Raw genomic sequence first — 72,089 nt, 5'->3', positions numbered from 1 at the left:
AGTCAGCTGGTACCAATCGAGTAAATTAGACTAGGAAAAAGCCTGTTAGGTCAAGGTCAGGTCAGGTGTTAAGTCAGCTGGTACCAATCGATTAAATTAGACTAGGAAAAGCCTGTTAGGTACGGTACGGTCAGGTAAAGTTACCTCAAGTTTGTGCGGTCGGCTCAGGTTGGCGAAGACAGGAGACGATAGGTTAAATTACATAGTAGTTTGTGCTACATCACTGGCGATGATGATGTATTAGTGGTAGGATTGCATGATGTGGTAGCGGTGGTGGTAGAGGTGGTATGATTGCATGATGTGGTAGTGATGGTGGTTGCGGTAGTGGTGATGGTGGTAGTGATAGTGATGGTGGTAGTGGTGGTGGTACATGAGGTAAGGGTAAGGTCTGGTAGATACATCATCTTGCTCCTTCTTCAGCGAGTGACTAGTTCAGTTGACCTCAGAGTGGTGCGCTCCTGCTGCTCTGGTCCACCACACACACACACACACACACACACACACACACACACACACACACACACACACATCCACTGTTGTGGTTGTCATGCGGGTGCGCCCTACATCTTCCTACGACAGTCATATGTAACGAGTCAATACCATTTTCCTATGTTGGGACCCCATAACATGACCCCCTCCAAACACCGAGGGAGGGAGGAGAGAGGGGGTCTATCTCAAATTTTAGGGTTATTTAGTAGATTTAGAGGACCCTTTCTCAATTTAAGGGGGGAGGGAGGGGGGTTCTCCTCGGTAAATGCAAATCATAATGACGACTTTGATGTAACTCACATTATATAAACAGGAAAACTACAGCATCCAAGACATATAACGAATGTGGCAATACGGTGAGTCACAACATAAACTGGTGGAAGTTTTTGTGTAAACGTAAATACAGACGAGAGAGAGAGAGAGAGAGAGAGAGAGAGAGAGAGAGAGAGAGAGAGTCATAAGACGTATCATCATGCAAGACTGGAGACAACATTCAGAATTGGTATAACCATAAAAACTCGTGACACACACACACACACACACACACACACACACACACACACACACACACACACACACACACACACACACACACATAACGACACCAATAAAATGTCGGAATTCTAACCAGCTGATGACGCCCGTACCCTAACATCACCTTGACGTTTGACCGGTGAGGAACTCTGTATATCTTAATTACGGGTCTTGACGTCTCACACACACACACACACACACACACACACACACACACACACACACACACACACACACACACACACACACACACTCCATGACCTGGGGTGGTGGGTGGGTGAGGGGTGTACAGGTAGTTCAGTATTGTTATCAAGCAACTCACTAGTAATGATGAGGCTATCAAAGGAGAATCTATCTTATTCACAACATGAACTCTGTGCCGAGTCTTTCCTCACCTCATCTCCCCTTAGCTTCATGTCTTGGGGTTGTGTTGTATACCCCCCCCCAGCTTCCAGCCATTTAACTAGCGCTACGATACAGGAAAATAACAAGTATATCTGACGTATCCATGAAAATGCAACACACACACACTCTCTTTTTCTCACCCCCTTTCACTGCCCCCCTTCTCAGTCCCCATCCCTCTTACCTTTCTTTCTGTCCCCCCTCTCAAGAATTCCCGACCCCATTCCAGATAATCTTAGTACATACCTCAACGCTGTGTCTCCCATCAACCAATACCTCCATATAACGGATTTATCTCTCCATATAACGGATTCTCACATCTGTATAGTTTATTTAGATGGAAGTTTCACATATAACGGACCCTCGATATAGTGGACTTTCCTCTCCTTATAGTCCGCTAAATAGAGGTTTCACTTGTAGTTTAGAATGATATTAGATTCTGGTCTTAAAAAAACTACTTGATATTCAATTTATATTCAAGGATATAAGGAATAAAAATATGCAGATCTCTTAAGCAGGTGAGAAGACCAATGGAAATTAATTGTAGTTTTAGTTAAGGTTCAGTGCCAACTAGGAGAGAGGGGAGAGAGAGAGAGAGAGAGAGAGAGAGAGAGAGAGAGAGAGAGAGAGAGAGAGAGAGAGAGAGAGGTCATTGGGTCGCGTCCAGTTCCCAATTACCTCACCTCCAAGACTAGCACTAACCTCCAAGACTGGCACTAACCTCCAAGACTGGCACTAACCTCCAAGACTGGCACTAACCTCCAAGACTGGCACTAACCTCCAAGACTTACCATGTACAGTGCCAAGGATAAGACACTAAGCTGTTTATGCAGATGGTTCAGTAGAGGTTTAGCATTAGATGGTTTTTATAAAGGGAGTTTTCGCTGCTTGCCACTTTTCTCAGCTGAGCCTGACACCTCTAAGATGACAAGGAGGAAGACGAAGGAGGAGGAGGAAAAAGACGGAATAAAAATAAGTAAGACGTAGAAGATGATGGAGTAGGAGGAGGAAGGGGAGAGGAGGAAGGGGAGGGGGTAGAGAAGGAAGGAGGAGGAAGGGAGGGGTAGAGGAGGAAGGAGGAGAAGGAGGGGGTAGGAGGAGGAAGGGGAGGAGGAAGGAGGAGGAGGAGGGAGGGGGTAGGAGGGAGAAGGAGGGGTAGGAGGAGGAAGGAGGGGGAGGAGGAGGAAGGGGGTGGAGGAGGAAGGGGAGGAAGGAGGAGAAGGGTGGAGGTAGAGGAGGAGGAGACGACGATTCAGAATAAACACGAGACAAAAAAAATAAATAAACACGAAAATAAATAACAAAAAAAACAATAACAAAAAACGACGAAAACAAAAAAAAACACAAAAAAAAAAGACAAAATAAATAAATAAAAACACACGTATGTAAATAGAGAAAATAACAGAGTGAAGAGAGGGGCGGGATCCACCCAAATTGGTCCTCGACAATGGCAGGTGAATACTAATGAAGAGCTGCCGCGGTGTGGTGACGTATGATACTTCCAAATGATACCATACTCCCTACTCTAGTTAGTTATTATCAACCTTAAGTCATCAGTTTGGGTCAATTCACCATCCATATACCTTTGAGAATGTAAACAATGAGGGATCTTTAATATATAACCCGTGTTGCTTGGCCTTATTTGACCCCCCCCTCCCCCTTCGTAAATATAAACACAACAAAAGCCACTGTATTTTTGGTTCAGAATTTTATGTATTTCGGTACAGGAGACAACCAGGCAGGCAGGAAGGCTTACAGGTGTCTTTTGTTAGTATCAAGACTTCCACTATTAAAAACAAAAGCTTCAGGAGTTGTAAATGACGTTATAAATTCTTTTAATTCTCTCTCTTAAGTATCAATTCCCGTCTGTGTCTGTCATTCTCCCTTTCTATCTATTTATTTATCTCTCTCTCTCTCGTTCTACCTGTCTCTATATTTCTCACTCATACCTATCTCTGTCTCTCTCACACACACACACATATAGCCACCCTGTCTCTTAAGTAACGTAAGGTAACTAAACTCTCACTATATCACCACACTGTTTCAAGCTGCCAGTCGCACACACGGACACCCACAGAGTCAGTTCACCTACACACCCTCATGACTGACGCCTCCTTATACCCTCATGGCAAAACCCCTAGACTCTATCACTGTGCGCGGGTATAAGGTGGACCCGGTGGAGTGGCGGGAACACGGTACACCTGTAATTTTTTGTAAATAGATTTGTACCCGCGACAGCAACAGGCACATATTCAATTACCTCAAGCTGTTACGTAACAAATAGAATAACTAGATGTACAGTACACTATAAGTAACAAGTACTGATAGTATTAATTAGAAATGAATTCGGTAATAACAATAATAAATAATAAGAAAAATAATAACAATAACAATAGTAGTAGTAGTAATAAAAATAACACTAATAATAATAAATAATAAATAATAACAATGATAATAATAAAATAGCTACTATTGGTACTAACTAAATAATAATAATAATAACAAAATAACAACATAACCTAATCCATTTAAATAACATTATTATTTAACTATCAGGTAAAACAAACAAGGGGGGCTAATCTTCAGGTGATCCAAGTTAGGGGCTAATCTTCAGGTGATCCAAGCTAGAGGGCTAATCTTCAGGTGATCCAAACTAGAGGGCTAATCTTCAGGTGATCCAAGCTAGAGGGCTAATCTTCAGGTGATCCAATTTAGGCTAATCTTCAGGTGATCCAAGCAGAGGGCTAATCTTCAGGTGATCCAAGCTAGAGGGCTAATCTTCAGGTGATCCAAGCTAGAGGGCTAATCTCAGGTGATCCAAGCTAGGGGCTAATCTTCAGGTGATCCAAGCTAGGGCTAATCTTCAGGTGATTCAAGCTAGAGGGCTAATCTTCAGGTGATCCAAGCTAGAAGGCTAATCTTCAGGTGATCCAAGCAGAGGGCTAATCTTCAGGTGATCCAAGCTAGGGGGCTAATTGTAGATCCAAGGTAGAGGGCTAATCTTCAGGTGATCCAAGCTAGAGGGCTAATCTTCAGGTGATCCAAGCTAGAGGGCTAATCTTCAGGTGATCCACCAGAGGGCTAATCTTCAGGTGATCCGCTAGAGGCTAATCTTCAGGTGATCCGCTGAGGGCAATCTCAGTGATCCAAGCTAGAGGGCTAATCTTCAGGTGATCCAAACTAGAGGGCTAATCTTCAGGTGATCCAAACTAGAGGGGGGATCTTCAGGTGATCCAAGGTAGAGGCTAATCTTCAGGTGATCCAAGCTAGAGGCTAATCTTCAGGTGATTCAGCTAGAGGGCAATCTTCAGGTGATCCATGAGGCTAATCTTCAGGTGATCCAAGCTAGAGGCTAACTTCAGGTGATGCAAATATTCTTCAAGGCGTATACAACAGTAGTTATTATTGACTGTTTCAGTAGTTGAGACTATGAACGACTGCTAATTAGGGGTGTGTCCGTAATAGAGGGGGTGTGTCCGTAATTGAGGGTGTCTGCACAGAGGGGTGTCCGTAATGAGGTGTGTCCGGTATTGAGGGTGTGTCTGTAAAGGGGTGTACTAGGAGGTGAGACCGCAAGAGGGGTGAGAGGGAGAAGGTGAGACACAGGTGGAGGAGGAGGCGAGACACAGGTGAGAGGTGAGGAAGGAGATGAGACACAGGTGTGAGGGGAGGGAAGGAGGTGAGACACAGGTGAGAGGTGAGGGAAGGGAGGAGGTGAGACACAGGTAGAGGAATGAGGTGAGGTAGGTGAGGATGAGGTACCACTAATTAGGGAGGTGAGGTAAGGAAAGGAGGTGAGACAGGTGAGAGGTGAGGAAGGAGATGGGACACAGGTGAGAGGTGGGGAAGGAGGTGAGACACAGGTGTGAGGTGAGGGGGAGGTGAGACACAGGTGAGAGGTGAGGTACCACTAGTGAAGTACCGTCAGCCGTGAGCAAGATGAGCGGCTGTGATGGCATGACCGCGAGGCTCAAGGACGCCTGCCTCAACACTCCACCCCCCCCTGCCAGCTGCTGGTCATGTGAGCCCGGGTGGCGCCTGTCTGTCTGTGATGTGTTGGGTCTGTCTGTGATGTGTTGGGTCTGTCTGTCTGATGTGTTGGGTCTGTGTCTGTGATGTGTTGGGTCTGTCTGTGATGTGCTGGGTCTGTCTGTCTGTGATGTGTTGGGTCTGTCTGTCTGTGATGTGTTGGGTCTGTCTGTCTGTGATGTGTTGGGTCTGTCTGTTCATGTGTTGGGTCTGTCTGTGATGTGTTGGTCTGCTGTGATGTGTTGGGTCTGTCTGTCTGTGATGTGTTGGGTCTGAGGATCTGTCTGTGATGTGTTGGGTCGGTCTGTGTGATGTGTTGGCTGGATGGGGTCTGTCTGTCTGTGATGTGTTGGGTTGTCTGTCTGTGATGTGTTGGGTCTGGTCTGTGATGTGTTGGGTCTGTGTCTGTGATGTGTTGGGTCTGTCTGTGTTGGGTCTGTCTGTGATGTGTTGGGTCTGTCTGGATGTGTTGGGTCTGTCTGTGATGTGTTGGTCTGTGTCTGTGATGTGTTGGGTCTGTCTGTCTGTGATGTGTTGGGTCTGTCTGTCTGTGATGTTGGGTCTTTTCTGTGATGTGTTGGGTCTGTGTCTGTGTGTGGGTCTGTTGCATGTTGGGTCTGTCTGTCTGTGATGTGTTGGGTCTGTCTGTCTGTGATGTGTTGGGTCTGTCTGTCTGTGATGTGTTGGGTCTGTCGTTGTGATGTGTTGGGTCTGTCTGTCTGTGATGTGTTGGATCTGTCTGTCTGTGATGTTGGGTCGTCTGTCTGTGATGTGTTGATTCTGTCTGTGATGTGTTGATCTGTCTGTCTGTGATGTGTTGGGTCTGTGTCTGTGATGTGTTGGGTCTGTCTATGTCTGTGATGTGTTGGGTCTGTCGTCTGTGATGTGTTGGGTCTGTCTGTGATGTGTTGGGTCGGTCTGTCTGTGATGTGTTGGGTCTGTGATGTGTTGGGTCTGTGTCTGTGATGTGTTGGGTTCTGTGTGTTGGGTCTGTCTGTGATGTGTTGGTTGTCTTGATGTGTTGGGTCTGTCTGTGATGTGTTGGGTCTGTCTGTGATGTGTTGGGTCTGTCTGTCTGTGATGTGTTGGCTGTGTCTGTGATGTTGGGTCTGTCTGTGATGTGTTGGGTCTGTCTGTATGTTTGGGTCTGTCTGTGATGTGTTGGGTCTGTTGTCTGTCTGTGATGTGTTGGTGTCTGTGATGTGTTGGGTCGGTCTTTGGGGTTGGTGTTGGGTCTGTCTGTGATGTGTTGGGTCTGTCTGTCTGTGATGTTGGGTCTGTCTGATGTGTTGGGTCTGTGTCTGTGATGTGGGGTCTTGGTCTGTCTTGTTGGGTCTGTTCGATGTTGGGTCTGTGTCTGTGATGTGTTGGGTCTGTCTGTCTGTGATGTGTTGGGTCTGTCTGTCTGTGATGTGTTGGGTCTGTGTCTGTGATGTTGGGTTATCTGTGATTGTTGGGTCTGTGTCTGTGATGTGTTGGGTCTGTCTGTCTGTGATGTGTTGGGTCTGTCTGTCTGTGATGTGTTGGGTCTGTCTGTCTGTGATGTGTTGGGTCTGTCTGTCTGTGATGTGGGTCTGTGTCTGTGATGTGTTGGTCTGTCTGTCTGTGTGTGGGCTGTCTGTGATGTGTTGGGTCTGTGTCTGTGTGTTGGTCTGTTTCCTGTCTGTGATGTGTTGGTCTGTGATGTGTGGGTCTGTTGTCTGTGATGTGTTGTCTGTCTGTCTGTGATGTTGTGTTGGGTGTCTGTTTCTGTGATGGTTGGGTCTGTGTCTGTGATGTTTCTGTGTCTGTGATGTGTTGGGTCTGTCTGTGATGTGTTGGGTCTTGTGTTCTGTCTGTGATGTGTTGGGTCTGTCTGTCTGTGATGTGTTGGGTCTGTGTCTGTGATGTGTTGGGTCTGTGATGTGTTGGGTCTGTGTCTGTGATGTGTTGGGTCTGTCTGTGATGTGTTGGGTCTGTCTATGTCTGTGATGATGGCTGTTGTGTCTGCTGGCTGTCTGTGATATCTGTCTTAATGGTATCTATTATGTCTGCTGGCTGTCTGCTGTTAGCGATAGTTATCTCCCTGTCTGTCTGCTGTCTGTCCACACCTGCTGCCAAAAGCCTTGCAATCAACCACACAATCAACTACCACTATTACCACCATTTCTTCCTACTAACTACTACCATCACAAACTCCCTAACTGCCACCATAACTACCATTTACCGACTACCTCCGCAACCACAATTACCACCATCACTACACACAACTACCACCACACCATACAACGATTTCTTATCACAGCTTATCAGTGTCTCAGGGCGTGGTACCTTGCTCTGATGCCTTACACACACACAATTCTTTTTATACACCAGACTCTCTCTCTCTCTCTCTCTCTCTCTCTCTCTCTCTCATACCCAATGCTCTCTATCTCTTCTCCCTCCCCCACCCAACCACACACACCCCCCACGCCATATTCGTGAAAGCAATATTTGTACCCAAGCAGCTTTCACCCTCTGTAACCCCGCTGATGCTTCTGCTCACACACACACACACTAAAGCCTTCACAACATGACCCATAACCTCACTAGTTGTTATCTACTCCCATAACCTACAACAGTATATAATGTATAGTTAAGCTGATATATTGTTATACCAAGTTAGTTTATCATCACAATGTCATTATCATAGTTATCAGTATTTTCATTGTATTGCTTCTGAGTGTGTTTTCGGTATCATCTCCTCAACACCACAAAGTTATCACTACTACCACAACAGATCACTATATATGTACCATCACCATTACCACCATAAACCACTATCACCACCATAATAAATCACAATACGTGTTCACACCTGCACTACAACAAACCAAAAGCAATAATGTATCACCACCACATCATCAACACCACAACCACAATACCACACCACCACAGCCACAATACCACACCACCACTTCCACACCACCGCTACCACAATACCACACCACCACTACCACCACAATACCACACCACCATTTTCCCCGACCTAGATTGGCAGACACCCCTGGCAAGGCTCCAACACTCTCCTACCACGGCCGAGCCCAAAGCTGGAGGCTGGTGCCGCTCCTCCTGCTGCTGCTGCTGTACCCTTTGTGTCCCTCCTGCTGCTCCTGCTGATGATGTACCCAGTCACTTCTCCTGCTGCTGCACCGTCACTCTTGCTGTACCCTTGATCCCTCCTCCTGCTATACTGTACCTCCACCATTACTGCTTATATATCACTGCTTTTCCGGCTGTACCGTTGACAGGTAAGTTACAGCTGCCCAAATAAAACAAACAACTTATTCCAACAATTCCACCAGATTTATGTCACCAATTACACCACCAATTTCCTCCTAAACTACCCATCATGAATCTCTCAGCTTTTAAGTAAATAACAAGAGCTGTAATTATGTGTAGTTTGCGTGACACTTTGTCTAGAAGATTTTAAAAGCGTATTCCATGTGTGTGTGTGTGTGTGTGTGTGTGTGTGTGTGTGTGTGTGTGTGTGTGTGTCATGCAGTGTTTTAATCAGGCTATTTACACGACAGAAATTATTCTTCTTGTTAATAATGTATCACTTCATACTAGTAAAAAAAAAATAATAATAATTATACGTATAATAACAAATAATAATATTAACCATAATATACAATAAAATAAAAAAAACACATATACACCATAATAATAATAATAATAATAATAATAATAATAATAATAATAATAACAATATCAACAAAAATAATCACATGTACACCTGCCGTAAAAAACAACAACAACAACAACCTTATAACTCTTAGAAAAATAGGTCATGGGTCAGTCATCTCCTGTCACCAACTACATGTTTGGTGAGTCTGGTAGGCCTAGTTGTTAGCCCTAGTGAGATAATGGGGTGGCAAAGGGTGTTGGCATGGAGAGAGAGGGAGAGAGAGGGATGGGGGTTATTGGGAAGATGCCAAGGAGGGAGAGAAAGAAATAGGGGGGGGGACAGAGAGAGAGTAGACACCGTTGCAGAGAGAGAGAGAGAGAGATGGGGGTTACAGGGTAGACACCGAGGAGGGAGGGAGGGAGGGAGGGGGGTTACTGCGCTAATTTGGTAGCTTAACGGTAGGTTACGGTATCTCTTCATATTAGAAGGGACACTATAGTAGTAATAGTGATAAAGAAGAAGAAGAAGAAGAAGAAGAAGACAGGAAAACACAATTAAAAAGAAGAATTGCAGAGGAAAAATAATAAAAAATAATAGAAATCAGTACGAAGAAGATTAAAGGCAGAATAAAACACCAGACAAGAACAAAAACATCAGCAACAAGAACAAAAACACCAACAACAAGAACATAAACAAGAACAAAAACATCAGCAACAACAACAAAAACACCAACAACAAGAACATAAACAACAACAAAGTCAGATCCGGCAATTGAACGAGCGAAGAGTTATTAACATACGACACGTTAAAAGACCATCACGTGAAGACAAAGACAGGCACAGGTAGTTAAGAGTTAATTGCTGGGTCCACAGGTGTTGTGCTAACTGTTAACAGGCCAGAAGAGAGAGACGACTGGTTAAGTTAACAAGGGTAAATAGATGTTGAAGGTTAGGTTAGGTTAACTATGAATCCACTGAAGTTAACATGAAGATATTATTGGTTAACTATAAGTCCGTCCTCTCCTTTCCTTTCCTCTCCTCCCTCCCTTTCCTCCTTTGTCCCTTTCTTTCCCTTCCTTCCTCCCACCTTCTCTCCCTTTCTTCATCTCTAATCCACCCTACTTCCATCTCTCTTCTTTACTTTCCTCTTCCTTTCCTACATCCCCTCCTTCCTTCCTTCCTCCCTTTCCCCATTCACCCCTTCCATTCCCCCCCCCTTTCCCTTCCTTCCCTCTCTCCCTTCATTCCATTATTCCTCCGCCCTCCCTCTATTCCCTTCCTTTCTCCCTACCCTCCACACACACGTCCTCGCCTCCGTCTCTATACCTTTAACAGCCAGCAAGTGTTTTTAAAGAGACGGAACAGCGGGGTCCCTTTAATACACAACTGGAGCGGCGGCGGAGGAAGACCAACTCAGACCCTGAAAACTATTAAGAGTTGGGAGTCTCCTGCCGGTCTGGTCCTGCAGTGAGGGTGCGGTGGTGGGATGTGGCTTGGGGGGTGTGGTGGGGTGTGTTTGTGAGGGTGTGGTGGTGGTGGTGTGTGGTGTGGTGGTGTGTGGTGGTGGGTGGGTGTGTGGTGGTGGGTGGGGGTGTGTGGTAGTGGTTGGGTGTGGTGGTGGGGGTGTGGTGTTGGTGGAGTGTGGTGTGTGGCCAGGGGTGGCAGGGGGTGCGGCTCAGTGGTGTGTGTGTGTGTGTGTGTGTGTGTCAGCTCAGTGTACTCCCAAGAATTATTTATGAGCAATTGGCAGCACAATGCAACAAGGTCACACACACACACACACACACACACTTCCTTAGTCAACCTGGACCTCCACACAACATTACCTCACCCAAAACTGATCAACAGTCATGACTCTGATACATCTACTGTACTGTGTGTGTGTGTGTGTGTGAAGCCAGGTGAGTGGTAGGGGTGTGTTTGTGTAGTAGAGGTGTGTGTTGAGGTGTGTTAGCCTGACCGTCCTCCTGGCCACCCACAGAAGGCCTGCCCTCCCTGGCCTAGTGGTGGTGGACGCTCGAATAGGTCCCAGCAGTCAGTCAGCCTTCAAGTTGCACTATGACGAGCCTCGGTCACCCACCTCCCGGATCACCAGCAGTACATAAATGATAGCATCTTGGGGTGGGTCGGGGTGAGTCGGGGTGGTGGGTCGTGTCTGTGTGTCTAGCGGCGGCGGTGGTGTCTGGCCCCACTCTCCGACTGGGGTCAATACCTGGCAGGCACAGTGCCACCGAGGTGTCTCCCTCCACACTGGCACTCTTCTCCATCTACCTGCACTCAATTCTTCCTCCTCCTCCTCCTCCATCCACTTATACCCTGCCACACACACACACACACACACACTTTACATAAACAAGGTGAAGCTTACCGTCACGAGTCTAAGCACGTCGGCCTTGCTGCCCCCCCCCCCCCCTTACACCTCACCAGCCGGCCGCACACCTCAGCCACCCTCCCCCATTGTGTGTCCCCCAGCACCCCTCTCGCTGTCTGCACTAACCCAAATTCAAGGAGAGGCGCTCAACAGCCAGCCCAGAGAGCGGTGGGGAGCGGCCTTCGATGTCCTCTAGTCTAGCGTCTGCATTCCTATATATTCATGACAGGGGACGCATAAGCACTGCTCGCTGGGTATTGCAGGGTCTCCAATTAACCTGTATCACATGTTAATTCACCTCACACCTGTGCTGCACGGGGGCCAAATAGCGTCAGTAACCCCTGGTGTGTGTGTGTGTGTGTGTGTGTGTGTGTGTGTGTGTGTGTGTGTGTGTGTGTGTGTGTGTGTGTGTGTGTGTGTGGAACTAAACCGGAGATGTAGTCTATACCTTTAAACTCACATGTAACACCTGCCACCGACACTGGACAGGTAATTAGCCCCAAGACGATGATGGTTTAAATTATCGACCTAATAAAAGAGTTTCTATTGTATATAATAATAATATATGTACGTTAATTAGTTATTATTATAGAGGTAATTATCATAAATTCTATATATTATCATCATCATCATTATTGGTCACAGTGGCCGGTCTTGTTACCGCAGAGTATTAGTGGGGAAGGTTGGTGGTAGCTGAGGGTATAACACGGGTGTACACACTCACACCCACCACACACACCTCACCACACACCACCTACACCTCCACACCCACCACACACCCACCACACCTCCCCACACTCCACCACACCCTCCCCACACCCACCACACACACACACTACACCACACCACACCACACCCCCTACACCACACCACACCTCCCACACACTCACACCTCCCTACACCCACCTACACTCCCCACACACACACACACACCACACCCCACACCCACCACACCTACCACACCCTACACCCACCACACCCCCACACCCACCACACCTCCCCACACCCACCACACCCCCTACACACCACACCACCCTACCACACCCACCACACCCCCACACCCCACACCTCACACCTCCCCACACTCCACCACACCTCCCCACACTCCACCACACCACCCCACACCCACCACACCTCCCTACACTACACCTCCCCACACCCACCACACCTCACCACACCCCCACACCTCCCTCACCACACCACTCCACCACACCTCCACACCTCCCCACACCCCCACACCTCCCCACACCCACCACACCTACACCCACACTCCACTACACACCTCCCACTCCACACCTCCCTACACTCCACACCTCCACCTCCCTACACCCCCTACCCACCACACCTCCCCACACCCACCACACCCTCCCCACACCCACCACACCACACCCCACACCCACCACACCCCACACCCACCACACACCCACCACACCCCCACACCCACCACACACTCCCCACACCTACACCACACTACCTCCCCACACCCACCACACCTCCCCTACACCCACCACACCTCCACACACCCACCACACCTCCACCACACCTCCCCACACCCACACACCTCCACTGCACCACACTCCACCACACCCACACTCCACCACCTACACCACACCTCCCCTCTCACCCACCTAGCACACACTGTACACTCCACACACACCTCCTACACTCCACCACACCTCCCCACACACCACACCTACATGGGTCCACTACAATTAAATAACACCAATAACAACATCAATAACAAACATTCCATAATAAACAACAACTACCTGAGACAAGACCATAGTGTAAGTATTAAATGTTAGGCAATTAAAACCCACAGACGGTATGACTCGCCTTTAAGACCTGTGGCCGTCACCTCTCTCACCTGTTTCACTAGTGAGGGGCGGGGTAGGGGGAGAGGAAGTAAAGGGGTATATATACTGCCCCTCCCCATCACCCAGACGAGAAACACAGTCACCTCGTGTGTGTGTGGAGGGAGGAGGAGGAGGAGGGCCGCTTTAACCCCATTACCACATGTACGTTCTGACTGGCGACGGAAGCCCCATCTCACCCCCCCCCCTCACTCCCCACCACAGAAATCCCCTAACTACTCCCACAACCATCACAACTAATCTCCTGTCCTCAAAATGCAACAAAATAATCAGCAAAAGTCAACATCAACCAATCAGAAGTGGGAAACAAAAGTGTGCCCTTGAACTCTGACCTTATGACCTTGGACGCAGGTTGGAGGTCTCTGTGTTGACATGATGTATTATTGTATAAAAAAGGTTACGACGGATGCCATTGACTGACGCGCCAGACAAAACATGACACACTTGATCTACTATGGCCTTACGAAGACCTACTACTACCATCACCAGTACTACTACTACTACTACTACTACTACTACTACCAACCCTGTTATTATCAACACTACAACCACCAGCTCTACCACTACTACTACTACCATCACCAACCCTGTCATTATCAACACTACCACCACCAGTACTACTACTACCATTATCAGCACTACAACCACCAGCTCTACCACTACTACAACCTACAGAACCACTACTACTACCATCACCAGCACTACCACAACAAAATCCTCAAGTGCCAATATATGTGTGAATGTTTATAGAATGTGTTGCAGTGACGTGTTTGAGAATGTTTACGTGTCATGTCCTTATTCCAGACTACTATTACTACTGCTACTACTACTACCACCAGCGCCTTAGAATGTTTATTAAAGGTTCCCAACTCATAAACTTATCAGGGACGTCTAGTACATTACCACACACACACACACACACACACACACACACACACACATGAACGTTTTAAAGAAGAGGACCTAAATACCTTGCCTTGTAACCTGCACATGCAACAAAAGAAAAAAACACAATTCTTCCTTTACCTCGCAGAATGCAACAGAACCAAAGCAAAAAAAAAAGACTTCACACTGCAACAAGCACATGCAACCTTAGACAAAAAATATATATTAATTTTCTCTTGTCTTGAAACATGCACAAGCAATTATAGAAAAGAGCACATTTCCCTCTGCCTTGCAACAATCACAGGCAATTAGCTATAGAAAAATACTACATGTTTTTTCTCAGAGTTGCAACACATAATAAAAAAAATTCAAATTGTCCTCTTCCTTGCAACACACACACACACAAACACACACACACACACACACAGAGTATACATTTGTCCTGTGAGATTGGACTGCTAGAAAATGCACCCCCCCCCCCTGACTCCCGCCCAAAAAAAACCCAACATTTTTCTCGTCAGCGTTGCAACATGTAGTAAGGGCACAACAAAGGACAAGGGCATCGTAAAGTGGCAGTAGAGGTGACACGGTGGCAGTATTAGATAGCTACCTGCCCAAGTCCTGAGGTAACACCGACACTGTGGCATTTCAAAACATCACCTGCTGACAATCACATCCCATAAACCTTAACCTTGATGCAGGGGAGGGTACTAACACCTGCTCATACCACTAATATCTGGATTTGTTTTTTGTTTTTAAACTTAGAGAATTAAAATATAAGTTTTATTTTTTACTGGGACTTATATAGATTTTGTTTACTTAATGTACCTTAGAACATTAAAAGGCTATAGGTACAAATTTTAACTTGATTAAAACTCAGAGAAAAAAATATATTGTCATTAATTCTTTCACTTAATTGTAACAATAATACATACGTTAATTTCTTCCCTTAAATATATGACAGAAATAAACACACGGTATATAATTTATTCTCAACATCCGGGACTGAGAGAAATAAAATAAACATACAGTATTTTATTTATCTTAATTTCACTCTGGATGGATATGAGTCAATAATGTAAATCCCGTAGAGTCTTAGGGTAATTCCGACGCCATATTGGTCCCGTAACTCAGGTATTACAGATCACATTATGAATCCCCGCCCTTGATTATTTCACCTGAAGATTAACCACCCTAACGCTATTTGGGGGATTGAAGTTAGGTTAGGTTGGGTTGGGTTAGGTTAGGTTAGGTTAGGTTGGGTTGGGTTAGGTTGGGTTAGGTTAGGTTAGGTTGGGTTAGGTTAGGTTAGTGTTAAGGTGTTTAATCTTTAGGTGAAATAAACTAGTGTTTGGATAGTTTCCCGGTAATATATAAAATTTATTATTTTTTATTTCTGACTCTGATTCCCACGACAAGATGATATAAACAAATGGTCTAGGCAATACACAATTCACAACACATAATATACTTCACCTAATGACCAAACTACTTAATTATTTACAACTAACACATATTTATTCTACTTACTGATTATTTACAACTAACACATATTTATTCTACTTACTGATTATTTACAACTAACACATATTTATTCCATAATTTTGTTCCATCGACTGAGCAAACGTTTAACTGAGCGGTACACAAACAACACCATGAATAATAAACAACAACAATCTAAGCTGAACCCATAAACAATATATTCCTTTAATATAATTCTACAATGTGTAATAAAGTGTAAAATTGCAGTCGTTTTTGTCACTCGGAGGAATTATTCATTTCTTAAGAGCTATTGGTGTTGTCTTCTGCAAGAACTGACTTCGTATTCGCGAGCCAGACAACCTGACCTTACCTGTTGATACATACAGGTGAGGTAGCTTAAAGTAACAATAAACCTTAACGTAAGCTACAAGAAACTAACTGACTGACACTCTCTCTCTCTCTCTCTCTCTCTCTCTCTCTCTCTCTCTCTCTCTCTCTCTATCTTCAAACCACTGAACTGAAATTCCTTGGGGTGGTAACACATACAAGCAAGAATGTCTTACCCAACACCCCCGTTCCACCTGAACTGAAAGAAAGTTATTCAGATTACAAGGAGATATTTCAGCGGTAATAGAATTTGTGACCATCCCCAGTTGGGTGAACTAAGGGTGTGCTAGGGACCGTTCCAGTGAGCCTTAGGACACGAGGCCAACACAGTGTCCACTCAACCACCGCACCCCTCCCCACTTACTTCTAAGAAACTAGTAAGTAAATAAGTCTAGAATCATCGTTACAACTTAAAATTGTAAAGTACATATGTGAGTGTTCATTACTTTTGAGGACTGGCAAGACTTATAGCCTTGTAAGTGAACCAGATTTATTAAGATGTAAGTAAGTGGGGTTGGTTGGCTGTGTGAGTTAATTCTACTGGGTCTGTTCCTTTTAAATCTGGCCCCTCTCATTACCACAAATAATTATATTCAGTGTACCTGCTCCAGCACTCGCCCGACTTATTACCTGGCAAGTAAATTATATTACTGAGTGTGTTAAGCGAGACAAAAGTAGGTGGACGAAGCAGAAAAACACAGTCGAGGTTTGTACCCAGGAAATGAGGGAGTGTTGCGCGTCACCCAACGAGGAACTCTCGACCTTCGGCAAGGACGCCCCAAGCCCCAAACTCAGCCAGGGGCCGGGGATTACCTGGCGCAATCCTCCTGACAAAAGACTGACGTTCCCTACCTGACGAAGGCAAAACCTACCTTATCGCCATCTCCCCCACGGCTCACTTAGTCTCCCTCTCTACTGATGAATTACCCTTAATTATACGAACACACAGACACATTCCCAGACGATTACAGTTCCCAGTACAGAGTTGTCTGTTAGCACGTAAGGAGGGCGAGTTTGTAGTTCTACCTGGTTACAAAAGAATATACAACGCCAGGCACACAAAACAATGAACTCGTTTCCACCTCAGCTACACATAACCCTAACGAAGGCTTACGTAACGGTGTAGAACTGGTGGCTCGTCCCCCGGTACAGTACCTAACAGAAGCAAGATAAAGGAACAGCGATAAAAAGAGAAAACTAAGAAACAGAATACAGACTGTACAGTATTTCAGTTTGTTATTCCACGACCTTCAATGTCAGAGACTGCGTGTGATAGTGGATGGATAAATACACGCAATATATTCCTTCAACACGTTTGCTACCTCCCCCCCCCCTGTCTCTCACTCACTCCCTCACCCTCCCTCTCACTCACTTCCTCACCATAGATTACTTGTCTATCGCTGCTATCGCTTGTATGGTTTCCTGCATATTATATTCTTCTTTGTATTCAGTAACACACATATACCTCAGTAAATTACAGTGTGTGTGTGGTGTGTGTGTGTGTGTCTTGTGTCCTTGAGCTGACGTGTGTGGAGCGGAGGGAGGAGGAGGGAAGCTTGGCACAGGTACAGTACGTAACGTCAGGTATAGCGGAAGCCTGGTAAGCATAATGACTGATGATGGTGTAGCTGACGTCACTGCTCCGTGTGGTGTGTCAGCCAGTCAGCCGTCACGGACCACGAACACTGCTGACCACGTTAGGCTAAACCAGTTACCATTGTGTACACGGTTAGACGAGTCTCCTTGCCTACCATCACTAAGGGAACTGTCTTGTCTCCTACCATTACTACAGAGCTGTTGGGATACACTTTACCTCATGTCATTGATATTCACAACAAGTAAAAAAAAAACAGTCTCCAACCTTAAAAGTTATACAATGCTGTGCAGTCTTTCGTTAATTTATCAGTTGAAAGGCGTAGTAGTAGTAGTAGTTATAGCAGCAGCAGCAGTAGTGGTAGTAGTAGTAGTAGTAGTAAAAGTTCGCCATTTAATACACGGGTGTGGGAATTCACTTAATTATTTTCCTTAGTGCATTGGAAACAAATCTTGGGGAGGGGTGAGGAGGGGTGGAGAGAGGGTTGGGGAGAGGTGTGGAGGGGTGAGGAGGGATGGGGAAAGGGGTGGGGAAGGGTGGAGAGATGGAGAGAGGGTTGGGGAGAGGTGGGGAAGGGTGGACAAAGGGTTGGGGAGAGGTGTGGAAGGGTGGGGAGGGATGGAGTGGAGAGAGGGGTGAGGAGGGGGTTAGGAGGGGGGGTAGGGAGGGGAACAAACAAGAGAACGAATCAGTAATCACGAAACAAGTATTAAAATCTCTCACGGTGGGGCAGCTGTCCACGTTTTGTTGATACTGACGTCAGGAAACTCTCGACCAATCACGAAAGTGGACGACACGAAACAAGTAAACATCTGAATTCTTCCTGAGTCTGGACTAATCAAATCTACCCCAGGATGGTTAGGGTGAGTTTTGATTGGTTCTCTTCGTCGGTGGGTTAGTTTTTGTGGAGATTCCTCAGTGATATCAGAGACAGGCGGACGACACAACCAAGGCAAAGTGACGCTACCATAACTCAACGACTCTCTCCTGATTTACACAAACACACACATTCTCTCTTGATTTACACACACACACACACACACTAAGACAACTATAAAATTAACATCTAAACACAAAAACACAAACATATAAAACAGGAGCATACAAGGACAAAACAAAAAAACAAACAACCCCCCCTCCTCCCCTAAACAGAAACTCTAACAAGTCTCAACATATAACATCTACAGGTTAGGTTAAGAATAGTGTCTCACCTCTCCCATCCCATCCTTCTCTCACCCACACAGGTACAACAGGTTAGGTTAAGAATAGTGTCTCACCTCTCCCATCCCATCCTTCTCTCACCCACACAGGTACAGGTTAGGGATAGTGTCTCACCTCTCCCTCCCTCGGCCCCTCCTTTCCCTCACCCCACACGTAAAAAAAATCCCGATCGAAAGGTGTAGACTAAATTCATGTACATTACTGTTGTGTCAGGCGAGTCTCCGTGTTGTACTTCAGTTGGACACCGTGAAACATAGTGGGTGTGTGTTGACTTTAGCGAACTATATCGGAGGGTTTTTTGATAGCTATTATGGGCTATTTGGGGTCTATTGCGGGCTATTTGGGGTCTATTGCGGGCTATTTGGGGTCTATTGCGGGCTATTTGGGGTCTATTGCGGGCTATTTGGGGTCTATTGCGGGCTATTTGGGGTCTATTGCTAGCTATTATATCTGCTATTGTAGGGTATTTGGTGTAATGGTTATATAATGTTCTAGTAGGATTGTTTTGCTATTACTTGATGCTGCTAGTGACCATAACACCTACATCTACTGACCCCACCACTTGCTGACCCACCACCTCCACTACTGGCCCCACCACCTCCACCTGCTGGCCCCACCACCTACACACCTAGAGAGGAGAAGCCTCTGGGGTCAGCTTTCGACAGCCAACTCCCGCCACCCCTCTTACTGGACCCAAGCACAGCCCTATCCCCCCCAACTCTCGTGCAGGTGGTGGTGGGTCTGCCTGAATGCTGCAGTGGCTGCCCACCACAGGCTGCAGGGAAGGACGGAGAGAGAGAGAAGGAGGGGAGGGGGGGGTCACCTTGTTTAGTGGGGGGCGGGGCTAGGGGTCGGAGGGTTGACTGGATGCTTGGGGAGAGGGGGTGAGGGAATGGTAGGCTGGGGGGTGAAACAGGGGTGTGGAGGAGCTGAGAGTAGAGATTGGGGGGGCGTGTGGTGGGGAACATTACTGCAGGCATGGGGAGGTTACAGGGTTCACTTGGGGAGGGAGGAGGGAGGAGGAGGGAGAGGAGGAGGGGAGGGATGTTGGTGTTATATTCCTGGCCATAACGCAGGGTGATGGAGTAAGAGGAGGAGGAAAGGGCAGTGGAGTGGCTGGAGGTTACATGCAGGAGGGTGATAAGACAGGTGGAGGAAGGTTCTGGGGAGGGTGTGTCATGAGAGGGGTCATGAGGAGGTGTCATGAGGAGGTGTCATGAGGAGGGTGTCATGAGGAGGGTGTCATGAGGAGGGGGTCATGAGGAGGGAGGTGTCATGATGGAGGGGGTGTCATGAGGAGGGTGTCATGAGAGAGTCATGAGGGAGGTGAGTTAGGAACTAGGAAAGGGTGAGTAGAGGCACGAGGTTCAGAAGCGGCGGAGAGGATGTAGATGAAGGGGGGAGAACGGGGTAAAATAGGGAGTTGAGGTCATGAGACCAAGAGAGAGAGAGATTTACGTGACCTTGCATATAGAACTGAATTTATTATCTTCCACATTTACCAATACAGTTAACAAGGTCTTTTAATTTCTCTTATCATTATAATCATCATCATCATCATCATCATCATCTTCATCATCATCATCACACACTATAGCTACGAACATTCTACCATCACCATCTCTAATCTTTCTCCACCACCATCCGCTTCCTCTACAACCACTATCACCACCACAATTCTCGACAATCACTATCACCACCACAATTCTCGACAACCACTATCACCACCACAATTCTTTTACAACCACCATCAGCATAACCACAATTTTATCCCCCTCCCGTCATCACCACTACCACCCACCTCCCCCCCCCCTCCAAACATCGTATACAAACACACAGTATGAGTCAGCTACGTACTACACACAGTTACACACACACACACAGACAGACTTTAAAGCCGCCAGACATACCGACACAAGCACCCAACCATTAGTCAGACAAACAGACACAAACACGCAGTCATTACAGACAGGCAGACATACGGTTATTACACATTGGAGGTCACGAGCGGAAGCCAGACAGACTAACACACACTCACACACAAGAACAGAGAGAGAGACGAACTTTCCAGCCAGCCCAACCCACCGCCGCTCCCTCCCGTGACGTCACTGCCCTATGACGTCACGCTTTGTTGAGGCCAAGCCCAGCCTTGTCTACAGTTTGAGGTCGTCTGATTCTTTTTTTTTAGGATGTGAAAAGGTTACGTGGGTGCGTTCCTTTCCCAGTGTGTGTGTGTGTGTGTGTGTGTGTGTGTGTGTGTGTGTGTGTGTGTGTGTGTGGGTTAATGACCGTATGAAGTCAAGTGCGTCAATAAGGGGCCAAAGGTTAGGTTAGGTTGGTGGCTGGGATCTGAAGGTGGTCTACTGTTTACAGGAGAAAATGTAGCCGCGTGTGTTTGCGTGTGTGTGTGTCGGCTACGGGGGGGTGGGGGGGTTAGTCCAAGCAGCCAGCAAGGTGGTAGAGTGTGGTGGAGTCAGCAAGTCGCACTTTCACCGCCCTGCCTACACCCATCACCACCACCCAGTACACCCACTTAGTAAACACCCTCTCAAACGTTATCTACACCCACCACCACCACCACCTGCAGCCATTACGCCATACATACACCCCTACTTATACACCTCCTCACCTAACCTACACCTAGTCATTTTTTGTGGTTGGGTCGCGGGTCAAGCTGGTGGTGTTGACGAGAGGTGTCAAGGTGTACACACAGAGGAGGACGTGGCTCGTGTTGAGGTATGTTAGAGGCGCCCCTGTCAGCTTTGCTTGTTGAGGACGCATGGAAGGATGACAAGCAAGGTGATAGGTCTAACGCCCCCCCCCCCTCCCACCCACTGTTAACAGGACCCCAACGGTACCATAAGTTTAGGGGTTCCAGTTCAAAACGGATCCATAAGTTTAGGGGTTCCAGTTCAAAACGGACCCATAAGTTTAGGGGTTCCAGTTCAAAACGAACCCAATCTTCATCAGATCTAAGGGCCAATTTAACCTGGAAACGCAATACAAGGTGGAAATGAAGGTTTTTTTTTGCTAATGCTCTATGGTAGATTGAGCAATAATACAGACAGACAGTGAACGAAACATACACGTCACTGATATGTATCTGGCTAGACGTCACGGTAGCTGCAGTAGTCGTTATTTTACACAGGCCTCCAACAGACGACTTTGTAATGCCCTGAATTCTTCCACAGTTGTCTACCGCAGGAGGCTAATACCGTACTTGGGTTCGGTAGATGCATCATAATTATCCCTGGCAGCTGAAGCAGAACCTGATTATAAAAACATCATCAACAACAACAACAACAAATACAATAATAATAATAATAATAATAATAATAATAATAATAATAATAATAATCCCTGAAAGTTCAACAACAACAATAATAATCCCAAAGTACACCCGTCCTTAACACTTCACCTGTACAAGTCGGGAAGATAACAACAAGCTATCAATAAAGATTACGTCTTGAGTCGGCCTCAGAAGTGAATACAAAACAGACAAGGAAAAGACGGTGTTTCTTCTCGCGTGTGTGTGTGTGTGTGTGTGTGTGTGTGTGTGTGTGTGTGTGTGTTTGTGTGCCTACTGAATACATATGAAAAAAAAATTCTTCTCCATAACAGTACAGTAGAGTTAGTTGGATGGGGAAGGGGTCAATATCCCCTACAATTGTTTATAAAAGGAAGTATGGCATTTGTGGTTAAAACCCATTCATGTCTCAACACCATCACTGAGAGGTAAAGGCTAAACCAACGACTCTTTACGGTGTATAAGTCTCTGAGAACTCCTGAAACGAAATAATGACCATCAGTTGACAAATTATAAAACAAAACACGAGAATTATCACCCCGCGCATCATGCTCCGGCTACCGTTCATCTGAATCATTAAAAATTACAGAAAAATTTGTCAATTAATTTTTCAGATTAGGTTTTTATGCTTACTACAACTACCACAACGAGTACCTCACTGTTACCAAAATCGATTCTTCTAGTTCTCTTGTTACTAAGTCTAGGAAATTATATATATATAGTATATATATATATATATATATATATATATATATATATATATATATATATATATATATATATATATATATATATATATATATATACCGACTCAGAACTAGTTCAAGACTCACAGAAAACAAGCATTGTCTTCCTGGCCGTCTCAGCAGGTGAAATGCCCCCCCAGCTGAGGGTGCAGGTGCCTTCTCTCCGCTTACTGTGATCCTCCTCCCCCGCCCGGCTAAGCAACTGCGCCACCACCCCAAGTGACTTTGGCTGAAGGTCACGGGCCCACGAATGCACAAGGGCTGGACGTGGTCTGCCCGGCGAGAAGGGGAATGCACGCAGATACCAAATGCACACACACATACGCGCCCGTAACACTCACGCACAAGTCATTTAGCATTCAAGAATTAGATAAACATGTCAGGGGCAGGAAAGGCAGGTATGTCAACACTGTATGTCAACACGGGCCGTGCATACACCAGGGTTGGAGACACCTGGTGCCGTGCATACGTGCGTCATCCTCCCTATACTTGGTGGCGGCCAGACAACCTTACACTCCTTCCTACAAATTAATTAATTTTCCGCCGTATTATAAGTCTAGTCTGCCAGAGAGAACGTACACCCGCCCGATACCCTCCACGTCCAGGGGCTCTCAACACGAGTAATCCATGTAAGTGAACCTCGTGTACAATAAAAGGTCCATCATGGTGAAAAGATTGATATATTTTGGTGATTAAATTACCGAGAGTAGAGGAAACATCTGTGAAACAAGGCAAGGAATATACCGCATATAATAAGAGAGTGTGAGGAGTAAAGATTTAACCCAGTGATCCGTGCTAGACTCACGTGCCAAGTGCCCAGCCCAACACAGCATTAACACGCTCACGGCCTAGTGCTAGACTCACGTGCCAAGTGCCCAGCCCAACACAGCATTAACACGCTCACGGCCTAGTGCTACACTCACGTGCCAGGTGCCCAGCCCAACACAGCATTAACACGCTCACGGCCTAGTGCTAGACTCACGTGCCAAGTGCCCAGCCCAACACAGCATTAACACGCTCACGGCCTGAGTGCTAGACTCACGTGCCAGGTGCCCAGCCGCACAGCATTAACACGCTCACGGCCTGGTGCTAGACTCACGTGCCAGGTGCCCAGCCCAACACAGCATTAACACGCTCACGGCCTGGTGCTAGACTCACGTGCCAGGTGCCAGCCAACTCACGCTACGGCCTAGTGCTAGACTCACGTGCCAGGTGCCCAGCCCAACACAGCATTAACACGCTCACGGCCTAGTGCTCAGACTCACGTGCCAGTGCCCAGCCCAACACAGCATTAACACGCTCACGGCCTAGTGCTAGACTCACGTGGTGCCCAGCCCAACACAGCATTAACACGCTCACGGCCTGGTGCTGAACTCCGTGCCAGATGCCCAGCCCAACACAGCATTAACACGCTCACGGCCTGGTGCTAGACTCACGTGCCAGGTGCCCAGCCCAACACAGCATTAACACGCTCACGGCCTGGTGCTAGACTCACGTGCCAGTGCCCAGCCCAACACAGCATTAACACGCTCACGGCCTAGTGCTAGACTCACGTGCCAGGTGCCCAGCCCAACACAGCACACGCTCACGGCCTGGTGCAGACTCACGTGCCAGGTGCCCAGCCCAACACAGCATTAACACGCTCACGGCCTGGTGCTCTAGACTCACGTGCCAGGTGCCCAGCCCAACACAGCATAACACGCTCACGGCCTGAGTTTCTCTCACGTGCCAGGTGCCCAGCCCAACACAGCATTAACATCTCACGGCCTCACTCACGTGCCAGGTGCTTAACACGCTCACGGCCTGCTAGACTCACGTGCCAGGTGCCCAGCCCAACACACAGCATTAACACGCTCACGGCCTGGTGCTACACTCACGTGCCAGGTGCCCAGCCCAACACAGCATTAACACGCTCACGGCCTAGTGCTAGACTCACGTGCCAGGTGCCCAGCCAACACAGGCTCACGGCCTAGTGCTAGACTCACGTGCCAGGTGCCCAGCCCAACACAGCATTAACACGCTCACGGCCTAGTGCTACACTCACGTGCCAGGTGCCCAGCCCAACACAGCATTAACACGCTCACGGCCTGTGCTAGACTCACGTGCCAGTGCCCGGCCCAACACAGCATTAACACGCTCACGGCCTGGTGCTGACCACGTGCCAGCACACAGTGCCGTTAGTGCAGCCCAAACACAGCATTGCCAGACAGTGCCCAGCTGGCCTAGTTAGAACTCACGGTGCTTAACACGCTCACGGCCTCACGACTGACGCTCACGGCCTACTCTAGACTTGCTATTTATTACACCAGGGTAACGGACGCCTGGTTTCACTACACTGAGTCTTATAATCAACGCTCCACGAACTACCATCAATTTCACGACTACTTGTTCTTCTTAACAGAGATGAACTCGTGTCTGGGAGCTGCAGTGTTACCAACGATCACTCCAAGGTTCTAAGTGTCACCAGTTCACACTTGGTGACAAGGCTGTTACCGTTTTGGTAAACAGCTTAACTTTTTCTTCTCGAAGCTGTTTTAGGATAACATTGTCAACAAAAAAAGACCGCTTGTACAGGACAGCTTGAACTCGCTATATATACGTCTACTGTACTACTACCATAAGGGTGTCCATTTAACACCCACAATTCTCTGCTTGGTGCCCTGATTAACACACAACCGAGCGTATTGTACACCATTGGGGAGAGGATGTGATGGTATACATATAACTACTGTACCAACTACTACCATACCTAACTAAACCTAAAATAGTAATATATAACTAACTACATCTACATTAATATACCAATACAACTTAAAAAAAACATCCCTACACTGAAGAAAAAATCATTAATAAAAAAAATCCGAGTGAGTATTTAATGTTAATATATCGTAGTGGCTTATCAGTGAACCTGCCTCACCTCATGCAGCCAAGTTTCTGTGAAAATTCTCCCGCACTCCTTAAACATTTCCCGGTATTGAGTGAACACATCAGGAAGCCACAACACCGCCTTCATAATTAAAGCAAAATAAGTGAGACAACAACAAAAATATATGTAGTTATTCGGAGCAGCAGAGCGGACCTAAACACCCTCACCTGTACTACACCAGTCTAATGAACGAAAAAGCACAAATGTTTAAGTATCAGTAAATAAGACAATTTCGTGTTACAACTTCCATTCAATACTGCTTCAGAACCGTCTACCTTGAGGCTAACCAAATACCTGTAAGCCTTGATGAGTCTCCATGATGTTGTTTTTAAGTATACAATTAATTCACAGTAATACAGTATAGAATAACATCCTTCCTCCCCATGTAAATATCCCCTGGGAGATAATTTGACTGGGGGAGAGGTCCACTATATAAGATCCCCCTACCCACAACAGTTCATGAACCTCAGTAATCATGTTTTGAAGATATATTACATACTTTTCTACGCTAACCTAACATCACCCCCCCCCCAAAAGCGTTAGGGTGGTTAGGTTAGGTTAGGTTAAAAACTGGGGGTATAATCTTCAGGTGATTCTTTTCTTTTAACTAAGGAATTATTCGGATAAAAAAATTTCCACTTTTTACTTATATTAAACGATTTGAAGTGTTATTAAACTGCACATACAAGATACAGGTATTATCTCCTCAAGGTCAATTGAGGCTCTTCCTGTTGGTTTAGTTCGTTTTCGCTTTTTAGGAGGACAGCATATAACAAAACAATCCCCCACCCCCCCCTCCGTGTCAATTATTTAAATACCAGCAATTAAAACACATACTCTCTGATTTAAGAACCTAAACAGAATACATGAGACTGTCCAAAACCACAAGATATAGTATACTGTAAATACCATATATAGGTTTCATTTTATACACCACAAAGTTAAAGTATAAATTTCAATCACAAGTGCCATATATAAAATGCATCGTAAAAAATAAACAACACAGCCCTGGCGACAACAAATGAAATGTGTTAGGGATGAATATAGAGGTGTAACTCCACCAAGGGATAAGCATCTTGAAGAAGGAAAAACTAAGTCATTAAACACAGGCTCAACAACAAACAAGAACTCATGTTAGAAGTGAGAAAAAAAACAAAAAACAGATAATATAATAACTGCGTCAGTGTTCTTTGTGATGCCGTTATGTCCACTCGTTGTGACTGTGACCTTACTCTACTTGTAAACACCATTTAACAACTATGTCCTGAAATAACAATTACCCCACCAGTGTCCTTGCTTTGGTCTATCATTTTGAGGTACTGGAGGTAACCTGGTGGAGTACACTGGAAGATACGAGGTATATACCGGATATATAAAACATCGGACAAATATACATCTTCGACGTCGACAACAAATTCAATCTGAAACCATTTAAACAAAACACACACATGTAAGATACGAGGAAAATGTGGGGGTAATGGTGTGTCCCGCGCGTGCAGACACACAGCCAGCCGTAGACGACCACGGTTGGCTGCCTCCTGCTGGACCTCCAAGGCTGTCTCCCCCTGCCGTCTGCTCAGGCTTTCTACCGACCACTTTTTTTACACAAGGATCGTGCGCGGCAGCGCAAGAGAAGGGGAGAGGAAAAAAAAAAAAAAAAAAAAAAAATTCAATTATATCGTAGGCTAGTCATTGAGCAGAAAAGAATTACTTATTACAATACTACCCCATAAAAAAGTTCGCAATATGTGCTCCAACAGTGTATAAACAACACGTATGCAGGCTCCCTCATTCCTATATCTTTCTTATCTCTCCAGTCTCTTGTCTGGAGAGAGAGATTATCGAGTTACCACAAAGAACGAAACAGATACACGAGACTGGAGAGAAAAAGGAATGAGTGAGCCTGCATGACGCAAGCATTTGGCAGGTAAGCGCAGGCACCCAAGCAGGGCCGTCTGGAGTCCCAAGGATGTCTGTCTGCTCGGCGCCGTCTCCCGGACTGTGATGGCGGGACCTCTCTATCTGGTAGGTAGGGGAGGAGGGTGCGGGGCCGGGGAGTAGGAAGGTTACGTGCAATTGCGACGTCTCCTACTGCCGCGACCTGCAGTGTCGTGATTAATTATCTGTGGTTTCTTATGCCGGAAGACTTGTGTAACTCACAGTATGATGGTAATGTACGTGCTTGTAAAGGATGCTATTTTATTGGTAAATAAATAAATATATATAGTGAAAAATAACAACTCTTATAAAATTAACAATACATAATGTACTATCTGTGCAAAATGTTATTAATTACAGTACAGTATTACTTTACGCTGAACAATCGTGCCACCGTATCTATTCACCTTAAATCGACCTACGGAAAATAAAATGCCCGTTTCATAATACATATTATGTGTTGGTGTTTCCCCTCCTTAGTCTGTGCCGCGACCTTGATGAAAGTTCAATCAATAATATGCAGGTGACCTTATGGTGATCAACACGCTGGAGTTTGGCAGCAATTAAGTCAAGAATATATCTATTTTTTACGTCATTTCGGCTAAAACTCACGATTAAGCTTAAAATAATGGTGTTACTTTTTGTAGTGAAAACTTACCTGTTTGCGCTTGTAATTGGCACCAGCTGGGTCAAACTTATTCTTAAAGGTTTTAAGTTGCGCCTCTGCCTTCTCGAGAGGCAGCTGCTGATCCTTAGCGAGCAAGAGATAGATGCGCCACTGTTCAGCTTCAAAACCCCAGTGGATAGTCTGATTCTCTAGTGCTCTGTGGGCGTGGCAGACGAAGCGGGCCGGAGGGAACAAGCCACGGCACTCCTCGCACTCAATACAGGCAGCGCCGGCACTCGTGTACAGGTCATCCCATACCAGCCCTTTACACTTCCCGAAGCAGGTGTGATAGACGCGTAGGTGTGGATGGTCTTGGGGCTGTGTGGGTGCCGGGGCGGGGGCGCGGGTTGGGTGGGCGTGTAGCAGCGCCTGAGTTAGCCTCTGGGCGTCCGTGTTGGTGATGAGACCACAGGACCTGGCAGTGTGAGGCAGGACGCCCGCTACTCGGAGGGCTTCCAACTGGGACGGCGTGCAACGGGAGCAGAAGATTCGGAGTTCGTCACACACGGCGTTGATCTGGCCGAGGGAGAACTCCCGCAACACTGTGTTGAGGATTTGCGGCAGGCACAGCCGTTTCTCCCCGCCCACATTGAAGCAAGCAATAGGCTCCCCGTCAAGTAAGGTCTCTTCTCGGCCTCGTCCCGCCCCAGGGGATCCCTTGTCTGCAACAGCCAGCACTGGCCACGGCTGCGGTGGGAAGGGCGCTGGGGCTAGGAACACCCCAGGCTCCACCCATGACCCACCAGCACCGCCACTGCTGCTGGAGGCGCTGCTGGTGGTGTTGGAGGAGTTGTCAGAGGTGCAGGTGTCGCTGACGGAGTTCCGGACGACACTGGCAGTGGGAGAACTGATGGCAGTGCTAGTGGTATCTACAGGGGTGTCTTTGACATCTGGCAGGCGAGGCTGTGGGTCCCTTGTGGGAGAGGTGGGCGTGTGGTTGGTGGGCGGACTGGGTGGTGAGGCCCGCCTACACTCGCTATCATCAACACACCGCCGACATATATCTACCGTTTTGTTCTTAAGAGAGTCCTCGTAGAGCAAGGCCTTCTTGAAGCTCACCTCCCTATATATCTCTTGCTTGGTGTGGGCATCAAGCAGTTTGATTGAAGGAGGTTCTTCATCACACTCGGCTAACTTTTTATTCACGCCCGTGTCGGTCAGGTAAGAGTTAGGTCCCGGCCCATGGAGACTGGTCATGGCTGCATTCTGGTAGGAGCGAAGCACTCGCTTTAGGAGCGGGCTGTAGTCCGGTGTCGCCATAAGGCCAAATTACTGCACAATGGGCACTTTACGCACTAGCACAACATGATCATCACTGCACTCACTGCGGTGTTGAGCCGCGACGCACGAACATCATTCCTGTATCGCGGCTCGTCACTTACTGTCGCTGTAACCCCTCTCGTCTACTCTACTCTTCTTCCCGCCACCGCTCAGCCGCCGTCTCCCACAGTGTTGCCAAATCTACATTTCTCTTAATTTCACAGAACATTGATATTTATATAATTATTATGGCTATGCTATGAATTGATCATATAATTAATGGACCAAGTAAACAGCACATTTCGAAACGATATGAAACTGCGTAATTTTTCCACACAAATTGCAACCGGCAAATCACAAAGATAGCTTACCTTGCATGCCGTTTGCTTACCATGTGCCATAACTTTAACCCGATACCTACAGAACATTTTGTTTTGTTCTCTAATTACCCATCGAGTCTCTTTACTTACAAAATATTTAATGGCTAACATATAAGTTAATAACGGCTCAAGAATAAACAAAAGTGTGGAGGGCAGAGGAATGGTAAAATCACCTCCCGGCTTGCCAGACGCACCGTGTACGAATTGGGCGACACTGTCATCACGGCCGACACAACATTACACCATTACTGTATTAGTCTAGGATACAGCAATGCATTCTCTTTCAACATTAATCTGATATAGGAATACAAATATAAATAAATAACATCAACAATCAAATATTTTCTAAAATATACGCACACATTCCAAAATAGCATACGAGGATAAATATACAGGGCGGTGGTGTGTCGGAGGCGGGTGAGTCACGCGACATGAGCCCCGTCAAAATAGTGCGGCGTGACAGCCTAGTCGCCGCAGCCACCGCTACGCTTGCGGCATAATAACACCAAATACCGGAGATTCCTTTGTTGCATTCTGATGTTACTTGTACTTCTCTTTCATGAAACATTCCCGGTAAAAACGAATACAAATTAAGAGGGTTTGTTATTCATTACTGGCAAAAGAAATGCTTAAATTATAAAGAATTTGAATGATACCACAAAATAATACTTAACTATCCTTTTGTTTATTTTCGGTAAACTTGAATCAACCTTTGTTATCTATCATCTCATATTACTTAAAGAAAACCATTGAACCGTCCACATATATTTTCCAATAAAGTATTTTTTTTTCTTAGAGTAACATACTGACTAATTTAATACACGTGAAAGAAAAGCAAAAATATCACAATGAAGATATAAAGTGTACAGTTAAGAGTCTCCTGTAAAACACACCTCATGGATGTAACCGCAAGTAATTACAGCCGCTGTAATTTAGGAACTCTTCTTGACTTAAAGACGCTGGTTGCCACAATGCTCCATATCAGCGACTAGCGAGGAATCAACCACTTTATCTGTTTATTTAACCTGAGTAGAGAGATAAATAAATAAGCATAATACTGTAGTAAGGTTTTGTGTTTGGAATCTCAGAGAAAGAGAGGGGAGGGAGGAGGGGGGGAGGGAGGGCTAACGTTACTATCTTTCATACGAGGATAAGACCAAGGCGTCAACGTTATGTCAGTTTGTTTTGCCTTCAGAGAACCAAACTTGGTTTATTTAAGTTTTGCCCCTCACTCTGTCTTTTATAACTTGTGATGATAGCAGAATACAGGATTGGTGCTGCTCAAGAGAGAGGGATCTGGTAACACTAGCGAAGCATTTGCGTTAATGAGATTGGGCGGAGACTGGCCGGAACCCACCCTACCCTTACTTAACTTTACATACTCTTACCCTTTGCCTAACTTAAAATAATCTACCCTTAGCTTAACTTTACATACCTAACTTGACTTACCCTGCACCTAGCCTAATTTAACCTATCCTAGCCTCTTGGCCTAATTCAACTTAACCTGATCTTAGCTAACGACTTACCAACCCTACCCATTACCTAACTTGACCTAATCTACACGTAACCAAACTCAACCTTATCTGCCCGTTATCGAATGTAACCTAACTATTCCTAAATCAAACTTCACCTACCCGTAACCTTACTTAACTTTACCAGCTCCAAAACTAACTTAGCCTAATAAACCTTAGGCCTAGTACAAAAATTCAGGGTTAGATGAGGAATGAGGTTTGCCTTCCCGACATAAATGGCCCGAACGTGTGCTATATATGGGTACTTAACTTTGCGGTCGTAGAGTACTGACCACATTGCCTCTCCTCTTTGTATATACAGTAGGACGTTTAGTTTAGTACGTACAGTACATTCCTAATACAGGAATTTTTTTATTCTTGAACCCTAAATGCTTACTACATAATACATAAGGTTCTAGAATGAAAAATTACCCTGTAGTTCTTCATCAGTTAACTGTGTATCTGGAGAACAAATGTTTACATATATAGCCTTTGAAATGTCTTTTGTTTAGTTATTGGGTAAATAACAGTTTGCTGTACATTAGTTTACAGAAGATACTCTTCACGTCACTTTCTAAACGAGATTCACCCTCCGATAACTCAGAAGCATTAAGTGGTGGTACACTGCCTGCCATGTGACCTCGGAATCAACACTGGCTGCTTTCTCCGCGGCCTGGCCATCACAGCTGACTCAGCCATGGGGTTGACTGACACAAGCTGGTGATCGGTGACAGAGGCCCACTGAGGGAGACTGAGTACACCTCGTTTTCCTCACCTTGAAGTTGGAAGTATTTGAAACAATTGTGTCTAGGGCTTTGAATAAATATCCCCCTTTTCTGGTAATAAATGCGAGAATTAAGTTTTGATTTGGGAAGACAACTAATAATATTGATCAGCTGCTGTGTTAATAACGAGTTGGAGGAATGCGTGTTTGGGAAAGTTGGAAAATGTTTTCTGGGAGTTGGAAATATTTTCTCAGTCATTCTGTTAAGAAATTCGAGCATAGAGATGACTAAAGTTGAAAATATTTGTCGACTCAAACAAAGGGGAATACTAATTCATATGCTTTGGAAAGCTGTAGTGTTGCTGCCTGATTTACAGGCTTAATTAAGGTGACTTTAACAGTGAAGAGTTGTTAAATAAGTTCGCCAACTCTTTCACTCCGCCTCACAGCTACATTCAACTACTGTACTCTTTCTTTTGGACAAATTTGTCAGTTTATAGTCTAGTTGGGTAATCCTACTGCAAGAGAGATGAATACATAAATTAACAAACAGAAATCACTTATATTAACCGGTAAACACTAGAAAATTTGATGAACGACGATGAAGTTTTAGTTTTTAAATTTGACTGTACAGTACTGTATTTCCTTACTACTAACTACTAATTTGGTATACAGTACTGTATATGCTGGACCACTGACCAAGACATCTTTATCGCCTACCGTACTCGTATACGGTATTAAGTCTACATTTAAAAATCGATTAGTATCGAGTCAATCAAATTCGGATGTGTTTCGTATAAGTCGTATTACAAAGCATAATTAACTCACTGTATCGAAGACGCTAGTGGCCAGGGGTACGTGGTCGGCTGTGCATGTTGCAATATTCTCCGCTATTGATTCTTCCGGATTATTGGCTTTAAAAAACTCATTAACCGTGTTGGCAAGGGATGGCATAATCAACGTCCCGCCTGCTTGCACACTCACTACAGCTTAACAGCCCCTTGTCATGCGAGGCGCGTAGATTTATAAACTCAGATTTTTGGGGGGCATGTTTAATTGACTCTACAGAATACACCACACATTTAAATTTTGGTTATCTTGGAATACTAGGAGTAAAAAACAACGGGTAATTCGCGCTTGGTGGGAGACACTTGTTATTTGCATCATTCAGAGAAAATTATATTAACTCGTCTTTTGCCGTCAATTTTACTTTAAATAATCTCAAATTATTTATTAATATATTAAAAATTAACAATATTTAACCATAAATATACATAAAAATACAAATTTACCACAACCGACCAAGAATAAAAATGTAGTCGTGAAAAAGCCCACCAGATGCCAGGACAGACGAGGCATAGAAAACGACTCACCCATAACTTATGTAATGTTACAAGCATCACCAACCAACCATTTATTAGTTATTACTACTGTGAATCGAAAATTTAAAATAAAAACTTGCTTGCCCTATTCTTGTTTTAATTTCTTCCGTACATTTACCATCACAGGTAATGTTATTTTCAAAATACACAAAATTTTCCACATGTTTAAGTTTCCTGCCATAAAGTTTATTTTAGAATTTATTTCCAATTTGGATACAACCGTATTACTTTAATCTTTACAGCATTAATTTTTAAATCATATTAAACGAACGTGAGTAGAGAAAACGTTATATAGATGATCGTGACTAAACGATGTAAATAATGAAATACCGAAGACAAAATTTCTTATTTAACCTTACCTTAACGTTATTATTTATTAATTTAATCGTATTTTTTAATAATATAAGTAAAGATTAATAATAGAGACAACATAATTAGTAAATTTTTGTACTATTATTAAATTTTATAGTATAATAGGAATACAGTACTGTACCTAGTAATATTATCTTTGATGTACTGTATTATTTGTATATCATTATTATTATTACAAAGTAGGGTTAGGTTAAGTAGGTTTGGTCAGGTAAGCTAGGTTAGGTAATGTATAGAAAGGTCTCTGGGAAGCATTCAGAATTTGTTTTGGAGTTTTGGTATGAATAAATACATAAATAAATTTCGTTCATCTGACGTCATTTGTGGTGCTTAAACTGCTAAGTAATATCCAGTTCATGAGTAAATAATTTTACCTCTGCATTATTATCAATAATATGGTGAATAAGTAAACAGCTTTTGAGCAGAAGTAAAAAATTAAAGACAAACAGAAAAGCACAGCACAGTACTCGCATACAGCATAGGTTACTTAAAAATTTAACGGAGTAAAAACAGTATATGCAGTGATGTATGCGGTACAGTAGTTCTTGTTGATAAATTTTTAGGTGATTACAAGTAGAAAGTAGTCGTCTGGAAAAGTACTTAATTATAAGTAGATATTTAGAAAAACTACTTCGTTACTGTAATCGATTACAAATATTGTACTTTGTTACTTGCCCACCACTGTAATGGTTCTTTATTTTTACCTGTGCAATTCACTACTCTCTCTTACAAAATGTTTCAGTCCTGCCAGATTTAAGTTGTATCTTGGTTGACTAAATTTTCTGGCTGTACTATCATAATTAAATTTGCCTCTTGTAGATGCACACAGTGTCATCACAAAGTCAAAACTGCTCTTAAAAAATTCTCATCTTTTTTCCACCTGAAGCATTAAACTTCCCTCGACATACCATTTCACAGTGTACTAGGACAGTTAACAACATTGCTATTGCAAGGCCGTTTCTGGGGCGGGGGGGTTATCGGGTGTCTATAACCCCTTCCTTTGGTTGTCCCAGAATACAGAACCAATTACTGTAATGGTGTCAACTACTTACATATCACAGATGACTTGTACACTAATGAAATGTTACATGACAAAATATCTATGTATGGACGGATGTACCCCCATAACAGCTGTGCCGTGCACATTTTGTCCAACACTGTAACCTCCACATTCTCATGCTTTGGATACAGCCTTGTACTGTACAGTACTGAATTTATTACTGGAAATCAGCCTCGTTTGTGAATTTCCACAAATGCGGGATGTTGCAAGTCAAAATAGTCCAAACTAAAGATAATAAGACACTGTAGTTAAACTTTGAATGAACAGTGCAAAAACAGGAGACAGGTGACAATATCGAGAATCTCTAGTTCATACACATCGAGTTGACAGGCATGACCAAGGCAACCTCTAGTTCGATAAGGTAATTGGAAGGTAATGAATGACTACCATCAGGACAGGGGATAGGCACTACAAAATGCACTGCATGAAGTGGGTTAACAGATTAAGCTGGAATGAACAAAGGACAAGAGATCTTGGTGTGGTACAGTAGTTGAATATACAAGATGATTAACTACTGGCAGGGCCTTTACACCTCCAGCAGTTAGGATGAAAAAAAAAATTATCAAGAAAATATTTAGCTTTTCATTACATTGTATGAACACTATTACAGTGTACTATACTTTGGACCAACTTTATTACAAACTATATAATGATAGATTTAACTTTGTAATAAAGCAAATATCTACAGGTTTCATCTCACTGCCATAACTGTTGAAATTTGTACTATTCAATTATGTTCTAAGGAAGAAGTTATTCATTTCATGACTTTTTGGTTACAAAAATGTAATCATCATCATACTTGAAATCTGTGTCACTCAATTTGATGCAAAAACATAATGATCAATAGACTGTTTGGTTCAGGAAAATTTAACTATTGAATTATACAGTAATTAATTCAATACATATCAAATACTGTAGACTAAAACTAATGAATACAAAACTTGTGTTGCTTTAAAAAAATGTCTACTATTGGTTCTACAACACATGATACATACAGTAATGTAGACAAACTGCTGGTTCACACAAAAGACCATGTCTTTACACAAAATAAAGAACTTACAAGATTTATTGACAGAATAATGCATCACTGTCTACTGCTTTGGATTCAAGAGTCTGAATCTCGGGGTTCGTGGGGCAATAAAATGGGCAACAGGACTCGTTATCGACTGTACAAATAACAATATAAACAAGTTTTAATATGTGATGATGTTATTTTTTTCTGCTGTTGACCTTTAAGGTACAAGTAAGACATTTGCATATGAAAAGCAGCTGTATTTATGATGAGACAAGCTCTATAACACACTGTGGCAGTACAATAACATATACTTTGGTAACAAACTTATAATTACCGAGTTCACATTGGGCGAGTAACCTCATGTAATCTGCAGTACAGTATTAAATATTCCCAAAGGACCTTTGCTTCCTAAAGGTTTGCTGTACACAGAAACAGTAATTTTATAAATATTTTTACAAAAGATGTATTTGGAGTTACAATTGCACATGTATTTTTTATGTCACTTTTTACTTTCTGAATTATTTTTGGAATGTACAGAAGGGAGAGGCCACTACTAGTCCCCAAGGAAAATACTTACTGCAGATAATCAATATTTCTGCATGTGAAAAACATGCCTTTACAAGACGCTATCAATTTCAGTAAGAAAAATCACCGAGTTCTCAAAAAAAACTTGAACAACGGAAAATATTGTTGCTTGGTTCATGCAAATGAAACTACTGCATTGCACAGTAATTAATTCAATACATATCAAATAGACTAAAACTAATAAATACAAAACTTTTGTTGCTTTAAAACAATATCTACTATTGCTTCTACAACACATGATACATAAGGTAGACAAACCGCTGGTTCACACAATAGACCATTTCTTTACACAAAATAACGAACTTACAAGATATGTAAACATGAAATTAATAAAGACTGGAGAGGTTAGGAGACATAGTTGAGAAATAATCTTTGAACTGTTGTTTAGTAGTTGTGTGTGAAATAGATAGATGTACAGTATTATCTTAGCATTGTACTGTCACAAACAGCTATGTATAAGACGTGAACCTACTGTACCTACAAGTGTATTCAGACATCTACTGTATTTTCCTAGATGACGTTTGGTATTGTGACTCACGGCTGGTCTGGCTGTGACATAATGTAACCGAGGGTGTGAGATCATACACTGTACTGTGGCTAAAAGTCACCAGTAACTATTCCAATGTAGGATCATTTACCGAATGCTGTTATATATATACACGTAGTGTATCGCCGTGTAAATTGTAATTCTTCAGTTATATAACAAGACATATTGGCATAAATTTTAAATGTTGCTTCTGAATGAGGCACAACTGAATACGACGAGAATAATGACTACAAGTTGGTAAAAAAAAACAATTTACAATTTCATCCGAGTTTGAAGTAGAAATGACATTCTCAAAATGATCACATAAAAGGATGGATGTCAAATTCATACTGAATTAAGGGTGTATTAGCAATAACATGTGCTCATTCTAACAACTTTACTTTGTCTTAATATAATGCAATTGTACCCTGTATTGACAACATATATGAAACATGTATTGTGAAGGTGGTATAAGGCAAGTCAATAAACAATATAGTGATTTTTGGCTTACCTTAAACACTCAAAAATTTAATCTACATTTTTTAATTACAGATAAACAAACTTGCTTTAACTTATGAATGCAATGACTCAATTCCTTTAAGAAATTACCCAACTGATGCAACAGAATATGATCTTTACTATACTAAGCGATGCACCAAATGTGTCTGACTGGTTCTCGTACACCTTCTCAATACATAATGAGGACTCCATGATTATGTCTCCTAAACTACCACACCTCTAAATTCACTCTCATGTTTCTATGACATCTAAGAAGTATTGGGGGACCTGGTTTACAGATCTCCTCAACTACATGGCACAAAAGAAAGATATTATACCTGTTTGCCATTAGTACCAAAATATACAGAAACAATGCTTACTTGTCTCTTTAAATACACAAAATTCTGTGGCTTATACAGAAGCTTTACTATATATCACAACACACAGAAGTTAATATCACAGAAAACTAATAAACATGGCACAAATCAGCAGCAAGGAAAAATAGACTACTCAGTATAGTTTCTCAAAATTCTAGATGAACTTTTATATGTTTCTAAATTTCACGGCCAACTGAAAACCTGAGAGAAATCACTCTCATAAAGGCAGTTATATTTCCCATACATTTACCACCATTATGCAAAGCGATGCACAACTAGTCCTATGCACTTTAATCCCTGCCTAAAAGAAAAAATAAATAAATAAATTAACTGTGCTTGCAACTTCATAATAATCATGTTTCAATCAAGTCTTTCTCCCTATTAAAAACTATGCAGTCACAAAACATATTAGCTATGACAATACTAAAAAAAGTTTTCCATTTCCTCTAGTCATTCTCAGGCATCAGACTTCAATCACAAGGCAGACATTGTACAGATTCCCATTTACATATTCTAATACACTTCGTAGTAAAAATATCTCCCAGGTTATATTTTACATAACTTATTTAAACAATTTACTACTACTGCTCATGCTTTAATACAAGTCACAGGTTATTAGAAGAACATCAGTCATTGTCAAAAGATGCAAGAAATGATATGACTTTGGTTTCAATATTCAACATGCAGTATACAGCACAGTAGTATAATACAAGTATTTTATGAAAAAATATGACCAACTAAAAAGTAGATATCTTTTAATATCTTGAAATATGGTACGTATATGTTCCTAAAATTTATATCTTCAACCATCCATTAAAAATTATGAATGTTATTACGTGTTAAAATAACTCCTCCTTTATGGTCTAAGACTAATATTAGGATAGAGTATATCAGCAATTATTTAAATATCAATGATTTTACTAAATTTATTGATTTTGAGTAGTGACTTAATAAACATGTAATTATCGGGTATTTTTTTTTTTTTTTTATTTATCATTTTACCACTTATCAGCTTACAAGCCATTCAGTTGGTTGGTTTATCCAGTGATAGTACAGGAGGAAACCTGTGATGTTTGGTAGTGAGGGTCACACTAGATAACACCCTTTCATGTGTCCGGGCCAAGCGGGACTCGAACCCTAAATATATTAGTGAGAGATACGTGTGTTACTAAATCACAGGATAAAATATTAGGGTCGTTAATTGAACACCAGAATTGATCACAATATTTACCAGTACAGTGTTAAATATCAAGAGAATATGTACCAAAACAAAGTCCCACGGACCCACTATGTATCTGGAGGAGGCTGAAACTGACAATGAAAATGTTAGTCAGCTAAGTAGATTGGCTGGCCTGAGAGAGACAGAAAGACAGACTTATGAAGAAACCATCATACACATACAGACATACAAACACAATCAAGGACACACACAGCATATGGTAATTATTTGCTCATGTACACACACACACATACACACATGGTACTTACTTATGCACACTTCCACACACAATTGGTTTTCTTGCATGTAATCCACATTCACTCCACAGCACTAGACACAGGTGTCTTTAAATTGGAAGCATGTAAGCAAACAGCAGTGTTGATTAGCTAGTTTCATTATTGAAATAAGTAACTACTAACAAACAAATGCCAAGGTAGGCATAGATTATGGATTCACATTTTCTATGGATAGGAAGGCAGAATATTTAAAGTATGGGAAAACTGTCAGCTTGCATAAAGCAGAGAATATCATTTATTATCTAGATTAAATTTTTTCACATTAAAAAACTTTACCCTAAAATGTGAAACTTCAAAAGTATTTTGCTTTTCGACATCCTTTCTTTGTTATAATTCTATTACCATTCAGCTGTGAATGTCATAATCACAGTACCATTTGATACAAAAAACTATTGCATCAAATCCAAAATATATATTATCATCTTTTGCAAAATGTTATGTCTGCATCCTTTACTGTATATCATAGTACAGTACAGAGATGCTCAAACAAAACCATTATTTGTCTGCACTTCAGTACAGGTACAGTAATGTACAGTAGTATACTGTATATGGAAAATCTGGAACTTGAAACATTATACTGTATTCTGCGACTCTAAAATCATGGACAATTAAGAACAGATATCCTAGCTCTACTAATATCAGAAAATGGATTATTTCTTAATAAACAATGGTTCATTATACTGCATCTGATCCATCTCTTGCTGATCAGGGATAAGGTAACAGCCACACCTCCACTAAAACAAAAGGTGTGGTGAATTCCAACCTCAAAACAAAACCCCCCCAAAACATATAAACGTTTCTTTAACATTCCTTCAACTCAAAAGGCTGACCATTCTACTTAATATTTCTACAATACTGTACAAAGGATCACTTGAATTTCCACATCACAAAGACACAACATTCATTATTACAAGTGAAATAACCAAGTTCTTAAGAGTTTCCAATCAGTAATGTACACACACACACACACCTGTATACTGTAGTGTATATATCTCAGTTATATTTCAAATCAAAAAGTGTGAAGTACTACAAGAGCAATGTAGACAAAAGTATAATGAGCCACTCAACAATAATGAAAAGAAACAGTGAATGTTAATGTATGTCATGAGAAATGGTATGAGTTATGAGTGTACAGAAGTGAGAATGATGTGATTTTTGTAATATTTCTTCTTGAGTTGTATGAAAGTGTCTAGCCTAACATGCTATGATTCAATATACCGGTATGAGAAACATAACAAACTAGTCGAGAACAGAACTCCTGTAAATTGTTTTGCTGCTCCACGACCCCTGAGATTCAGACTCGTGAATCCGAAGCATTTATGGATAGAATAATGAGAATAATGCATCGGTGTCTACTGTTTCGGATTCACGAGTCTGAATCTCAGGGTTCGTGGAGCAACAAAAGAATCGACAGGACTTTTGTTCTCAACTATACAAATAACAATAAATAAGTTTTAATATATGATGATGAATGCAGAGTGACGCTTCAGAATGGATCATGGCACCGTTCAGGTACATTCTTGAGCGAATAATGTAAAGAAAGGTGAAGAGAAGCAACGAACAGCTGTGAAGAGATAACTACTGTACACTGGTCGTCCACGTACTGTACACCATACACGACTTCCTGCACTGAACAAGGCGATACAATATATGCCAAGTCTCCCCACATAGTTCGCAACTTAAAATTTCAAGTTCCAACAGCATTCATTTACGAGTTCTACATTATGATTCTGTTGGTACATGAATAGTCATTCTTTATTTACACTGAGAAAATACCGGTAAATGTCTTGGGCAGTAATGCAATAGAGACAAAGACCAAAGACCTTTCATAGTTTTAACTCACCTGAAGAGTCACCCCTCCCCAGATCAATCAGCCTGAAGTTTAACCACCCCCAAAACTATCTGGATGGGGGGCTAATCTTCAAGTGATCCATAAAGGCTAAAATTACGAATAGTCTCGATCTCAACTACTGTACTGTACATGATTGGTCTTGGCAAACACTTCAGGTAGTAGGAGCGGAGAATGACAAGTGAGGTGAAGGATATAAACAGGGGAAGCAGTAACAGATAAACAAATAAAATATAAATTTTTTTGAAAGATGTAAATTTCTGAATGCCAAAGTTTTAACCCTTAAACGGCAGCCATCATCAGTGAATCTTAGCTGTAGGGACGGCGGCTAACATCAGTGGATGTTTCGTGCTCCTTATGCATGTTCCATTTTTTATTGCGCATATGGGGTGGAGTAGAGAATCTTTAGCTGCTGTTTAAGGGCCAAGAAAAGAGTAAATTACTTTTGAATACAGTCAACAATATCAAGGAGTTTGTAAAGCATGACTTATCAAATAACTCTAAATACTGTAAAAGGATTAAACCAAAAAGAATTCAAATCTGAGGCGAACAATTTAATAACCTGCAGACTAAACCTATGAAGAGGATCAACATCTACTGGGACACAAGAGGAAACCTTTACTCCTACACCTGAAGGACTGAACTTATAACTCAACCGCAGCCAATCAATTTACTGCACCAATGGGACAGCTTCCATATTAACATCATCATCAACTGCATTTAGAGAGCTACATGACAACAAATTGAATATTAAATTGAAGAGATGAACCCTTCTCGTAGCTGTAGAGATGTAAAATACCTTAACCCCCTAGTGCATGGGCGCCTTTCTGAGCTGAATCGTCAGGCATTTGCCAATTAAAATATTAAAAGTGGCGTCCCCCATACTGAAGAGGTTAAGTAGATTACACCATGTACAAGTAGATAAAGAAAGAACATTAAGACAGTTAAAAGGAAACAATACACAAAATATATCAATAAAAACAGGACCTATGTTTGGAAACGAGGCCACATATATCACTGTTTTAAATGCAGGAAGCAGCAGCAGACCGTACGCGATACACCAGTAATTTATAACACTCATACAGAACTGAATATCATTACTGAAGTACTCAAGCACTTGGTATTTACACTTTTTAGAATCTCAGCTCCCTGGGACGGATTTGGACCTCTTTTTATTTTTAATCGAGTCATCGTCACTGATTAAAAAAGAAAGAAAGATGTAAACCAATTAATTAAAAATTTCTATGATAAATAAAAGCGGACTATTTCACTACCCATTCCATTAAGTAATTCACCCATTTCTTTCAAGTGAGAAGGTGTACGCTACTCTAGGAGTGTCACTGCAGTGCGACCATTCTTTAAGTAATAGAGCAATACCCCAACTCCCTCCTTAAGTACAAAGAGAGGATTGCTACCCAGCACCAGTGAGTACCTTTAATATTCATCCCAACTTCACAAAAAGAAATTATGCATGTGAGGTATATAGAAGAACAAGGGCATATATGTGAATATCTCAACTCGGCTAAATTTTCAGACTGTACTGCATGTTTTCTTAGAGGGATTGTACCATGCTGGAGGAATACCTAAATTGCCTGACATCATTATCAGACAGAGGAACGCCGGGACTACTGACTGACATAAAAATAGGAAACTGAATAACCCGGTGATATGCCCTTGTTATTCTATATGCCTCATATGAGCTACATTACATGGAAGGAAATAATTCATATTCCTCTCCTTTTTAAACATCAAAATGCTCTGATTGGAATGTTAAGTAGACACAAGCTACACCAACAGCTTCCTTTGTCAGTGTAATGCATAAAACATTCTTTTAAAACCCAAGGAAAGTCACTGTTTATGACCAAAATATATGCTGAACTTAAGTGCAGTACCAATATAAATATGGTCCAAAGAGACTATTTGAACAGCTTCCCCTGAAGTTAGTTGGTTCACATTTAACAACAGTAACAGTGTCTATACTAATCTTCTATAACTGAATAGCCAGCCTTCAATACTTGGCTGTAACACTACTACAACTCCCAGTTAATCTTGATATAAACCAAATGTGCTACAACAGTGATACTAACCAGTATACATTATTAAACTACAGATATACCTCAGAAATATGCAAATACATGATACTGCTATCAAACTACAACAATCTTTTATCTCATAAAACTGTGAATATATGTGGACTACCACACCTAACAACCGGGAACTTGGTACACTACTCATATGAAATATAAAATAATCATAAGATTTTACATTTTGCAACAAGTTTGCTCTATAAAGTTCACATATATGAAGATTTGCAATGATATTACATGATTACACAGAGGAAAGACTGTCGTCCCAGACTATGGCACAACTACCTCTCTTATCTCTTACTTTAAAAAATTAGCACTTTGGTGTCTAAAAGAGATTGGGAACAAAACCATTTTGTAATATTTTACCCATTAATATAATATGCAGCATAAATATTCTAAAGTTTTCTATATGCATGCACTAACCCTCTTGTGAATAAATAAAATTGTCATTAACCAGAATCTGGCCAAGAAAGTTAAATTGTATAAGTGGTACAGCAAAAAAACCTGACCACAACTATGTTCTCTGAGGACAGTGATGCTGCTGTTGCTGTATTAGTTAACTGCTGAACATGATTAAAAACCTTCAGTCCTCCTTCAATTTATACATTTAAAATTCCGTGAAAAGAAACCTGATTACCATAGCCAGATGAAGTTTAATTTAACATATTTTCCAAAACAAGTTAAATATGCTAAAACTGTACAGTATTGTGCACATCCTTCTACTGCACTTGTAGCTAACTGAGATAATGTCTAGGCACTGATCATGGTGTACTAGCATAACCAATATAACCATTCTTCAATAAATAAATAATATAATTTTCATCATAAATAGACAATAACTTACCTAATATTGATCACACTACTGGTAGGAAGTTAGTTCAGAGCTGCTCTTAATTAACAACTCCTCTTATTCAAGTAACTTTGTAATATAAAATGACACAAATAAATGACCATCCTTTACAAATACCTGTAATGCTTTAACAATAACACTAACCAAGTTTAACATATAAATAATATGCAAATACCAGTGAACCTTGACTACATACCTAACTATCAATTTCTTCAGAGTACCATGTCTAATACAGTAGTACTATATTTTGAGATAAAAATATAAAATATAATTACAAATGAACCTTGACTGTGTGCATCACTGTAAGTCTTTTAGTATTTTGCAAAATTTTGGAATAAATGCCTTTAAACATTTACCTTTATATCAGGATACCCAATGGTCTTGGCCTGTTGGACGATGAGGACCTCTGAAGCAAGTACTGTACATAGTCTGAAGAGGTTAAAACATTCTACCCCTATAGGAGAACCTGTAATGAACATAGATAAATCAATGCAATCACAGGTGAATTTTGTTTACAAATTTTACCCTTCTTTTGTGGTATAAAACTCGTATCTGACACCACCAGTCAACAAGTGGACAATGAATTTCCCTCACATGCAAAGTTCATCTCTTAATTCTAACAGGAAAAAAATATACGTTGATGCCCCATTCAGCTCTACCAACTATCTCCTTCAAGAAGTTATGGCTCACTGGTCCCTCAGAGGAACTTGATGTACAGTATTGTAATGGTAGTACAGTATAAGAACTACCCAGGGCCCCAAACATGTAGAAATGAGGACATGGAACATGGGTTAGTCAATTGCTGTATCTCTGACTGGCTTCTGGCTGAAAGTGTCATTCATGTTTGGTGGAAATGTGACCTTGAAAATGGGTCAATGTTGCTTATTGTTAATTACATCATGACCTATTGTGGTGACCCTGTGACCTTTAGAAATACATTAAAATTATTCACCTTCAATAAGCTAACACACGTACACATGAGTACATGTTTAATCTATTAACAATGGGGCCAATTCATGATTCTAAATTTTATCATACAGTATTTGTACTAAATTAAATGCAATGGAAATATGATACAATATCCATTCAGTAAATTGCATTGCTGACTATTGCATGATTATCAAGTGATAACTACACTTCAATAAAAACTACTATAGAGTATTATAGATTATGAAATGCAGAATCAACATCTGCAGTGGCGACGAATTGAGCAGAATTTGCCAGTTACTTTTCCGGATATTTCTTCCAATTCAGAATATTATTAATTATTAGACATTTTAATACTACTGTTCCAAATCCAAAGGAACTCTGAATGTGAGAATACTGAATTGTGGAGGGATTACTGTAAGTGTAAGAGGCTGTTGTTATACACAGTCAGTCAAGTCTCATCTGTAATAATACTGATAAATTCTGATGATTAAACAATAACTCCCAAATTTCAAATCGCTCTTACATACCTCATAAACTGATACAGTACCGAGTATGAAGCACAAAATCCCATTTTATGGTCAAGGGGAAGAGACAAGTGACCCGTGAGACCCCCCCACTAGAACATCCCCCTGGCTGAGTCTGTCATGTCTAGGGGCCTCTCTATATTATAACTGCAGACATCTTTTCTGTTAGTTCAGTGTAAATTGCTACTTGTCCAATTGAACTGTGACTTATGAAGCAGTCTCCAACAGCACTCCAGTGGTTGCTTCAAGAGCCAGCAAGCCATAAGGTAAAGTGGAATGAAACCTGCAAACAATTCATTCTTAGTTCAAACTCCAAAGCCATAAACATGTGTTGTACAACTTAGAACCTCAAAGTGTTACAATTTCCTTCTAATAAGGGAACTCACAAAGGGCTGAGAGAGGCAGTGGCTAAATGCAAGACAAATACCAAGTATAATGGGAGGGAGGGAGACACAGCCCATTACCAAATAAAATTTCCAATAACAATATTGCCAGCCTAAGCTAATGTCTATGGCACCACTAAACATATTACACATAAGAAAACTCAGCCCTACAATTGACTCCTCACCAACTCACTCGGGTCACACACAAAGAAAAAAATAACACTCTCACAGCACTTAAAACTAACCACAAAACAACACTCACACCATAAAAATAATGTGCTTGTAAAAAAAGGGTTTTATAGGTGAGACTGATATACCAACATATGATAAATGGCACTTATCTTTAGTGTTTCACAAGGAGCATGGTAGAACACAAACAACCCACACTGACAGTAGGTCAAAACTGTAGCAGGAAATGTGAGATTCTTAAGTGTGGAACTCATATTTATGGCTGTGGAGTTTGAGCCATGAGTGAACCACCTGAGGGTTCATCATGGTGTATCTTATGGTTTACTGTACTGCCTTCCTTAGCACCCACTGAACCAATCTTGGGGTTTACTTCTAAAACTCAGATCCAACTGAGCAAGCACTTGCCAACAGAACAGTGTCCCTGTTGCTGAAATGCAGGCAGCTGGACAAGAGTGTTCTAGTGGAGGAACCTGGCAGGTCACCTGTTGAATGACCCATAAAAAGTATACATAATGACTAATAGAACAGTACTATCATAAAATAACACACAAACACTACAGCTAACCTTTTAAAAACTCATTACCTAAATGGTGATATTTGGCAATACAATATAACTACAATAATAGCATCATGACACTTTGGTCAAATAAGTCGTCCTACAATACACTATGATACATTTGAGCAGACATACAATGAAAAATATATTTCTTTAACTTACAAGAGAGCAGTTCAAGAAAAATTTAATTTCCTGTTATTTTGTTAACATCATTGTTCTTGATTAAAATACACAAAAAATATCTAAATATCAAAGTATTTATCCAGGATCCCCACCAACAGTGAAGCTCAGCAGAGAGCACTGTGATCAAATAGCCTTTATCAGAACATAATTTTCCCCATGGCATTAATCAATCAAATACATTTGACCATTTGCTCCAGCAGTAAACTGATCCAGGTAACAGCTATAAATTTAGTTTTTAACACTGTTCCTGACAATGACTTGGCAGGAACTTCACCTCTCCACTTGACAGATTCTTAAAATTTTCCACCAATTTCATTAGTTGATTAGACAAGAAAACAATGGGTGATATTTTGCTTCTGTCAAGAAGACATCATTTTGGTTTGGACTAACCTTATACTTCTAGCTAAAGACTAGTCAAATGAAACACCAGTAAACACATTTTTCATCTCCAGTTAACAAGTTTTCCCCTGCAATTATCACATTGAAGGGTCTCTCAACATCTTGGCTAAAATAATATCAACACTGAGACAGCAAAAGTTTGTACAGCCAAGAGGAATATTTCCGACTGCATTACTGTAACTTGGAATCTGTGACTTGGTACCTACACTGTGAAATGCAATATACCTAAACCTTTCCTATGGTGAACAACACAAGTCAATTGAGCAGAATAGATAGAAGAGAAAATATTACAAAAATATGAGTATTATAAGTACAGTATACTGTACAAACAATGAACTGGCGAGAATTATTAAGAATAGAGAGATCATAGGGCAATGATGATGACCTCTAGGGGTTGAAAACCATTTAAGAGAAAAATGGTAGATACTGTAATACTCAAACAGATAAGGAGTGAAAGTCAATATACTGTATACACGCACACTGCACTAAGACCAATTTAATACTTGCATTAAATAACTTTACCACAATTTATAATCTATTTAGTATGCAACTGTTACACAACGAAACTTGGAGTTGCAGTGTACAGTATAGCAGCAAGTATAATAGATGGCTTGTAAGTTCATAAATAAAATCTAAAACACATATGTTGAACTAGTTTTAGCTCAGTTACCCTCAGTACAAACTTATCAATATTACTTTCACAGAATGATTTGTTTATATTTAAAATTTTCTATGGTTACACTATTTGGTGCTGCATAATTAGTGGCAACCTCTCAGAAATTCCAGAAAGGGAAATTATTAAGACATTGTAAAGTGTATGAGGTGGTGAAAGGAAAGGTAGAGGGTTTATAATGTGGAATTGTGGAATATTTGTAGTTAAAATGGTGCGGACAAGTGAGAAGGATGGATAAGGAGAGTGTCAAGAGGTTGTACAAGGAAACTATTGAAGGTGTACTGGAAAGAGCAAGATAGAAAGGTGGACCAACGCTTGAAGGAGAAGGGATAAAGGCAACAGAGGAGACAGGTAAGGTGGGCTGGAGGTTCTTAAGTAACCAGATCATCCCTGGAAGAGTGAGGTGCAATACTGTAAACAAAGAGGCTTTATAAATAACTGAGCAATATGTGTTACACTGCAAGGTCATGACTGAGAGCTGATAACAATCCAACAAACTTATAACCTTTCATTGGCTTTAATCTCAATACTGATACAGTATTTATTCAATGATATGAGCCGAATGGTTAGAACTACACTCAACTGGGAATATAAAGTAATGGATACAGTATTAGTTAACCAGTAAACAAATTCCACAGTATGTTTTTCTTTTTGTTTAAGTAATTGTGTTTGGTGATTATCCCTTAGGCTCACCTCCACATATCTACGGAAGAAAGCAGTGATAGTGTACTTTAATGCTCACTTTAACTTGTCCCAATGAAACAAATGATCATAGTGTACAGCCAGCCAAGTGGGCACTAAGACAAGATGTTCTCGTGTATGGAGACATCTGGAACCTGTGTGTGTTTACTACGGCGGGGCTTCCACATGTCTGCATACTCCAGAATATTTTGTTGCAGTTTCCATTTGGCTGACTGTACAGTATCTATAAGCTGTACTGAGGGTTTAGCAACATGTTCACATGATATTTTTATTATGAAAGTATTTTACACATTTTATATATATTAAAAAACAATTGTGGTACTGCAAATATACAGCACTGTACATAGGAATAACCATAGTTATATTCTCCATACAACTATGAAGTACTGTGATATTCAATTATTGTCAAAAGTTCACTTCAAAATCTGTGGTTTAATAAGTTGTACCATATTACAAATAGTCAGGTATCGCTTTTTTAAATACTGAAAATAATGAGGTGCTCTAAGAGGATGCTTTCATCTTTTATGACAAAGAATTAACGTAGTTTATGAGTGACTTTATCAATATGTAAAGTATAATTTATTCTTTTTAATAAATGAAATAAAATTAATTTGCAGGGCCACCATAGTCCTAAAGAAAGTAATACAGTAATATTAAAATAAAAGTACTGTATGTGCCTGATCTACTGTACTATAGAATGCAATGCACACCCAGAACTGATGACTTTAGCTGATTCTACCTATTGTCAATATCAAATAATTCTTTTGCGGATGCCATAATCATAATGGCAGTTTTAAAACATATTTCCTTAAACACTGGTAAGATAAGTAGCGCCCAATAAACACTTGTAACAGATTCCTGATATGGTGGTACAGAATGCTGCCATATCTCACTGAGAAAGGCGAGTTTGTGTCAAGAGTTGAGTTTCATATGACATCTAGCCAGTCAGCGGGTGAAGGTCAACTCTTACCCGTTCGTTTATGCTACCCATACTAACGCTCGGGAAGAAACCGCCTTTTGGTAGCGCAACTTCCCGTCGACCAATCATTTGCCCATTTCGTGTAAAGAATACCTGAAAAAATATATTAATATATAAATAACTAATCTAGCAATCAATAAAATATCATAATTTTCTCTCTAAGTAGTGCATTACACAAAAACAAACGTACTGTATAATCATATACAAGTACCCACAAAAGTAAGAAAATCTGTGAGGTCAAGAGGGTGGTAGACCTTTACACACAGATGGTTCTAAACCTATGGAATGGTCTACCAGCCCGAGCTGTGGAATCAAGAACAGTGCTGGACTTCAAAATAGTCATTGACGAAATTTTCAAGAACAACGGAGGGATCCTACACAAGCCACTGGTCTCCTTCCCCTGGCATGGTCACCTCTAGTGGGTGGCCATTAGGTAAATAAGGTAGATTAAGGTGATGACTACAACCAGCATTACAAATGTATTGGCCACTGACAGAAAGCTGAACATTTGAAAGACTATAAAGGAATCCAACCTGAACTTTTCCTCCAACAGGATGTTGATGTGATGGTTGTAAGGAATCATCCTCTTCCTCCTCCTCCTCTTCCTCTTCTTCTTCATCATCATCTTCGTCAGAATCAGTAGGAAGGATGTGGGTGTGGTGTAGGCGGTGACGGTGGGGATAGTGAGGTGAGAGAGGTGGTGGCGGTGCAGGTTGCTGGTACTGCAGTAGGTGTTCCAACAGGTCGTCACACTCCAGTGGCTCCGGGCTCTCCTCTTCCATACTCCCCCCTTCACTGTACAGGGGTGAAAAAGACTGATTATGCGAGACGGTAAAGTTTGATTGTAAGATGAGGAATTAGTGGGTGGTATGGATATCTTAATTCATCAGTACAATTTCTTACAACATATTACATAAATTTTTTTGGTAATTTACTTCGTTAGTTTATCATTTAAAATCTTATTGCTTGATTTTCTACTTTATTGGAGGGAGGTGGATTCACAAAGATTATACATGTTAATTTTGTATACAGTACTGACTAATGTTAACAGACCATACAGAGTAATGCATTTAGTTAAAGTATTCTCAGTACAGTATCATTTAAAGTTAATTCTTGGTATGTTATTTTTGCTTTTTATCTTACATCAGCTAGTTAGGTGAGTCAGTTATGAGAGAAATTCAAGGTATTTTACTGTATCCTGTTATGATCCTATGAAAATCTACTCAACATGATGCACTGTCCTGTTCAACACAACACTGTCTTATTGCATGGTTCCTGTCTACTTCTGGGTTCCTTGTTCTAACATATTTTTACTAGCATTTGTGTTTCTCTCTGACAGCTTGAAGTAGTTTTTTCGCATCTAATCAAGTATAGCATTATTCCTGGTGCTGCAATCTTACTTTATATGAATAAAATTTAGTTGATCCAAACTGCTGTGTCCAGATATTTCACTTTGCTTCAACATCATCTACATGTACACTTTTTTCTAATGGTACTGTCTGTCATGTCTTGCCAGCAACCTACTAGGGCACATTAAGGCATCTCAAACAACATGACCAACTGTATATACAATGAGGTACTTATTTTCCTCGGTGAAAACATACATGTCCAGATTTTCCTATCGTAGTTACAAACGTCCAATTATTTGCCTATCGTAGTTACAAAAGTCCATTTATTTACTTATCGCAGTTACAAACGTCGAATTATTTACCTATCGTAGCTACAAACGTCCAATTATTTACCTATCGTAGTTACAAAAGTCCATTTATTTACCTATCGCAGTTACAAAAGTCCAATTATTTACCTATCGTAGCTACAAATGTCCAATTATTTACCTATCGTAGTTACAAACGTCCAATTATTTACCTATCGTAGTTACAAAAGTCCATTTATTTACCTATCGCAGTTACAAAAGTCCAATTATTTACCTATCGTAGTTACAAAAGTCCAATTATTTTCCTATCGTTAGTTTATTTACAACGTACAAACGTCCAATTAAAAGTCCATTTATTTACTAACGTAGCGTAATTATTTACCTAAAGTTACGTCCATTTATTTACCTATCGTAGTTACAAAAGTCCAATTATTTTCCTATCGTAGTTACAAACGTCCAATTATTTACCTAACGTAGCTACAAACGTCCAATTATTTACCTATCGTAGTTACAAAAGTCCATTTATTTACCTATCGCAGTTACAAAAGTCCAATTATTTACCTATCGTAGTTACAAAAGTCCAATTATTTTCCTATCGTAGTTACAAACGTCCAATTATTTACCTATCGTAGCTACAAACGTCAAATTATTTACCTATTGTAGTCACAAACGTCCAATTATTTACCTATCGTAGTTACAAACGTCCAATTATTTACCTATCGTAGTTACAAACGTCAAATTATTTACCTATCGTAGTTACAAAAGTCCATTTATTTACCTAACGTAGTTACAAACGTCCAATTATTTACCTATCGCAGTTACAAACGTCCAATTATTTACCTATCGTAGTTACAAACGTCCAATTATTTACCTATCGTAGTTACAAACGTCCAATTATTTACCTATCGCAGTTACAAACGTCCAATTATTTACCTATCGTAGTTACAAAAGTCCATTTATTTACCTATCGTAGTTACAAACGTCCAATTATTTACCTATCGTAGTTACAAACGTCCAATTATTTACCTATCGTTACAAAAGTCCAATTATTTACCTATCGTAGTTACAAACGTCCAATTATTTACCTATCAGTTACAAACGTCCAATTATTTACCTATCGTAGTTACAAAAGTCCATTTATTTACCTATAACAAAAGTCCATTTATTTACCGTAGTCGTAGTCAAACGTCCAATTATTTACCTATCGCTAGTTAATTATTTACACAAAAGTCCATTTATTTACCTATCCAATTACCTTTTACAAACGTCCAATTATTTACCTATCGTAGTTACAAACGTCCAATTATTTACCTATCGCAGTTACAAACGTCCAATTATTTACCTATCGTAGTTACAAAAGTCCATTTATTTACCTATCGTAGTTACAAACGTCCAATTATTTACCTATCGCAGTTACAAACGTCCAATTATTTACCTATCGCAGTTACAAACGTCCAATTATTTACCTATCGTAGTTACAAAAGTCCATTTATTTACCTATCGTAGCTACAAACGTCCAATTATTTACCTATCGTAGTTACAAAAGTCCATTTATTTACCTATCGTAGTTACAAACGTCCAATTATTTACCTATCGCAGTTACAAACGTCCAATTATTTACCTATCGTAGTTACAAACGTCCAATTATTTACCTATCGCAGTTACAAACGTCCAATTATTTACCTATCGTAGTTACAAAAGTCCATTTATTTACCTAACGTAGTTACAAACGTCCAATTATTTTCCTATCGTAGCTACAAACGTCCAATTATTTACCTATCGTAGTTACAAAAGTCCATTTATTTACCTATCGTAGTTACAAACGTCCAATTATTTACCTATCGCAGTTACAAACGTCCAATTATTTACCTATCGTAGTTACAAACGTCCAATTATTTACCTATCGCAGTTACAAAAGTCCAATTATTTACCTATCGTAGTTACAAACGTCCAATTATTTACCTATCGCAGTTACAAACGTCCAATTATTTACCTATCGTAGTTACAAAAGTCCATTTATTTACCTATCGCAGTTACAAACGTCCAATTATTTACCTATCGCAGTTACAAACGTCCAATTATTTACCTATCGTAGTTACAAAAGTCCATTTATTTACCTATCGTAGTTACAAACGTCCAATTATTTACCTAACGTAGCTACAAACGTCCAATTATTTGCCTATCGTAGTTACAAAAGTCCATTTATTTACTTATCGCAGTTACAAATGTCCAATTATTTATCTATCGTAGTTACAAAAGTCCATTTTTTTTCCGTATCGCAGTTACAAAAGTCCAATTATTAACCTATCGTAGTTACAAACGTCCAATTATTTGCCTATCGTAGTTACAAAAGTCCATTTATTTACTTATCGCAGTTACAAATGTCCAATTATTTGCCTATCGCAGTTACAAAAGTCCAATTATTTACCTATCGTAGTTACAAACGTCCAATTATTTGCCTATCATAGTTACAAACGTCCAATTATTTACCTATCGTAGTTACAAACGTCCAATCATTTACCTATCGTAGTTACAAACGTCCAATTATTTGCCTATCGTAGTTACAAAAGTCCAATTATTTACCTATCGTAGTTACAAACGTAATCTCTGGGGAATATAATGCCACATCCCATGACGTCTCCCTTGTGACAGCGCGGCCCAAAGATGGAGCCCATTGAACTGCCGGTGAAGACTCTGCCGTCATCAGCGTGATATGCAATACTCCCTCTGTTCCACCCCGGGTGACTATCTTTTGGGTAATCCTGAAAAGAAACACCCAAAAAGAGGATAATAAGGAACATATCTACCATACCTGTACCTGTAAAGACTAACGGTATATTAGCCGCTTCCTAGTATTAAGGTATAATACAATGAAACTTCTATATAATGGACTTCTCTCTTGGTATAATCCGTTAGATGGGGATTTCACAACTAAAGGACCCTCGATATTATGGACTTTCCTCTCCATATACTGTAGTCCGTTAAACAGAGGTTTCACTGATGAATATACACTCCACCTCAAGTACTAGTCACTGAACATTGAACCTGATGGGGGTCATACTCAAAGGCTTGTAAAACTGCATAGCTCCCAATGTTTAAAAGCTTATCGAGTCTAATGATTCATAGCTGGCAGGTGCTTCCAAGGATGGGAGAAAAAACACCAGCAGTACAGTATTAAAAAATGCTGGTTATCCTTAAAAAAATTATTCTTTTTTATAGTAAGAATGAAAAATTACCTAAAGAAACAGAAACATTACCTAAAGAAACATATCACACCTTTTTCGTTAGTCCGATGGTGATATGGCTTAAGCGTCCCGGGTCAACAATTTCCATTTCGAAGTAGTGCGAGGTTGTGTTAAGCGGAGCACGAGCCTGAGCCAGCCCAACGTCGACGAGACTCTTACCTCGACCACAATACTCCAGCATCTAGCAGAAACACGCAGCAAAGTTTATTTAGTTTAGTTTCCTTTATAGCGTCACATGTGGAGAAATATTTATGATTACGTATATAGTATTAAAATTATGTTAAAGACTCGATGAAGGAATTCAAGTTGAAAAGCCATTTGTATTAAGGTAGATTTGGCATACAATTTACTATACATATGTCTGATAAATAAAACCCTGGCTAGTCAGACGGAATGATCAACTTCCATTTTTGTCATCTTTCTTGTGCAAAGTCTCACAGCGTCCTTTTCAAGTGGTTATTTTTTCATTTCTTAAATCTCATTAGTTTTTCTTTTATTTCTACTGCTCTCCATATTCTCATTTTTTTTATCCTATTCATTTTTATTTAGTTTTTTATGTATGGATTGTAACTTAAGCGTTCTTCATATACTCTTATATCTTAATGTAGACGATGAAGCTACTGGAACACCCCTCACATATAATCCTTAGTGAATATTTAATGAAGTTATAATACTGACTAGGAACATGGACAAACACTATGTAAAATAAAAGAGAGACAAATTAAGAAGAGGAGAGAAAACAACAAAGGTAAGACAGAGTGACGCACACACGCACGCGCACGCACACACACACACGCACACACACACACACACACACTATTCACTTTAAATCATGAATAAGTCTTACCCATACTGTGTGCGAAACCTTACCTGTCCATTTAGCCGAACATCATGTAATCGAAGCCACTCTTCCTCCATGGAGTCAACGGACATGTGGGTATCTTCGTCTGGTGGCCAAAGGAGCTGAGGAGATAGTCTAACCGCATCTCCTGCAGCGGCAAGACCCACACATGGATACAATCCCCCGGGTGGGACGCGCACCATGATTGAGCCAAGCTATGCCAGAGATCAGTAGGAGGTGAATTTTGTGATAGGCTGTACCTTCTTTTAATCCCTTTGTTATGGGGACGTCACTTATAATAGTTTATTCCATCAAAGGCAGCTGATTTTATCCGGCTCAGAGGGGAACCCATACACAAGGGGTTAACTTAACATGACTCATGACATAAATGAAAAAGATAATCCAAATATAAAAGAACATTAAAGTTTGACTATAATTAAGACAGCTATTTACAACAGGCAAATTTTTCTGCCATGACACACAGAAGTTTAGTTTACTAGTGACAGAATAATTTGATCATTAAAATAACTTGAGAGATCTTTCCTTCCCATGTCCCTCTTGATATGACTAACCTTCAGTATTATTGGTCCCACCTCAGTACAATAAGCTGGGGTTGACTAATCTCTTTTTAAGAGATTAACTTACAATGGGGACATATATTCAAGGAATAGGTCAGTCCCACCAATTAATATCTATACTTCATCTGAGTTTTTAACCCATTCACTAAGGGGGACAGCACTTTTTTATATTTGATTAACACCAGATGATTTTATTCAGCACAGATGGGATCCTCTACCCAAGTGATTGATGACTAAATACACTAACACATAGAAGAGTCTTTACTATTAATCAAACATTACTTCACCTAATGAGTGTGACTAATATTGTACAAACAGAAATACATACTGTACCTCTTTTCCATTTTTCGTAAAAAATACTGGGACGGATGAAGGATCACTTTCCAGGGATAACTGATCGTATTTGACGCCACAACCCATCCTGTCCCCGGCACCGCATCTTGGCCCAAATACTACGCCTCTGGGACGAGCTTTGTACAGTCTGGAATACAAAAAAAAAATCATCTCAAAACTGAAAATAATAACTTTGAACAGTAAGTAAAATATGGTTCATACACCCTAGAAGGCAAGTAATGCATATTAGTCTCCTTTTTTACATTCCCTAAAAGGTTGGTCCTGGTGACAATGCTATGTAAGACACTAAACACTGCTTATTTTACTCATGGCCCTTCACTCTCTATATGGGCCACATGCACACTGTAGCATCAATTGGTGGCTGCCGCAAACTCCCGAATCTTATTTTTTTTTTAAATATACAATAGTTACGTTCCATGTATCTCTCTATGTATTTCACATCTTTATCACTAGTTAGGTGTACTTGGAGCCAGTATACATACATCCCTCGCTTAACAAATGGGTTACATTCTTTGAAACCCGTTCGTTAGGTGAATTTTCATATTTCAAATAAAACAAATGGGAAAAAAGGATTCAGTTCCTCAATGACAAGAAAATCCTAATATTATACATCTAAAACATGAAATAGGTTCATGAATAACAAATCATACCTAACTAAGGAAAAATAGTACCAAACTACTGTAATTTACTACCTAACACATTAAAAACTAATAAAATATAGTATAACTTTGGTACATTACGGGAGGGCAGTCAGGGCTCGCCACAAGGGGTGAGGAGGGGTCGGTTGAGTATGGGCCTGACTCAGTGAGATGAGGAGGGCTGTCCACCTCATCACTGCTGTCTGCTAAGGACACCACAGTTACACCAGAGGTGAAAGGAGTGGAAGAAAATTAAATGGTGGAGGGAGTGAAACTAAGTTAAAGATGCAGGAGTTGTCCACAGTTTGATGACAGACCAAGATCTTTCCTGATCTTCGTAAGGCTGTCACCATGTTCATGACACTTTATGAAAAGATGTCACAAATACAGACAGATAAATAATGAGCACTTCTCACATGAAAAATGGTGGAATGAAAGATGCGGGCTGGGGGGAGATGCGGAAAGGAGGGGAGTTTGTTATGATCAGTGAGTGAGAATACGTCTCTATGCACCTCTCCAAGACGCCTGCCTCAGCTGACTCCTGGAGGCAAGCAAATTGAACTTTTGCTCGGATCAAAATTTGTATACCCGGTAAGTAAGGGCTAGGTTCCGTAAAATAAGAAAGAGGTTTTAAATTAGGAAATTTGTGTAAGCAAATTTTCGTGCCTCAAATGTTCATAAAGCGAGGGATATTTGTACTATATGAGATGCTCTGGGTGACAATGAGAGAAAGGACAGATTGGTTTGAGCCTTTTATTTTTTTTTTTTTTTACAAGGAATAGCCCACCCGAGCACAGGTCATCGACCCACAACGGGGCCTGGGGGGCGAAAAAATCAGTAAAAGAAATCTAAAACATAAAAGAAAAATATATTAATTTACATCACAAAGATGCCGGAAAACCAGCTTTTTAAAGTGAGACAGATTGCACAAGTAAGAAAACACAGAAGAAGACAGAGCATTCCACAGTTTGGCTGTGTGAGGAAAGAAGGAGGTACTATAACCGGTTATTCTAGTGTGACCGACATCCACAGAGAAACTGTGGGCACCGCGGGCAAGATTTGTGTTACGAGCCCACGGCCTTGCCGGCGGTACAAAGGATGCCAAATCCACAGAACATTGCCTGTTAAAGTAACTGTAAAAGAGAGAGAGTGAAGCATCATTGCGGCGAAGAGAAAGGGAAGAAAGATTATCAACTAAAGGAGGAGAGTTAATTAGACGAAATGCCTCTGATTCCACCCTATCTAACAGTTGGACAGAAGAGCCACCCGAGATATGAGAGCAGTACTCCAAGTTAGGATGAATGAATCCCTTATATACTTGAAGCAACTGCTCAGAAGTGAAGTAGCTACGGCATCTGTACAACATTCCCAGTTTTCGGGAGGCAGCTTTAGCTGCATCTATCACACCATTATACAGTAATTATTTCATAATTGCTAAACTTTATCTGTATTCTTTAACATTTATTTATTTTTTCGTTGCTTGTCTACTCCTCGCCCAGAGTACCTTACATAATTCAAATAAAACTTTCTCACAACACTGTCTTATTGTTTAGTGTATGTGGCAACAGCTTCATTCATGTTACAGTATAAATAAACTAAAATAGAAAATTATCTGTAAATATTTCATGCAATGCTTTTAGCTCTTTCACGTGATGAGGTGAAGAGGTGGCCATCACAAGAAATGTTTACAGTGTGAACTTCTTCATGTGATGAGAATAACACACAAGAAAAAAAAAGACAGAAAGATGCCTAGAGGTTAATAGGATGTCCTTAACTAATGGAAGAATAAAGAAAATTGCTATATCTATGAGCAGTGGTGGTTAAAAGGATGTCCTTAACCAATGGAAGCTCTTTCTTTCTCACATCTCAATTAACCATTAATTTTCAAGAGCGTAAACAGAAGGCGGTGATACAATTAACAGAAAATGTACAACAAATGTGGTGATTCTTCCTCCTCTTGTATTTCTCCCCAGCTGACATAAGACACAGAGCGAACAGAGGATACACTTACCTGCCGTCGTCAGCATGATACCCGACACTATCTACCGCCCATCCAGGTAACTTGTGTAGAGGATATTTTGCAGAACACAGACCTAAGAGAAAATAATTTGCCAACATGAGTAAGGTTTATCAAGATGACTGCTTCAGTACTGTACTTTTAGCCACCCAAGGTCTACAAATCATGCTTTTTACATCATTTATTTACAGTACAGTATAAGCTTTTGAGGATTTTCTGTTACAGTATCAAGGAATGAAAGTAAACTACACAATATAGTCCAGTGATAAATAATGTGATATGGAGTAGAAAAGACAACACTGATGGCTTTATAAACTAGCGGTACAGTATCTTGACTTACAAATCACAGATATATATTTAAATTTATATCTAACACCATAACAGGTTGATAGCCATTTTCCATGCTTGCTTTAGAAACAAAATGAGTTACATATACTGTTTACTGATTAACTCCAAGATAACTGAGACACAGACACTATTAGATATCAACTAGTTTTAACATCTTAATGAGAAAGACAATACTAACCTAGAGATATTGATCCTTGGACACCCATGTCAAGGATCTCAATCTCAAAGTAACTGTGGTCGGCACATACTGGCACCTCACCAACATACACGCCAACTCTCTCCTCTTCTTCCTCTTCACTATAACTGTTGAATTTGGATAATAATAAGACAAGTCAAAGCAAGTTATAGTGTTGTACTTTCGTTCACATAAGAGATACTATGGTAAATGAGTTTTGGTCAAATATACAGACACAGTACAAGAAAATTCACAAACTTTTTTCTATTTTTATGTAATCTGATCTACACTGTGTGAGACTAGGGTCAGGCCTAATCATCACGGATACTGTAAATAAACTATACTAACTGTATTAAAGTTAAATGGCCTCTTCATTGTTAAGATGATAGTAAGGTAATAACCCTACACTTACATGATACTGAATCAATTAATAGAGAAGTATAATATTTAGAACTTCAGAGCCACATAAATATACAGCAACACAAGGGAGGCATCTTGATCTACAATACCTGCCTCAAATCTTGAACCAACAGAGCACCACATTCTCTGCTAACATGGGAGGCCTTCATTATACAGTATTTTGTTACTTGAAAAAATTCTACATCTCACCCAGTTACTTTGTGTCACCTCCCCAAATAGATTTCACTACATCGTACAGTATATGTACAATCAAAGACAAAAGTCGTGTCACGGCTTTGTCCGAAGATTAAATATAACTCGTGAAACATTATGAGAGCCCCCTACCACAAGGCAGAGAGCACCGAAAGTTTAGCCCTTCAGCATATAATTTCACTAAATTTCATGACACGATTTTTGTCTTTCACTGTACTGTACACTACAGTATTTCGTTTATATAAAGTATAAACTATCAATAAATTTTTTCAAGCAAAATTAAAATTACCAGTTTTCAGATATCATACAGTACTACCATACTGTAGTTCGAAAAATCCATAATTTCTGGGATGCACCTCCTACTATTTTATGCAAGATATTTTGTCTAATACAAGGTCTCATCAAAAAGTATCGTGACATTTAATTTTCGCAAAACTGAAGGTCACATAATTAGTATTTAAATTCATATCTTTCATAGTACAGTAGTCTTCCCCTCCCATTTGTTGAAGCACCTCTGGTAATCTTCTTTTGGGATGGAGTTTAAACCCTGTTTTGTATTCTGTACGATTTGTGCCATTTCCTGAAATCTCTTTCATTTCAGGACGCTTTTCAGCTTACAGTATGGAACAAAACAAAGTCGCTTTGTGCCAAATCCAAAGAATGTGACAAGTGTGGATACAATAGTCAAGAATATTTCCTGAATGAGAGTGCTGAGTGAGACAGCACACTGTCATGGTGCATCTTCCACAAGCCCTACAACCATTTTCCATCCAACTCATAGTGCTTCATTTATTCTAAAATACGTCCCCAATTTTTTTAATAGGACCTAGTATTAGAGGTAGAGTACTGTACTGCCTTAACCCCTTGTGTTTGGGTTCTCCTCTGTGCTGGACAATGTCATCTCCCAACAGGTAAAAAAAATATTAAAAGTGGCGTCCCTGTAGTGAAGGGGTTAATTATGCTTACCTTAAAACATCACCTTCTATGGTTATTCTTTCTGCTCGTACTTTTTGGTTGACACTTTGAACACCAGCAGGATGCCTCTGTCTAACAAAGGGCCACTGTGGACTTAGATTATTGTACATGTCGGCCTCTGAGTCCCCCGCTGGGGCTACGCCAAATAGCTTCTTGAAGAGAACAAAAAGGTTTGGGTGTACACAGCTCAGCATTAGTCTGGCTGCTTCCGGGCCTTCGCACCCCTGCCCTCTGTCTCCGGTATCCAGCTCTCCTTTTTTTTTCAGATCTGATGAAAGAGAAAAAGACATTAATTATTATATACAATTAATAGTGTATCACTGAATCTCTACAAACTCTATGGAGTTTTTAATATTTAGATTTTATATGTAGTGGACTGTATACTTAATTAAGTTAGTACCAAGATTTCTTTAAGAATTTAGTTTTATATCTTAAAACGTTTACTGGAGGGGGGGTTAGGTTAAGGTACGGTAGGGGAGAGCAGGTTAGGTTAGGTTAAGGCAGGGTAGGGGTTAATCTTCAAACGATCTAATTTAACTTTTCAAATTTTCTTCCCTTTGCTTTCTCACCGACACTTCTACACTGTCAACATCAAAAATACTATGCCAGACTACACATACAGACTTGACATTATGCACAGTTGCTTGCACTTATACCTGGTACAGTGGCTGGTACATTTTATTAGATGTGGCAACTATGTGGAACGCTTATCTAGCATCCTTAGCCTGGCTACTATTGCAAGGTTCCTTAGGGCCTTTCTGGGAGTTTTAATATAATGAAAACAAAGTTGCCACATCTCACAAAACATGCCAGCCCCTGTACCAGACATAAGTGCAGGTGAATGTACCCTAATGTAAATCTAATAGGGTTCTAAAGCACAAGAAGAGCCTAAATGACAATATTAAGCAGTGCAGTATTGCCAGTATGATTCTATAGCAATCAGATTAACAGCTGGCAAGGATGTGTTCATTTTGCACTTAGGGACAGCATCTGTACCTGCAGATAAATGCTGTACAACATGGCTGGTTGGCAATGTGTGGTCTAACTATGCTGTATGTTTCCTTTTATATTCTGGTCTGACATCACATCTTACATTAGGTCACTTAAACTTACAGGTACACAGTATTACTAGCCAAGGCCTTCTAATGCTTCACACTTTCATTCTCTCTAGATTAATCACATTACAGACACTCCCTAAGTTATGGAAGACTTGGATTACGGATATCCGAGTTTACGGATACTCAACCATAAGTCGTATTTAAAATGAGCGCCACGTAGTCCCTGGGATGAGTGGGGATATATCCAGCTATACCCCACCTATGAGCTGTATGTTTATGCTATAGTTATTTTTCAACTCGTAATTTCAGGTAGATATATTGTACGTAATTTTTTTTTCCAGTTACACAGACACATACAGTCCTACATAAAGAAAGTACAAAAATAAATCAAATAAATAATTACCACTATCATAAGGTACAATATAAAGTATTTAAGTATCTATGATCTTCCACTGTGAAATTGTGTGGCAAGTGTGTGGAGGTCGAGGTGTTGATGGTGCAACTGCTGTGTTGCCAAGGCGAGCACCAGGGGCGACTACATAACTTGTATAATTTTTGCTTTCTTTATACATCAAATAATGCAATTTATGTCTTTGTTATTGAAGTTTATATACCTACAAATTCTACAATTTTAAGTTGTAATATAACAGTGTACAGTTAAAGCTACTCTTAGGGGTGAATCTAATGACCTGAACAGTCATCATATCTGTAATCCGGGGAGTGGCTGTATTTTCTTCTCTGCCTAAAGCAAAGAGAATAAACTAAAATGATGCAAATTCTCTGAGGTAGTACAAAAAAAATCTTGGAAACCACAAGAATGAACCTAATATAACTATAACAATACTGGGCTCATTTTATTTCTATATATTTTATTTTTCATAATTTTACAATTTATCGGCTTACTAGCTGTTCAGGCAACTGGTCTGTTCTTTGTTACTCTGTCATGACCTTTATTGTCCAGTGTTAGTACTGAAGGAAATTGGAGTATTGTACCTGGAGAAAACCTGCCATCTTTAGTAGTGACACTGGATAACACCCTTCTCACATCTGTCCTGGGCTGGGAGCTGAACCCAAGACTCACTCATGAGATACACACATACATTACCACTTGACCACTTTAAGTCTGTTTAATGGGGAGATTTTAAACTTAATTCCTCCTTGTTCTCCAAATGAATTGACAGTTAATACATGGAGACAAACATGACGAGTGTGTCATTGAGAAATAGTGCCAGAGGTAAATTTGAACTTGTGCCACCAAACCTTCCCCACATTCCCTCCTTTAGCTCTTACCACCAACCTACTTATTTATATAATTGTATCATTATTAACGTATTACCTATTCACATTGACCCATCACCTCCTTAAGTCATTATTTGTTAATTGCTTTTACTGTACAGTACTTTATAACATCGTTTCCGAACAACTTAAATGTTCTTTAACAAGTATCAATCCATAGCTGACGTACCTAGATTAACAGTATAAGCCGGTCAAGATGAGAGAGTGATGCCTGGTACAAACGATGGGTAAATAGCAGCATAAACCCCCTTAAAGGTACAGTCACAGGCTATTGTTTACTGTGGTAGTCTCGCCTTCATGGCCGTCACTGGCGTTACAGAGCAAATAAATGACTTTCTGTTCAGTTACGGGATGTGACATACAGCTACTGATATTATCATGTGTTAATACCTGTTTAGCTTGTTGCTGGATGCTTCTAATGTTGCCAAACAACGCAGTGGGGAATGAGATCGAAGCAGTGGGTGTGTAAGGCGCCGCGCCATCTGCGCAGGCGCTCCCTCTACCTACTACACACTTTAACTGATCACAGATTTAACGTTACAAGACAACGTTTAAATAATGACAGCAATACCCCATTAGTGAAAATAAACATATTATCTTCATCGTTTGGCGACATAATTTGATAAAAATAAATCTAAAAATCATCCAATATCTGGCAACTACTTTGTTTATTTCTCATCAGCTGATCGTGTGGCCGTTGTGTACACTGGGAAACAAACCTATCTAGTTTAGTGTGACGGACACCTGGTTATTTTATAGTTCTAATTTATTTTGTAGTTTTATTGAATATACACAACCTAAGTGATACAAAATTATATTGTAGGAGAGTAACGTACTTTTAACTTCTACCATAATAATTCTTTAGGTTTGTTACCAAAGTCAAAGGGTCAAGAAACAATGAATGACCCACACACACGCACGCACACCTAGACTGACAAGCGTCAAGCATATTGATTATAATGACACTAAAACATCGGCTGTAAGACACTGAAGTAAAGAAGCGTTTGTTGTACTACAAAGAGCACAATGCCCGTGTGGTAGTGTAGCGTACCGTCGCATTAAAACTTACAAAGTCACCTGAGTACTTAGCAAAAGGCATGTACTGGAGGCCATCACCCTCGCGCCTTCAACGGATTAACAAAAACACCATCGTTTGATTCCACCTTATTTGTAGAAACAAACTTCAGTCAATGTCAACAATACATACACACCCAGGTCCTGAAGATTAGACACCCCAGCTTGCTTCACCTGGAAATTGGGCACCCCAGCTTATTTCACCGGAAGATTGGGCACCCTAGGTTATTTCACCGGAAGATTAGGCACCCTAAATTATTTTACTTGATGAATAAGCAAGCTAACCTGAGAAGACAAACTAACCTTACCTAACTGTGAAGAGGATAAAAGAAAAGGAAAAGTAATCAGGGACGTGACCGATCACCCAAGCGGCTAACTCACTGTACCAACACGTCTGTTTATAGTTAATGACACTATACAATACCGGTGCTTATTATTTTGTTAGATACCTAATAAATTACCATCAATTATCGTTTTAAACATTTAACTGTGTTGTATCTCCGTGATTATTTTGTCGATACTTGATAATACAATGCACTATTTCCTAAGTAAAAATAATGGAAAGTAATAGTGTTAACACGGCATCCTGAAACAAGGTTATAATTTATAACTGCTCAATTATGGTTTGTATCTCACACTAACTTGTTTTTTAACGTACATACATTTCATATAATATTCACTGCTGTGTATGTCAGATAATAAAAACAATGATAAATACGATTACTAATTTTGGATCACCTGAAGAATCTCCACCCAGGTAGCGCCGGGGTATTCTTCAGGTGATTCTCGTTAAGGAACAAACCTTTATAAGAATGACATATTTCTGTTAGTGGTTATACATTTATAATTAAATATTACCTGGCCAAAAACTAAGCCGACTTGGGTAGAAAACCGCTAACCCCCCTCGACCAAACCGAGCATAATAAAGACAACTTCATAATTATCAGTAATGCCCCTGGTAGAAAGAAAATGAGGCTATATCATTACAAAAGTTAAAATCCATATAATGTAATATTTCACACAGCCCCCTAATAAAGTCAGACGTTTTAACCTTAAAGAAAACGAAGGGACTGACTTAGTAAATCAACCGACCATTAGGATGTTTCAAGACAAACCTCCATCATTAAGGTTCGAGTTTATCAGTATAATTAGCGAGACTTGTTGCATTTAATGATGGTTTTATGCTCGTATTTCAATTTGTCTCTGGTCATTTTCTTAAATTAGTTGGGTGTTCAAAGTACTGTAGGTAGGGCTTTGAAGTAGAGGGGATATGTTGAGTAAAATATATAAAAAATTACACCAAACAAACACACATTATTCTCTACTTCAAAGCCCTGCCTACAGTACTTTGACCCAACCAATATTGCTGGTAATTGGGGGGTCATATCTTCATAGCGGCTCATTTATGACAAAAATTAAATCAGAATCGCTTGAAACAATACAAAATATAATAGGACAACCCACTTTTGCTATTAGTTTTTAGTCGAGAAAAAATAAAAACATTTTTGGGGTGGGGGGTAGAGCAGAGTGCTAATCACAGGAGCTGTTGTTTGATAACGTTCTTTTTCCAAGGATGTTCTTTGGATGATAATTAGTAATAAAAATGATACAACAGCTTTTTTATTTAGTTATAATTTTTTTTATTTATTTTTTAGTCTTCTCTACATATGATCATAAATCGGTAATATTGCAGTCAACAGAAACCACACTCAATCATAGGTAAGGTTAGGTATTCTTTGGTTGCTGTAATCTGCAATTTTACCCATGAATCACCTGTAGTGGGCAGGGTATGAAGGATAATGGAAATTGTGGGGTAAAACACAGTAAAAAAACAATCGACCCGTTCGGTCCGAGAGTACACTCGCATTCACAAGAAACGTATAATTACACCATGCCATTTCGAGAATTTGCGAAGCCCTCCGTCTTGGAATTTAGGTAAGGTTAGGTAGGTTTCTTTGATATGTTAGGTCAGGTTCTATTAGGTTCTGTATATTGTTGTATCAGTTATATTACTTACCGTCATCCAAAGAACATGTGTTGAAAAATGAACGAAATTGATCATCTCCTTCCGGTGTCGGCAGCCAGATTCACTTTTACCTTTATTTATATGGAGATGAATTAGATGAAGTGTTAGTTGATGCACATATAACTGAAGGTATTATTATAAAGTACGAACTCAGAAAATTAAATGTAAATAAATCAATGGGCCATGATAGTATTCATTCATGCATCTTCATATTTTACGTCCATTTCCCCACACTTGCTTGGGTTAGCCGCAGTTACCATGAGTGTGGAAACAATTGGCTCATGAGATTTCAAAGTCCTGTAGGAGCATAATTCAGCTGTAGGGGAAAATGTCCTGCAAATTACGCATTTTGATGTGAGTTGAACCTTTGATAAATTGGCTTGTACTGTACCTATAATTATTCTTGAAGATTCTTTTTTTTTGTTCACAGGATCGGCCATCATGCGTAAGAAAACAATGCGTAAGAAGAAAAAATTCACCGAACTGTCACGCCTTACAAGATACGCAAGAATAAGGAAACGACAACGGAAAGAGAGTAGAGAAAAGGAGTTACTAGAAATATATAAGAGAATGAAAGAATTACAAAAAGGGGAAAGAGATAAGGAGAGTGACAATCAGTTAACTGCTGTGAGGGACTATAAACAGATGATGACCACAAGTAAACCTAGACAAAATATGACATTAAGAAGAGAAAGAGTTGGAAATGAAGAGCAAAAACTACGTCTCACTAAGATCGAGAATGAGATACCCGAGTATGATGTGCAGCACTTCAGAGAACAGGGTCAGAAATGAGAAAAAATACAAGTACTGTACTGTAGTGAGTTAAGTGCAGTAGTCTGATAATTTTTTTTTTTTAGATTACGGTATTGTAGTAAGTAACCTAACCTCTTTTATTACTTTGAGCCAGGTACAGTATATCACTAATAACAAATTGATAGTCTCTAATCCTGTACTTTTAGTGATAGATAAATGATATCCTTTAATAATATTAGTATGGTAATATATAGAAAGGCAGCCTTTAATAGAGCTATTCACTGTACAGGTAATGTGTGAAAATTATAGTATGCTGAACTGTCAGACACAATAGTCCATGTAATTTATTTGGTATAGACCAGTTTTGTAGGTTTATTATAAATACGAACTGAACTATATATTCCCGAACAAATAACAGCTTCAGAGAGAGAGAGACGGGGGGTGGAGAAGAATGTACACCAGTCAGTATGAGAGAGAGAGAGAGAATACAACAGAACAAGTGTACAATTACTGTATAATCATAGTAGATGCTAAACATGACTTGATCTTTCAGTAGAAGATGAAGGATGTTCAGATGTTGAAGTAGACCCACTGGCAGATGAAGACCCACTGGCAGATGAAGACCAGCCTCCAGAGAACTTGATATCTGTTGTTAAAGTAAAAGATGGTGAGTTTTTTCTGTAGTTGATAGTTTTTATTTTCATCAACTGGAAATACCTTAGCAGTACAGTACAGTATATACAGAGCATGTATATATATTGTGTATAGTCATTAATGCCCAAAAGCCACAAACAACACATCCAACAGATTGGCTGATGTTTTATGCTGCTGCTGATGGATTTTATTTTATTGTACTGACAGGATAAGTTTTCCAGTCTCTTGTTGGTACATAACTGTTTTATTAACTGTGCTTACAGATCTTTCTTAATTATCTTTCTTTGAACCATTGTCAAGGTGTGGAGCAACTAGAGATTGTATCTTTTATATACAATACAGTACATGTTTGACTGAGGCATTGCACTCACTCTGATCTGTTGTCCTTGGGCACTTGTCATTAAGGGTATCATGTCCCTCTGAAAAATGCAGCAGAATGACATAAATAAAATTACAGTATTAACACACCATCCACCCCCTAGTGGGAACTGCCGTGTAGTAGTGGGGGGCTTGAGGTCCTGTAGATCTGGTGACCCACAAGGGGGGGGGGGTTGCTGGTCCCCCCCTTTCTCCTCAAGGAGGAAAAGGCTTCCCATACTGAAACGTTCATCAGGGAGGGATGAGACTACTGTAAAGGGTTCTCTCGAGCTGCTAGCCTTGAGAGCTGGCTAGTGGCACCTTCACTCCGACCCAGTCCGCAAGAGATGGAGAGTAGCTCTCCCACATGTTTGCTCTATTTGGCAAACCTGTAAGGCTGGAAGACGGTTTTTTTGCATAGTAAAAACTAATTACTCAGAATATCTCCTCATGTCAAGTGCCGTAGAGAGTAGGTGGAGGAGGGAGGGAGGTAGGGCAACTCACCACCACCTGTGATCTCTTTATACCAATAGTATGCAATTCACCCGTGATTCCCATATTGTTTATGTTCACTTGGTGCTGGGTTACTAAAACATTATCAAAAAATAATCCCACATATGGCATTGGATACTTTCAGTGTAATTTTTGTTGCTGGATAGTTGCGGCAAGCAAGTTGAATTGTGGGGCAATATTTCTTGTCGCTGCCACTCTCGTGCACGCAGACAACATTGTCTCTCCGAGCCTCTGCCTTTTTTTGCTCTTGGTGGTGAGCAGATCTGAGAACCCTCTGTCAGAGGATTAAGTAGTGTGGAATGCCACCAGAACTTGGAGTGCTTTTACCAACAATCATCTCCAATGCTTCTTTCTAGCTCACTGCTACTTAAAAGTCAGTGCTGTTGCAGCTGTTGAAAAAGTCCTTAATTTCTGAGTCACAATGGAGTTTGATCAGTGTGTCTTTTTCTTGAGTAGGCAGATTGCTGTCGTTCAAGTTTGAGATAAGGAACGGGTTTGTTATCCAACTATTCTTCTTTTCTTCCTCAATTGCAGGAGGAAAACAGTGGTTAAAATTCTGCTGGAGAACGGGAGATGTTGGGACACAACTTTCATCATTTTGTCGTCAATTACTTCATCCTTGGACTCTACAATCACTTGCCCAAGCTCATCTAAGTCTGAAAAGTCTTTTCTTCCACCCTGAAATTTTCAATTTGAATGCCTCAATTTTGTCATTGGAAGTGAACACATCTTGACCTGGCTCTTGAAGGGAGAGGTTCAACACATTGAGCTTGGTGATTATATCACACAAGTAAGAAAGCTTAGCAACCCACTCCTTTTGCATGCACAGGATATAGCAAGATTGATTTGTTCACTGATTTTTGTGGGTCACAATGGCGGTCACAGTTGCTCCTGGGTCACAGCACCTGGTCACAGTGGTCTGTCGGGTCACACTAGTAGATGGTTTGGGTCACAGGGTTGGGGAACACTGATATACAGTACTGTATGTATATTTAAACTCTTCCAACACTTCTTGCAGAGCCACAGAATGTCACAATCTCCATTGGTACCAGTAATGGGACATTATGTTGTCAAGAGAAGTACCTCTCCTCCAGTGAAAATAACAGCTGCTCAACATATATGTGTCATGTGAGTTAAGACAGTTTTTTTGTTTTGTTTTTTCATAGTTGTTTAATTGAGCCACAAAGAAGGTAGCACTGTACCATAGTTTCCTTATCAGTCATATAAAGCTACAGTATACAGTATTGTTATTTTGGCATCAATATTACCGTAAATTAATGATGTACTGTATAATAGGTAAATACTCAAACTTTTAAGAACAAATTCCAGTAAATAGTCCACTCCATTCACTGAACTGTTTGCCTACCTGTCATATGTCATGTTAGTGATCAAATAACCAAATATTACAGGTTATGTCTACTAATTCTGCCGTGGGTATTGTTAGAGACGAATTGTTCTTATAAATAAGTGACTTTATTTAAGTGGATTATTTCAGGAGTCATACAGGTAGATCAGGAGTGTGATTTTTCGTTTTTTTGCCGAGTATCACTCGAAAAAACTTTCGGGTTTCAGAGCATTTCGATTTTGGGAATTTCGGATAAGGGATACCCACCCTATACTGTTATGTGAGTAAGCACCGAGAGCCATTGTGTTTATCTGAGAATACTGCAATACGAAGTACTGTACAGTACTGAAAAAGGTTCACCAGAAATGAATCCAGTTACTAATCCCTTTATATAGACATGTACAGTATTGAGTATCGTTTATTCATGAAGTTTGCAGAAAAATTATGAAACCCATATTTATTGTGTAGCATACAGGTGCGAGGAACCCTGGGTTGATCACCTCAGGTTTCTTTTCTGTGAGAGAGAAAATTGCGACTCCTGTAAATGAACTTTTTTTAGGTTTGATTGATGTCAACACATTAGCCTTTATGGGTAAAGTTCTGGTCATAGGTTTAGTGGGAAGCAACTTCTCTCCTTTTTTTTTTTTAGGCTCATTTTGTTTATAATATGGGGAGGTGGGGGACAGTGTCTATTGAACATACCACTACTTGTTTTATGTTTATACTACATACATTTTCAGCAAGCACTACAACATTCAGAAGCACTTCAGTGTGCTCAAGGAGAAGATGTAACTATTAAAGAAGAGATAGAAGAAGAACAGTATGGCTAAAATAAGCTACAGGAACTGAAGAACCTCAGAAGGAAACTGTACATCACCTCTGTGTACTTGTGTGTTGGCTTATGTTTTTAGCAGTCAGCAGATCATGAAGACAAGAACATTCTTAGCCAGTGTTTATTTATTTTGTTTTATCATCATTATTATTTCACTACAGTAGCAAAATAATAATGCTGTATCAGCTAACTTGCTGATCGGGCAGTTGGTCTGTTCTTTGTTATGATCTCTTTTGCCCAGTGTTAGTACTAACCATTCTAAGTACAGGTATACCACCAAAACCAACGATCACATACTGTTTAGGGGAAATAACCAGCAATTTTCGTTGCTACCCCGGAGATCCGATGATCGGAAGAATCTTGAATGAGACTGTACCAGGTGCAGACTCTTACACTTGGCGACATTGAATCTTTACAGCCATTTCTTCGATCATTCTTGAAGCTCACAGAGATCATCTTGCAGCTCTTCACAGTCTGTCTGGTTCTTATTTTCCCTAAATAACTTGGCATCATCCACAAGCATCTGTATGGAGGAGTGTACAGCTTCTGGCATGTCATTTATGAAACAAACAAATAACAAAGAACCCAATACACTGCCCTGTGGCACCCCACCTGTCACAGGTACACATGACGATTTTGTGGTATTTATCACCACACACTGCTTACGATCATACAGAGTCTCCGATCCACACTAGGACACTTCCCTGAATTATGTACCCTTCCAGTTAATTTTCAGCC

At 40.7% G+C, this 72,089-nt stretch overlaps 3 protein-coding genes across 6 annotated transcripts; 1 reads left to right on the top strand and 2 right to left on the bottom strand.

The window, feature by feature from the left end:
* Positions 1-21,751: 21,751 nt before the first annotated feature.
* Positions 21,752-29,907, bottom strand: LOC121876940 (ski-like protein; the record flags this gene model as incomplete). The annotated part of the gene is made up of 3 exons (XM_042382520.1): positions 28,492-29,907; positions 27,176-27,316; positions 21,752-21,905 (listed from the first exon to the last, which is right to left on the bottom strand). Coding segments are annotated over exons 1-3 (1,564 nt in total), but the record flags the coding sequence as incomplete, so codon positions are not given.
* Positions 29,908-36,443: 6,536 nt separating this feature from the next.
* Positions 36,444-64,290, bottom strand: LOC121876922 (SPRY domain-containing protein 3-like). Its single transcript, XM_042382485.1, has 10 exons — positions 64,188-64,290; positions 61,435-61,711; positions 59,860-59,984; positions 59,328-59,409; positions 56,658-56,805; positions 55,776-55,961; positions 54,937-55,086; positions 54,244-54,422; positions 50,540-50,801; positions 36,444-50,099 (listed from the first exon to the last, which is right to left on the bottom strand). The coding sequence occupies exons 2-10, from the start codon at positions 61,635-61,637 to the stop codon at positions 49,965-49,967; spliced, it is 1,470 nt and encodes a 489-aa protein (XP_042238419.1). The 5' UTR covers positions 61,638-61,711; positions 64,188-64,290; the 3' UTR covers positions 36,444-49,964.
* Positions 64,291-65,903: 1,613 nt separating this feature from the next.
* Positions 65,904-71,890, top strand: LOC121876932 (histone-lysine N-methyltransferase, H3 lysine-79 specific-like). Of its 4 annotated transcripts, XM_042382506.1 has the most exons (6): positions 66,021-66,109; positions 66,541-66,590; positions 67,328-67,678; positions 68,204-68,317; positions 70,193-70,302; positions 71,260-71,890. In XM_042382506.1, exons 3-6 carry the CDS (start codon positions 67,339-67,341, stop codon positions 71,347-71,349), a joined length of 654 nt encoding a protein of 217 aa, XP_042238440.1. In that variant the 5' UTR covers positions 66,021-66,109; positions 66,541-66,590; positions 67,328-67,338; the 3' UTR covers positions 71,350-71,890. The 4 variants fall into 4 exon arrangements, with proteins under 4 accessions (XP_042238441.1, XP_042238438.1, XP_042238440.1 ...); XM_042382507.1 differs by lacking the exons at positions 66,021-66,109; positions 66,541-66,590 and adding an exon at positions 65,904-65,999 and having other exon boundaries at positions 68,207-68,317; XM_042382504.1 differs by lacking the exons at positions 66,021-66,109; positions 66,541-66,590 and adding an exon at positions 65,904-65,999.
* The last annotated feature ends 199 nt before the right edge of the window (positions 71,891-72,089 follow it).

Source organism: Homarus americanus, unplaced genomic scaffold, assembly GCF_018991925.1.
Source record: "Homarus americanus isolate GMGI-L3 unplaced genomic scaffold, GMGI_Hamer_2.0 scaffold10478, whole genome shotgun sequence".
NCBI lineage: Eukaryota > Metazoa > Arthropoda > Malacostraca > Decapoda > Nephropidae > Homarus > Homarus americanus.
This window is presented reverse-complemented; position numbering and strand designations above follow the sequence as displayed.

What these genes read in the sequence shown, in the direction of transcription:
- LOC121876922 (XM_042382485.1), bottom strand. Translation starts at nt 61,637, where the DNA reads ATGCTGAGCTGTGTACACCCAAACCTTTTTGTTCTCTTCAAGAAGCTA. An exon ending in TTACGAAAAATGGAAAAGAG is followed by an intron (nt 55,962 to 56,657) that starts GTACAGTATGTA and finishes TCTCTGGCATAG; the next exon opens with CTTGGCTCAATCATGGTGCG. An exon ending in CTGTTGGAGGAAAAGTTCAG is followed by an intron (nt 50,100 to 50,539) that starts GTTGGATTCCTT and finishes ATATTTTTTCAG; the next exon opens with GTATTCTTTACACGAAATGG.
- LOC121876932 (XM_042382504.1), top strand. Translation starts at nt 67,339, where the DNA reads ATGCGTAAGAAAACAATGCGTAAGAAGAAAAAATTCACCGAACTGTCA. An exon ending in GCAGCACTTCAGAGAACAGG is followed by an intron (nt 67,679 to 68,203) that starts GTCAGAAATGAG and finishes TTGATCTTTCAG; the next exon opens with TAGAAGATGAAGGATGTTCA. An exon ending in TGTTGTTAAAGTAAAAGATG is followed by an intron (nt 68,318 to 70,192) that starts GTGAGTTTTTTC and finishes CACTTCTTGCAG; the next exon opens with AGCCACAGAATGTCACAATC.